The sequence below is a fragment of the Bufo gargarizans genome, chromosome 6 (genome assembly GCF_014858855.1).
Source record: "Bufo gargarizans isolate SCDJY-AF-19 chromosome 6, ASM1485885v1, whole genome shotgun sequence".
Taxonomy (NCBI): domain Eukaryota; kingdom Metazoa; phylum Chordata; class Amphibia; order Anura; family Bufonidae; genus Bufo; species Bufo gargarizans.
This window is the reverse complement of record NC_058085.1, coordinates 52904392-52976480: the sequence shown is the minus strand read 5'-3', so window position 1 is coordinate 52976480 and position 72089 is coordinate 52904392. Positions and strand designations below refer to the sequence as shown.

The 72089-nt window shown below is 47.0% G+C and overlaps 1 protein-coding gene across 1 annotated transcript; it reads left to right on the top strand.

The window, feature by feature from the left end:
• The first annotated feature begins 20268 nt into the window (after positions 1–20268).
• CHMP6 (charged multivesicular body protein 6) lies at positions 20269–38418 on the top strand. The gene is made up of 8 exons (XM_044297503.1): positions 20269–20426; positions 30327–30436; positions 32729–32816; positions 33911–33997; positions 34083–34148; positions 35260–35340; positions 36620–36674; positions 38058–38418. The coding sequence occupies exons 1-8, from the start codon at positions 20364–20366 to the stop codon at positions 38108–38110; spliced, it is 603 nt and encodes a 200-aa protein (XP_044153438.1). The 5' UTR covers positions 20269–20363; the 3' UTR covers positions 38111–38418.
• Positions 38419–72089: the final 33671 nt, after the last annotated feature.

Genomic DNA, 72089 nt, shown 5'->3' with positions numbered 1-72089 from the left:
TAAAGGGAATACTAGTGAGCACTTTCATAATGGAAGCGCTCACTAGTCTGCAGGAGGAGGGGGAGAGAAGCGTTGTGAGCGCTGTACAGTACTTGCCCCTCCTCCTGCTCGCTTTTCTCAGGGCTTGAGCTGCTGTGTCCTGGCTGCCTGCAGCGTCAGGACGTACAGAGCGCACTCTGACCTGACGCTGCAGGAGGTCAGGTGACTGTAGCGCCGGCCCAAAGAAGAGAAGACAGCCAGAGCAGGGAGAGTGGTGACAGGAGAGGTAAGTGACTTTATTATTTTACAGTCTGATCTTAAGTCAGATATGGAGGTCTAATGGGGGTCTGGAGGTCTAATGGGAGTCTGTGTGGGGGCTTGGAGGTCTGACTGGGGGGTCTAGAGGTCTAATGGGGATCTGACTGGGGGGGTCTGGAGGTCTATTGGGGGTCTGATTGGAGGTCTGACTGGAGGTCTAATGGGAGTCAGATATGGGGGCTTGGGGGTCTAATGGAGGTCTGGTCTGAGGTCTGATATGAGGGTCTGAAGGTCTAACGGGGGTCTTATATGGGGGTCTTACCTGAGATATCTCCAGACCCCCATTAGACCGCCAAACCCCCATTAGAATTCTAGACCCCCCATATCTGACCCCCATTAGACCTCCAGACACCCCAGTCAGACCGCAGACCCCCAATTAGACCCCCATTAGACCTCCATGGGGTCTTACATGGATGTCTAATGGGGGTCTGATCTGAGGTTTAAAACTAGGGTCTTATATGGGGTCTGACGCAGAGGTCTAAAGGGGGTTTGGTCGAAGATGTGGGGATCTAATTTAGGGTTTTATATGGCGGTCAGCTTCGGGTGTCAGCTATACAGGGGGGTGCTGCCTGAGCAGCAGTGCCCGCCCCAATGTCTCTGCAAGGAAGGAGAGCTGTGATTCTCTTAGGAGAAAGGACCTTTGATGACATGTGACATCACCATGTGACCAGTAACATAAGGTCCTTTCTCTCTATCAGGAGTGTTGCAGCAGGAGAAGTTTGCCATAATTGTGGAGCTTTTTTGTGAAAATTACATCAGGAAAAGGTGACAGGGGCTGTTATGCTATTATATTGTAAGCTACTGTATAGTGTGGGGTGCTGTATAGCGTAGGGTGCTATACTGCTCTACTGTATACTGTGGGGTGCTGTATAGTGTGTGGTGCTGTACTGCTCTGCTGTATACTGTGGGGTGCTGTACTGTATGCTATAGGATGCTATTCTGCATACCGTGGGGTGTTATACTATGTATTGCATACTGTGGAGTACTATATACTGTGGGGCGTTGTATACTGTGGGGTGCTATACTATATACTGCATACTGTGGGGTGCTGTATACTATAGGGTGCTATACTCCATACTGTGTGATCCTATACTTTATATTGCATACTGTGGGGTGCTGTATATTATAGGGCGCTATACTGCATACTGTGGGGTACTGTATACTATAGGGTGCTATACTGCATACTGTGGGGTGCTATACTTTATATTGCATACTGTGGGGTGCTGTATTTTATAGGGCACTATACTGCATACTGTGGGGTACTGTATACTATAGGGTGCTATACTCCATAATGTGTGATCCTATACTTTATATTGCATACTGCGGGGTGCTGTATATTATAGGGTGCTATACTGCATACTGTGGGGTACTGTATACTATAGGGTGCTATACTGCATACTGTGGGTGCTATACTTTATATTGCATACTGTGGGTGCTGTATATTATAGGGTGCTATACTGCATACTGTGGGGTGCTGTATACTGTGTATTGCATACTATGGGGTACTTTATACTGTGGGGTATTACACTGTATACTGTGGAGTGTTGTATGCTATACACTATGAGGGACTGGGGGTGTTATACAATAGACGTCAATTCAACAAATTTGACCTAGATAAATGAAGGGTATTAGGTACTCCTAAATAAAAACTGGCCGCCCTACGGCTGATAACCCCCAATTTACACTTATCCTATAATCTGTAATAATAATTCCACTCTATAAGTCCTCTGACCACTAAACACCGGCGAGCTATCGTGGTGTATTATTCTGCGTTCACTCCTGCACCAGGGATGTGGTTCTGTGCACTGTCACCACTCGTCCCTCTATTGCTTCCTTTTTATTGATTAATTGCATTGATTACATGGTTTAGAGTCAGCACTGATGATAGCCGTCCTCTAAAATCGTTTCATACGTTTCCCCCAAAATGTTTGCCAGATCCCTGGCATCCTCGGGGGTAATGGGCAACAACACTATATACATGGCATAGTTTTCTTTAATATTTGCCAGAAAAAAATAAACATGGGGCACAATGCGAAAGAGGGGACTGTCGGGGCAAATGGACAGAGGAGGCTCAAGATGGATAAACAGCCCCCGGCCTATGATATACTTAATCCGCCCTGGTGCGCGCTCTGATAAGCCAGGGAGCGCGCTCACGCCTATCTCACTTGTATGCTCGCCGCCGACCACCGCTCACCTTCCTGGTGGAAAAACCTCCCATCTTCCTTGTAGCAGCTTGCTGCAGTGCTCCTGAGCAAGAAAATGGCTGTGCTGTGTGGCCTGTGGGAGCTGTGCCCATCCGATCAGCGGCACGGGTCTGGCTGTCACTGTCAGCTGAGCCCCTGCTATCAGGGCAGGGTGCACCGGCATGGTCAGGTGAACCTATAAAAAATATATATATTTAAAAGCTGTGCAAAAACAGAAGTTTTTTCTTCACCTTCACAAAATGTGTAATACCAAGCTTACATTGTATTTTCATGGTGACAGATTCCCTTTAAATTTTCATTTACCAGCAATTTTCTGTTTACTAGTGATACATTTTTTATTTCAAACAAAATAAATATTTCAGTATATTTAATTGTAAAAATAAAGTTTCCTATGGTTTTGGCGGGGGATAGGAGGCTACCAGAGAAAGTACCTGCCCCGGGTGCCAAATACCCTAGGCACGCCACTGTCTGATTTGAAAGGAAGGTGTTTTTTTTTTTTTAATAACTAGCGCACAATATAAAGGGGTGTTTTTCTACTGACGCACTATCTGTGTGGTACCAGTATTTTCAGGGGGACTGTTTCTGCAGGAAAGTATTGGGGAGCACAGTGGGCACAGTATAGGGGTGGCAGGATGGGGTGTTGAGAAGGTGGGATGATGATGGAAAAGTAGGAAAATAAGATGTTTGTTAAACTCTGCAGAGAGGAGGCGCGGCTGAAAGAAGTCACCATGGCGGTCTGGTCTGACAGGAGAAGAAGAGGAAAGAGAATATCTACAGTACATGAGAGAAGAAAAGTCACTGGATGTAAGAGGTACATATGTGGCGCTGTATGACCCTGTATGTTCTGTAGCGCTGTATGTAATGTTTTCCAAGTATGTACTTAAAGGGGTTTTTTCCGCTTTTTTTTTTTTATATGAGCGCTGCCTTCTCTGCTCTGTTTACCTGCTCATCACTGCAAATGCTACGGTGAGCATGTGAACAGAGCAGAGAAAGCGGCTCTCATATGAGCGCTGCCCTCTCCTCAAACCAGCTGGGGGCACAGATGGCATTACTAATGTGAAGGGGGCACACTGGGCATTTCTACTAAGGAGGGGGTACAGAGCCAGAGGGCATTACTACAATGAAGGGGGCACAGTGGGCATTATTACTGTGAAGGGGGCACAGTGGGCATTATTACTGTGAAGGTGGCACAGTGGGCATTATTACTGTGAAGGTGGCACAATGGGCATTATTACTGTGAAGTGGGCACAATGGGGATTTCTAATATGGAGCAAGCACAGAGGGTATTACTAGCACAGTGGGTATTACTACTATTAAGGGGGCACAGTGGGTATTATTACTGTGAAGGGGCAAAATGGGCATTATTACTATGAAGAGGGCACAGTATTGGAGTGGGAGGTGCCAGAGAAAGAACCCGCACCGAGTGGCAAACACCGTAGGCACACCACTGGTACAGTGACGGTTAACAGAGATAAAAACTCTACAACTCAATTCTGGTGAAGTCAGGGTTTTACCAATGTTTTCCTGTAAATCCTATACTGCCATCCAGTGGCCACTAATGTTTTGGCTACTAAAATCCTGTACCGTCATCTAGTGTTCAGTGAAGAGGCTAAAAATCCAACAGTGCCATCTAGTGTTGACTTTGTAAAACTGCATGCAATGGTGCAATGTGTGATCCTGTCAGGAAGGTCCAGCCACAGGCTGCAGTATAGCACATTGTTCAGTGAAGGCCCCATGACAACAGGTTTAGTGTTCAGATTGTCAGCCGTATTATACAATTTTCCATTACCCTCCAACCCTCACACATAGGTGTCTGCCTGCATACACAGCCCCTACTGGTCCTAGAGGGGTGTTTTTTTTTTTTTTTCAATGATCCCTACTCAAATGACATCAAAGTACCCCTATGTTTAGAGATAAGCGACTTTTTTGATTTGGCAATTTGCAGAGTTAAAAAAAAAATTGCTTTGTTAAATCGGCTATATCCCGGTGCAGGCCACCAACAGTCCTAGTTAACCCCTAGCCAGAGGCGTACATAAAAATCATTGGGCCCCATAGCAAGAATCAGAATTGGGCCCCTTAACTAAAGACATTGGAGGCCGATCTTTACAATATCAGTAGGAGATGACGGCACCCAACAGTGTCCTCATCCAGTCTGATCCCATCACCCCTAGAAAGAGCACATTAACCCCCTCACTGCTGTAGACCCCCAGGGATGTCTCCCAATATTTTATACTAGTTAGGGAAAAACTGCAATATCTATATCTATACACACGTCATTCCAACCTTGTACATTCCTCATACACTTATCTCAGCGTCCTCCCCTCACACACACAGCAGACGGGACGAGAACAACCGAGAACGTTCTCATCACTGATGATCACCCCTCCCTGTTAGTCTCCGGGCATTTTCCAGACTCCTCTAGGAGATGTCTCACACTCCCCGCCCCTTCATCGAGCTGATTGGCTGAGGAGTTCTCTGACTGACGGCGCCGCCTGGAACTATCGTGAAAATTCTCTCTGCTCAGTGACATCAATGACAGCCGCCGCTGCTATTGGTCGAGCTTCAGACTGACTAGAAGACTCCCAAATATTCCCAGTCGGGCTGTGTGTAATCCTGCTTTGTGATGGGCTGCTATTGCGGGGAGCATTCGGGAAACTTCGGATAATTGCTAAGCGATGGAGGAGCGCTGTAATTGGTTAAAAGGTTTTACGTGTCTACACTGTACACTGTTGCAGCGTGTATTCAGGTCAGAAAGGGGGGCGGAGCCATGCAGCCTGGCCAGGCCCCCTAACCTCACGGGCGCCATAGCCAGTGCGTGGTCTGCCTATACTGACTGTATGCCAAACCAAAAGAAAAGCATACAGCAGCCTTTAGTAAAAGTGCCCCTGCAAGACCGGTGTCCCAATGACTCTTTAGTGGAACAAAAGAAGGACATGGAGGCAGTGCCAATAAAGTAGTGGAGAAAAAAATAAAGTTCTTTTAATCCATGTTGTGGCAGTGCAAACACATGCTTTTGAATCACTTCTGTTAGCTGTAGAATGACTGTGTGTCACTATTAGGCTCAGTTCACACTTCACTTATTTGGTCAGTTACGTGTCAGAAACACAGAAAAGGGGCAGATCTTTTCTTATCCTCTTATTTTCTGATCTCAGAGTAGGATAGGGTCCTGATTTTTGCTCACCACACAGTAACTGCTGGAATTAAGTGACCAAATAACTGAACTGTGAACTCAGCCTTACATGTCAATGTTAGTGTCAAGTATAATTAGAACTTGACCCACTCCTGCTTTTTGCCTTCAAATCATGAGCATATTGTGAGGCAGTGACAGGCCTCCTATATGAAGAGGGAAGCAGTGGTGTACATAAAGAAATAAGGGCCCCATAGCCAGGGGCGGATTAAGTGCATGATAGGCCCGGGGCTGTCTACCCAACTTAGGCCCCCCCCCCCTCCATTTTAGTTTAGTTTTTTTTTTGTATGAAGAGGCTGCGGTGCTTTATGAGCGCCACAGTCTCTTCTTAGGCCATATGACATCTTCAGACTAAAAAAAATACCCCAAATTGGGTCCTAAAACTGAAAAATTTGGTCGCCAAATTTAAAATACATATAATTGTAATAAAAAAGACATGGAGGAGAATACAACACCACATACCTGTTACATCCAGTGACATCTCCTGTCATGTAGACCTTCTCTTTCCTCTTCTCCTCCATTTGACCCAGACCACCATGGCAAATTCTTTCAGCCGCATCTCGTCTCTACAGTTTGTAACACAGACACGTTAGATTTCTCAGTTTTTCCATCATCCCCCCCATCCTGGTGTCCCCACAGTGTCATCCTGCTGCCACCCCCAATACTGTGCCCGTTGTGCCCCCCAATGCCCCAGGAACTATACTGCTGAAAAAATAGTGACCCTAATAGACATAATTGGGGTAATTTATCAAACTGGTGTAAAGTAGAACTGGATTTCCAAAAGAGCTGTCAAATATGAAAGGTGGAACCTGATTGGCTGCTATGGGCGACTAAGCCAGTTCTACTTTACACCAGTCTGATACATGACCCCAAATGTCCCTATAGTGTCCACAGTAGCTATAACGTCCCCTAGAGACCCCAGTAATAATACCACCCTATATTGTGCTCCAGGTAATAATCCAAGTATAGTATCCCCAGAAATAATAGAATTGCCCCTATAGTGCCTCCCCAATAGCAACACCCCCATATAGTAATTTCCACCACACTGCCCCCACATAGTAATCCCCCCATAGTAATTTGCCCCCACACAGTAATTTCCCCCAAACTGCCCCCATATAGTAGCTTGCCCCCACACAGTAATTTGCCCCACACTGCCCCCATATAGTAATTTCCACCACACTGCCCCCACATAGCAATTTCCCCACACTGTTCCCACACACAATAGTTTTCCCCACACTGCCCCCCCATAGTAATTTGCCCCCACACAGTAATTTCACACAAACTGCACCCATATAGTAGTTTGCCCCCACACAGTAATTTGCCCCACACTGCCCCCACATAGTAATTTGCCCCACACTGCCCCCACATAGTAATTTCCACCACACTGCCCCCACACAGTAATTTGCCCCACACTGCCCCCACATAGTAATTTGCCCCACACTGCCCCCACATAGTAATTTCCACCACACTGCCCCCACACAGTAATTTGCCCCACACTGCCCCCACATAGTAATTTGCCCCACACTGCCCCCACATAGTAATTTCCACCACACTGCCCCCACATAGCAATTTCCCCACACAGAAATTACCCCACACTGTCCCCACATGGCAATTTCCCCCACACAATAGTTTCCCCCACACTGCCCCATATAGAAATTTGCCCCCACATAGTAGTCCCTCCCATAATAATTTGCCCCTACACTGCCCCCACATAGCAATTTGCCCCCACATAGTAGTCCCTCTCATAATAATTTGCCCCCACACTGCCCCCACATAGCAATTTGCCCCCACACTGCCCCATCTAGTAATTTGCCCCCACATAGTAGTCCCTCTCATAATAATTTGCCCCCACATAGCAATTTGCCCCCAAATAGTGTAGTCCCTCACATAATAATTTGCCCCCACATAGTGTAGTCCCTCTTATAATAATTTGCCCCCACACAGCAATTTGCCCCCACACTGCCCCATCTAGTAATTTGCCCCCACATAGTGTAGTCCCTCTCATAATAATTTGCCCCCACATAGTGTAGTCCCTCTCATAATAATTTGCCCCCACATAGTGTAGTCCCTCTCATAATAATTTGCCCCATACAGCAATTTGCCCCCACATAGTGTAGTCCCTCTCATAATAATTTGCCCCCACACAGCAATTTGCCCCCACACTGCCCCATCTAGTAATTTGCCCCCACATAGTGTAGTCCCTCTCATAATAATTTGCCCCCACATAGTGTAGTCCCTCTCATAATAATTTGCCCCCATACAGCAATTTGCCCCCACATAGTGTAGTCCCTCTCATAATAATTTGCCCCCATACAGCAATTTGCCCCCACATAGTGTAGTCCCTCTCATAATAGTTTGCCCCCATGCAGCAATTTGCCCCCACATAGTGTAGTCCCTCTCATAATAATTTGCCCCCCTACAGCAATTTTCCCCCACATAGTGTAGTCCCTCTCATAATAATTTGCCCCCACCACTGCCCCCCCCAGAGTAGGCACATGAAATAAAAAAATAAAAAATGAACAAAAAATGAAAAGATAAATACTCACCTATGTCCAGGGCCAGGCGCTTGCTCGCAGAGGAAGGCGGGATGAGTCAGGCGCGTCACAGTGCTGCGTCCCGGCACAGGCGCGCGATGACGTCATCACGCACGCCTGCGCCGGGATTTCACTACCGCATAGGCCTCAGGCCTACAAGGCCTGAAGCCTATGGCGGTGATCGGCGACGGGACAGGGAGCTATGCGCTCCCGTGCCCCGCCGCAGTATGTGGGCGTTCGGGTCAGCGCTGGGCCCCCCAGCGGAGCTGGGCCCGGGGCTGCCGACCCGAACGTCCCTATTGTAATCCGCCACTGCCCATAGCAAGAATCGAACCAGACCCCCCACACAGGACAGAGGGGTTTAGGTCTAAACCCCTTTCAATGACCCTTGGGCCATTCTTTCCACTGCATCGTTTGCTAAAAGTTTCTTTAGAGTGTAGAGTCCTGACCAAGTTTTCACCCCCAGTAGAAGAGGCGATGATCCCAACTGGGCCCCCTCCTGTCCTGGGACCCATAGCAGTCGCATGGTCTGCCACTATAGTAGCTATGCACCTGGAGGGAAGATATGTGTCTCCTAGAATGCTGCAGGCAACCTATTCGAGGAGATGTATGTTTGGTTTGCTGTGTTATCCCCGTGATCCACTCCGGGTTTTCACAAGTGGCCTGAGTCCACGGTTCTCACTTAAAAGTCAGCAACAATCCTCAGTTGGGGGAGTCTGAGATGCTCAGTGTGGTCACAGTCAGGAGGGATCTCACCCCTTATGTGAACTGCAACTTATGTGTTAATTAGAGCCCAGACGGGCAGGTGTTTATTTTATATTTGTGGTGTTGGTGCTGGAGTCTCACCCAGTAACGTTAACTGGGTGATCATCTGTACTGCTTAAAGTGACACAATAAAGCACTGTTTGAGCTTGAAAACCCCCTGTTTGAGGAGAAGTCTGTCATTACTGACCCCCTGAGAGAGAGTGATCCCTTACAATATGGATGTTCCAAAGACATGATCCGTTGTGTTTTTCATTTTTTGGTTCTTCTGATGGATCAGAAAAAAGGTAAAATAAACAGTGATGTCAAGAAGGTCAGACATGAGCACTCCAAATTGTGCCTGCAGTGGAGGCTGAGTACAAGGTGGAGGGTGAGGAGGCAGAGGAGGACATTGGCGTCGTAATCACAGCATGAGAACGCAGAGGCGACATTGCTATCAAGTTTCTGGTGTGCCTGGGCAGTAACCACATTTACCCAGTGGGCCATAAAGGACATATATTGTCCTTGACCATAGTTACACGTCGGAGCTGCCATGAACTGCACCAGACACCGACAGGCTCAAGGACTGGCCCACCTTCTGCTGTACATACATATGGAGAGCTGGTACAGCTTTTTTTTTTTTTTGAAGTAGTGGGACTCTCCACCTTAGCTCGGCACAAGCCATCAGTTCTCTGAAAGGTGCAGAGTCAACCACATGGAAAGGGAGGGACTGTAGTACCAGCAACTTTGCCAGGAGCACATTCAACCTCTGCACCGTTGGCTGAGTGCACGCATACTGTTTGTTTGCAATCGCCTCAGTGATCAATTGCTGACAAAACATGTGAGGAGGAGCATGGAGAAGGGTTGTGGGCTGCTGGGAGATGTGTCAGGCTATACCACTACATGGTTTTCCCAGGCCACTTTATGGTGACACTCCATGTGTAAATGCAGGGCCATGGTGCCAACATTGGCACCCTGGCCACGCTTTACCGTCTGCCCACAGATCCTACATATGGCCACGATGATTTCCTCCAACGACTTGATAAAAACTTCCCACACCAGCAACTACGGCATTTTACCCCCACCACTCCATGCTGACTGCTTGCCGCTGCCTCTATGAAGCCGTGCATCTCTATTTACCGGACAAGTAGGCTCCTGAATAGCAGACGGTCTACCCCAGACAGATTTGGCTCCAGATCTCGCACTGCCGCCACCCTGCTGGTTCAGCCACACACTGCCGTTCTGATGCTGTCTCATGGGAAAGCTACAAACCTCAACCTCTGATGATGATGAAGCCCCTCTTCACCCGGCTCCCACATGTGATCAGCTACATAATCATGCACTACTGTCTGCTTGTCACTTATGTCACCCTCACCAGTCTCATGGCCGCGTCCCTGAACACTCACAACACCTGCTCCCACGCGACTGTCATTGTCGCTACTTGCATGCCTACAAGAGGAAGCAGCAGACCTCTCCTCCAAATCTGGACTGGCCAGTAGCTGCTGACTGTCCTCAATAATATCTTCCTCGCTTTAAACTGGAGCAGAGCTGGTGGCACACACAACGTGCCTGGCAGAAGGAGCAGCAAAGGAATGAGGCAGGTTCAGAACAGGTGAGGACACAGAGCTTGTTCCTGGGCCATGCCAACTAAGTGTGGTGTCAGAGGAACCCACCGACTGCTGGCTGTGGGTGTCTGAGGTTAGGTGGGATGATGTTGAAGACAGAGTCAACCATTCCAGGACAGCGGGATTGGTCGTCAAAACACGACCTCTGGATCAAAGTAGCAGCTCTGGCTTCTTGCTCCGACTGCTGCTACCACTACCCCTTCTTCTGCTGCTACTTCTGCTGGCTCCAGAAACATTTTTGCCACTGTCTGTTCCTTTTGGAGGGCCTAGGCAACTGTCTGTTGGCCATACTGTACAGTAAGACTAACTGTATATGTAAAATAAGTTATTCAATGTCAATGTGGACACCCTAATAATGGTAGAACTAGACAGGTTATTCACTCCAATTTAAGAATTAAGGCCTAATAGAATTGATTAACTATTAAACAAGGAGGACACTGTTTAAATAGATAACTCTGTGCCCTACACAGGGATTTATGCAAACCGCGCTGTCACCTATGGGTACCTTCAGCTTCAGATTACAGTCCCTGCAGTCTCCCTATGCTCTCCCTACTGTGTGTAAAAAATCTCCCTGCAGTCTCCCTACACTGTCCCTGCACTCTCCCTATCCAATATAACACAATTTAAAGTTTTTAGCAACACTGTCCCTAGCGCTTGTCACGTCTCTCCCTACGCTCGGCACACAGTGAAATGCCGGAGAGGGGGTAGGATGAGGCTTATACGGTTGAAAAAAAGACATAAGTCCATCAAGTTCAACCAAGGGATAGGTGAGGAGGAAATCCCAGAAGGAAGTGAGACTCCTTTGTAGATTTTTACACATTTTCATAAGCATTAATGTCATTTACTTTTAAGAATTCATCTAAACCCTTTTTTAAACTGCCCACTGTTCCTGCTGCGACCACGTCCTGAGGAAGTCTATTCCACAGATTCACTGTTCTTATAGTAAATAGGTTTTTATGCTCTCGGAGACTGAACTTTTTCCTCTCCAGTCGGAGGCAGAGCCCCCTTGTCTTTTAAGGGCATTTGACATGGAACAGTTTTTCTCCGTATTTTTTGTATGGCCAATATATTTGTATAGGTTAATCATGTCCCCACTTAGACGTCTCTTCTCAAGACTAAATAAATTCAATTCTTTTAATCTTTCTTCATAACTAAGACCCTCCCTGCCCCTTATCAGTTTAGTCGCTCTCCTCTGTACTTTTTCCAGCTGCAGAGCGTCCTTTCTATGTACTGGTGCCCAGAACTGAACTCCATATTCTAGATGAGGCTGCACCAACGCTCTGTAAAGTGGTAATATGACATAGAAAAATATAGAAAAGAATATGTCGCACTAGAGTGATCAGGGAACAAAGTGAGGTGCACCCACTAACAGACCACCAATCTGAAAAGGGTTGTAGTAATGAATAAATAAATAACAGTGGGGCACTCTCTAAAGCAATGGGAACCGTGGGTATTGGTGCATACATTTTTTTAAATTAATATATCTAAAATACGTCGTACACAGTTAATAGTTTGAATAATTCACAATATTAAATACAGGTATATAGCAGCATAGATGGTAAAAAATGTGCATACTAAAACGACATTGTGAATAAATACTGCGGTAAAACACAATTAACAATCCATCAATAAAAATCCATCAATAGAAACTTCACCTCCAAAATATCAAAAAGATTATTTTAAAGCTCTGGGTATCCACAATTAGAGTTCAGTTAATGTTAATAACACTCCAATCTCATGTTTCAATTAATAGTAGCTATACACAGAGAGGCGTCCCGCTCCTAAGCCTGAGACAGCGGCTTGCCTGAGACAGCGGCTTGATGAAGGGGTCAATCGCTCTAACCCAAAAACGCGTTTGGTAACGGACCCCCATGTTTGGAATATAGACTGAGACTTTTTCAGTTTTGATGGTGAACAATTTAATGTTGTAACGATCTTGAGAACGCCAGCTGCAGGAGGCCTTTGCTGGATAAGGGAAGTTTACCTTCAGCGAAGCTACGTGGACTTCCGGCAGTGGCGTGAGATCCTTTCGAAGAACATACAGCCCTCGGGACCAAAGCACCAACACATACAGCAGGTGCACCGAGACGAGGGTAGGAGATTTCGTCGAAAACCCTCCGGGTAAGATTGAATTGTCTACGAAAATTAAGCGATCGTTGTTTGAAAATTACAGCAGGACGCCGCTGTCTCAGGCTAAGAAGCGGGACGCCGCTCTGTGTATAGCTACTATTAATCGAGACCTGAGATTGGAGTGTTACTAACATTAACTGAACTCTAATTGTGGATGCCCAGAGCTTTTAAAGAATCTTTTTGATATTTTGGAGGTGAAGTTTCTATTGATGGATTGTTAATTGTGTTTTACCGCAGTATTTATTCACGATGTCGTTTTAGTATAAACATTTTTACCATCTATGCTGCTATATACCTGTATTTAATATTGTGAATTATTCAAACTATTAACTGTGTACGACGTATTTTAGATATATTTAAAAAATAAATTATGCACCAATACCCACTGTTCCCATTGCTTTAGAGAGTGCCCCACTGTTATTTATTTATTGGTAATATCACATCCCTGCCCGGCGAGTCCATGCCTCGTTTAATGCATGACAATATCCTGGGTCTTAGAAGCAGCAGATTGACATTGTATGCTGTTATTTAATCTACCATCTACAAGGACACCCAAATCCTTCTCTATAAGTGGCTCCCCCAGTGCTACATCCCCTAGGACATATGAAGCACGGAGATTATTACTACCAAGATAAATAACTTTACATTTATCCACATTGAACCTCATTTGCCAATTTGATGACCAATAACTCAAAGTGTCCAAGTCAGCTTGTAGTTTGTGGACATCTTCCATAGACTGTACAGTACACGGCTTAGTGTCATCTGCGAAAATAGAAATGGTGCTATTAATCCCGTCCTCGATATCATTAATAAATAAATTAAATAATAGAGGACCCAGCACTGAACCACTTTTAAGGTTTTAAAGGGCTATGACAATACAGGGGCTGACTGCTTGGAGCTGCTGATTGGGTGTCTGCACAGCATTATGGGTGATCTCACGTTACCAGGCTTCTTACTTTCACTTTGTAACACGTGTAGCGGCCATTTTAGAAGCGCGAGGAAATTCAGATTAGTTGCAAATAAAATTTTCCGTAAACTTCGGATCAAATTCCACTTTGGATGCTTCGATTTGCTCAACACTACCCATGATCGCACATTAGTGGTAAACACTTTAGCTCATGAACATGTGCACTGCCTAAGCTCCACCCCCAAATTATTTGGTATATTAAGCATACCATTAAATAATGCCGCCCTAACATGACGTGTTAATACCGCCATATACCAGACGTGAACAGAAGACTGCTTAGCTGCAGTCAGAGCATAAACAGCAATCCACTGATTGTAGTCATCCACAGTCCTCATCTTATCCATTTGACGCGGACTGTCATGCCAGCTTCTTTCAGCTAGGACATGCCCCTGCTGAGTTGGCCTCCATGGTAGTTTGGGGTTCCTGCATTTACACTACATAGTTTGAGGGCCACAAATCATACTCCCATACGAGCTCACATGCCCTCACTGCCAATAAACCTTATTTTCAGTGATCCGATGCCTAGCAAGCTGCCCGAGCCACCAGCACCCTCCTCAGTTTCTTCCAGACCTTCACAGCTGCAGGCCGTTCACATAAGGACCTGGCGCTTCTAGAGTTAATTAATACTGGGGGAGCCAGGTCCTTATGTTCACAGATGGTGGCCCGGAAGGTCTTTTAGTGATTCTCAAACTGTGAGGCACGAGTCAGCCTCCTGAACTGAACTGTATCGTCATCTCGTTGCTAGAGTAGAATACTGAGGCCGATGGATCCATTCCTTGCCCTGATGTTCTTCTTCGTAGGCCACAGGTCTAAACCGTATGAGATGATGTCATCATGACCAACAGCATCAGGATACAGGAAATTCATGGCGCAGGCTGTAAGATCCTTGTTTACCATAGATGGTGTTATGAAATGGAAGACTGGTGTCATTTTTTTTTTTTCCTTCCCTAGTTTTTGTTGGGACCACTTTGAGCACATATTACTGGGGGGCGTTGTATGGGGGGGGGGGGGTCATTATTACTACAAGGGACATTATAATTATTAGTGGACATACTACAAGAGGTCATATTACTACTGGCATCACTATAGGTGGCTTTCTGTTACCACTTGGAGCACTATAAATGTCAAGGTTACAACTGCCACAGTTATTTTTAGGACACACTGTGGCACTATTACTGTCAGGGGCGCTATTTGCTGGGCACAATTATTTTAGAGGGCACTATCTGTGTGATACTAGTTGTGAGGGATACCGACCCTCGTGCCTGCTTGACGTCAACTAGGTCGAGCTCACGAGATACGGTATGGTCACTGGTTACCAAGGTGTGACGTTACGCCCTCCTGGAGGAGCTGGTAAGGTCAGTCTTGGTACAGTTTTCACAGATTCCTCCTTTCCACATGGGCACAGAGAGGCAACAAGCTGAGAGAGCCTTTTCACTGACCCAGTGAAACAGCGCGTTCTCAGCCCGGGTATATTGCCACCAGATTCTTGTTTGATATAATCCCGGTCCGCTAACGGGATTATATAGGGTGAGAAACCAACCCGCAGTAGCGTATAACTAGGCCGAAACACGGACGTGGGGATTTGTGATCGAGATACAAGACAGCACAAGATAAAATTATATATTTAAATCGCCTTAAGGGCGCACTAGAAATAACACTATACACACAAGGAATATATACAGTGGTCTGAGGTTACAAATACAGGTGGCGTGGTAGAAACAGGGTTAAGCAGAACAAAAGTCAGTTTACCAGATGGATGAGTCCATTTGGGTTGTGATGAGTTCTTTGCTGTAGTCACATGGAGGCAGTGATGTCAGCAGGTTGCAGGTCCCTCTAAACACATGGCACAATGTAACCCTCCTTCAGAGAAAAGACACGCCCGCTTGCTGGCACAAGCCTTTTAACCTGTAGCTGCCCCTCCCCCCCCCCCCCCCCCCTCAGCTGGGCTGTCAGCATATGAGCCACAAAACCGATTAGGGCACATGGCTCCAGAGCTCCAGACGAGAATGTCGCAGGGAGGTGATTTTGGGACCATTGGATCCGCCTGAGTTCCGGATACCAGTAGAGTCCAAGCATAGTACTTTTATGTGGTTTCTGTGGGGAGATATGTATATCTCCCTTCCCTGGCATCCCACCACCAGAGTATGACCACGGGCCTGTTCACCGTGGCCACAGGGACACAAATATGTATCCGGTTTGTGCCTGTTATGGCCGGAAGATTCATAATTCCTTCTGAATCGCCGGTCAATGCTGTTTGATAAATTATGATTGAACTGGGGAATGGCCTAGACCCCTGCAGAGAGGTTTTTCCTGTTCCATTAGCTGGGTTCCTGGCTTGCTGAATGGAGGTGAGAAATTGTAAGCAACGGTGGCCTGCTAGAGGTTCTCTGCCATATGACTGGGCTTTGAAGCAGGGCCCTCCTGTGGAGTTCACTACCTCTCAGTGGCGGATCCAGAGCCTGGTCTCGGGAGGGGCAATTCCAGATTATTTTCTGTCCGCCGCCACAAAACAATGGTGCTTATAGAACAGACTCCACAGTGTGGAGGTATACTGTATATTGTGTGGCACAGTGTATTCTATATGTGTATAACAAACATATTTCACATGAAAACTTACAATTACTTGGCTTGGCCCTTGGGGATCTCGGACGCCACTTCAACACTTTGCCCGGGGGCTCGGCGGAGCTGATGTGTTTTTTCCTAATGAGAAAGATTTCATAATAAGGATTTGGAGGGGCAGAGGAATAGCAGAGCAGGGAGAGGCTGGTGCTGCTACTAGGGGGTCATACCATGGGGGAGTAATAAAGCCCACCATAATGCCCCCCAGTATAAATAATTCTCCTTATAATGTGACAGTGCAAAAAATACCCCCTTGTAATGCCCCTAGGTTAGCTAATGTCCCCATAGTGCCCCCATAATGTGCCTGTATAAAATACCCCTATATAGTGCCACCAGTAAATGCCCCCATAGTGCTCCACACCCTCCTTCCTCCTAGTGCCCCCCATAATGTACCAGTATAAAATTGTACTGTACAGAGCGCCCCATATAAAATACTCTTTCTTTGTGGCCTCAGTAGATCCCCCTATAGTGCCCCCCAATAATGTGCCAGTAACAAGAGCAACCCCCCAATCATGTGCCAGTAATAACAGCCCCCCAATGTGCCAGTAATAACAGCCCCCTCATGTGCCAGTAATAAATGCCCCCCATGTGCCAGTAACAGCCCTCCCCATGTGCCAGTAACAACAGCACCCCCCATGTGCCAGTAATAACAGCCCCCCATGTGCCAGTAACAACAGCCCCCCCATGTGCCAGTAACAACAGCCCCCCCATGTGCCAGTAACAACAGCCCCCCCATGTGCCCGTAACAACAGCCCCCCATGTGCCCGTAACAACAGCCCCCCCATGTCCCAGTAACAGCCCCCGCCCATGTTGCAGTAACAACAGCCCCCGCCCATGTGCCAGTAACAACAGCCCCCGCCCATGTGCCAGTAATAACAGCCCCCGCCCATGTGCCAGTAATAACAGCCCCCGCCCATGTGCCAGCAATAACAGCCCCCCTCCCCAATGTGCCAGTAAAAGTATTATATATATAAAAAAAAAAAAACACATACTTACCTCAGTGTCAGCGATGCGATGCAGGCGTCTTCCGGCCTGTGTCCCGCGCTGTACGGCTCAGGCGGTGCGATGACGTCATTGTGCAGCCTGCGCCGGCCTCTGATAGGCTGCAGGCACTAGGCCGGCAGCCTATCAGAAGAAGGGAAAGGGACACGCCTCTCCCTCCCCTGCCGCAGCATAGCTATCTGTATCGCTGTCCTGAGGACGGCGATACAGATGACTATGGAGATGAGCTCGGGGGGGGGGGGGGGGGGAAGGGGTGCAATTGCCCCGTTGCCCTCCCCCTGGAGCCGCCACTGCTACCTCTGCTATTTGACAGCTGATGGCTGGTGTGAGAACATGGCTGACATAAAATAATAATCCATATTCCTCACACTAGTATTTTCAGAGGGACTATGGGACATATTTATTAAGACTGATGTTTTAGACACTGGTCTTAAGAAAACCCCTGCTCTGGTGCATGCCTCTACATAATTTCGGTGCCAATTCTAAATGTAAGACCTCTTCCTAACTGTCTTACATTTAAACCGTTTTCTACGCCTAAACCAGGCGTAGAAAATGATGAATGAGAGAGGCCTGCCAGCCCGCCCCCTTCCCCGCCACACCACCTTTTTTAGACTTGGCATGAGCGGAGAAGACGTCACAAATTCTGCCGCTATATGGCGTGCAACAGAATCTGTGCCAGATATACACCACAAAGGTGGCATATATCTGTTCTTAAATGACCCCCTATGTGTATGGCACGTATAGTATTTGGGGGCTTTGGAGAGCACAGTGGGAACACTATTGGGGGTGGCAGCTGAATAACCTGTATCGTGCATCGGGAGGTGGATGATAGAAAAGTGAGGAACCTAAGATGTCTGTGCAGCAAACTGTGTAGAGACGAGGAATGGCCGAAATTAATCATTGTGGCGCTCTGGGCCAAATGGAGAAGATGAGGAAAGAGAATGAGACGTTACTGGAAGAAGTCATCATGGTGGTCTGTTCTGAAGTTTGAACTGTCCACATCAGAGGAGACATCTCTGGATGTAACAGGTATGTAGTGCTGTATTCTCCTGTATGTTTGTTAGTGCTGAAAGACCAAGCAGCATGCTGAAGGTAAGGCTGGCTCAGTGCTGTGGAGGGGTCTCACTTCATCATCCGACTTCTCCATATCATCATCAGTGACAACTAGAGGACAGAATATGGCAGCTAAAGGGGAGGAATGTTGTGGTCAATTGTGGTATTTGGCATTGCTGGGGTGGTGTTTTTTATGGGGCCTACTGCATGTTTGCATTCGCCCCACCTACCAGTGATGTCACCACGCCTAACGCTTTGCTGAACATGCCTACTTGTGTTAACTCCGCCTTCTGCCAATTTGGATTCACCTACAACATGGGGTCACTTAAAGGGATTCTGTCACCAGATTTAAAGGGGTTGTCCAGGTTCAGAGCTGAACCTGGACAGCCCTCCATTTTCACCCCGGCAGCCCCCCTGACATGAGCATCGGAGCAGTTCATGCTCCGATGCTCTCCTTTGCCCTGCGCTAAATCGCGCGGGGCAAAGGCATTTTTCTGAGTTCCGGTGACGTACCGGGGCTCTCTATGGGGCTGACAGGAACCCCGGTGACGTCACCGGCACTGATGGGCGGGATTTGGCTCTGCCCTAGCCAGTAAAACGGCTAGGGCAGAGCTAAAGCCCGCCCCTCAGAGCCGGTGACGTCACCGAACACACTGCTGGGCAGAAGTTACCGCCCGGCAGTGTGTTATTGTAAACACAAGAGCCTGTGCCCTGCGCGATCTAGCGCAGGGCACGGGAGCGCATCGGAGCATGAGATGCTCCGATGCCAGGCTCAGGAGTGCTGCCGGGGTGAAAATAAGGGTATGTCCGGGTTCAGCTCTGAACCCGGACAACCCCTTTAACCCCATTAAGCTAGCTGACATGAGTGATGTGCTAATGTCAGCTAAACCTAACAACGCCCCCCCCCCCTGCTCCAAGAGGCTAATTAGCATATTATAAAAGTTAGATTTCTGGCGTAACGGGGGCATAGAGAAAAGTAGGAATAGGCTAGTTAGGTTTAGCTGACATTAGCACATCACTCATGTCAGCTAGCTTAATAGGGTTAAATCTGGTGACAGAAACCCATTAAAGATTTTTTTCCAGGGCCACTTTAAGTTCCTGACTGCCTCCATGCCTGCCACAATACCCCCCCTTCCAGCTTGTACCTACCTCCTCCGGGCTGTTGGTCACACTGCACCCCCACGTTATACTCACCAGTGATGGTACCAGTGTGGGAAACCCGCAGACTGGGGATAGTGACAACACTGGGAGCTCCATAATGGGGCTCACTGTTAAGCCATTGCGGGCACTACTTATCTGGCCAAGGTTTGGCATTATGTGGGCACAATAGGGCTCTTTATGAGTAGTATGGCAAAATGTGGGTTTCCTATAGCTTTATGTGGGCACATAGGTGTTGTTTGGCATGGTACAATACTCACTGTATGTGAAGGTATCTGGGCAACCAATGGCACTAACTGGGCAATGTGTAGACACAATAGGGCGGATTTATAAAACTGTAAAACAGCCCTTAGCAACCAATCACTGCACCGCTTTATTTTTCACTAATTGGTTGCTATGGGCAACAAAACCAGTTTTGTTTTGTAGATATTATCATACATTTCCCCCAATGTGTCTAATATCTGGGCAGTAATATACAGCACTATTTAAAGGAATCTCAAAGACTGTCTTTACCTTAAAGGAAAAGATCAAAGTGATTTGTTTGAAGGAACTGATACATTTCTTCTTCTCCTTCTTGGTTGTTAGCAGTTCTCATTCTCAAGGAATCAATACTAAAGAAAGTGAAATCAGAAACAGGAATCCACATCATCGTGGAGATCAGCGCACCACGTGACCAGGCACCGCACCCCACTGACAAGACTACACTTCCCGGCAGGCTGCGGTGATGACGTCAGCAGGAAGGGCTTGGTCCCTTGCAGTTTCCGTACAGAAGCCGGTACCAGAGTGCAGTGCGGCGTGGAGGCCCCGGGCAGGAGGGGATGAGGAGACCGGCTACCGGGGGGCAACATGGGCAACATATTCGGCCGGAAGAGACGGAGCCGGGTCACTGAGCAGGACAAGGCGGTGCTGGTGAGCAGTGACTGTAATACACCCGCTGACGGGTCACCTGAACTTCCTCTCCAGGGATGTCACCCCCCCTCCCCCGTTGGCCACTGCCACAGTTACACAGCTCTGCCCTGTCACCCACTGCCCCTGTTCCCTGTGTAGTCCTCTTACAGGTAGTGCCCTCCCCTGTGCCCATTCTGACTCCATGCCCACATCTACATCCATGTTCCACCCGTAATGACTGCCCACTTCTGCCAGTAATGACCCCCTCTATGCCTTGACCTGCTTCTGCCCATCATCATGACCTCCCCCATGCCCGCTTCTGCCTGCCTGTCATGCCCTCCCCCATGAACGCTTCTGCCTGGCATGTTGTCCCATGTGCCCACTTCTGCTTGTTTTGACCTCCCTCGTTCCCACATCTGCCTGTCATGACCTCCCCCATGCCTGCTTCGGACTGGCATGTTGTCCCCTGTGCCCACTTCTGCTCCCCCGTTCCCGCTTCTGCCTGTCATGTCCTCCCCCGTGCCCGCTTCTGCCTGTCATGTCCTCCCCCGTGCCCGCTTCTGCCTGTCATGTCCTCCCCCGTGCCCGCTTCTGCCTGTCATGTCCTCCCCCGTGCCCGCTTCTGCCTGTCATGTCCTCCCCCGTGCCCGCTTCTGCCTGTCATGTCCTCCCCCGTGCCCGCTTCTGCCTGTCATGTCCTCCCCCGTGCCCGCTTCTGCCTGTCATGTCCTCCCCCGCGCCCGCTTCTGCCTGTCATGTCCTCCCCCGCGCCCGCTTCTGCCTGTCATGTCCTCCCCCGCGCCCGCTTCTGCCTGTCATGTCCTCCCCCGCTTCTGCCTGTCATGACCTCCCCGCGCCCGCTTCTGCCTGTCATGTCCTCCCCCGCTTCTGCCTGTCATGTCCTCCCCCGCTTCTGCCTGTCATGTCCTCCCCCGCTTCTGCCTGTCATGTCCTCCCCCGCGCCCGCTTCTGCCTGTCATGTCCTCCCCCGCGCCCGCTTCTGCCTGTCATGTCCTCCCCCGCGCCCGCTTCTGCCTGTCATGTCCTCCCCCGCGCCCGCTTCTGCCCATCTATTTCTACCCCTAGTATCAACCCCTGTGCCATTCTACCTGTAATGAGCACCTACCTTCCCTCCACCCTATTCTACCTGTTGTGATCTTCTCTATGCCTCTTCTGCTCTCCACCCGCTCTTGCCTGGAATGACCTCTTCTATGTCTTTTCTGCCTCTGAGGACCTCTGCTCTGCCCATTCTTCTGGCTGCTACCCCTCCAGCTTCCATCCTGCTCCCGTCACAGACTCATACACCATCTCTTACAACCAGTACCTAAAGTTCTTCTCCATTTCTAATACTTACACCCAGAGCCGTCTAAGGCTACTTTCAGACTTGCGTTGTGGGCGGATCCGTCATGGATCTGCAAAAACTGATCCGTTACAATAATACAACCACATGCATCCGTCATGAATGGATCCGTTTGTATTATCTGTAACATAGCCAAGACGGATCCATCATGAACTCCATTGAAAGTCAATGGGAGACGGATCTGTTTTTTATTGTGTCAGAGAAAACTGATCCGTCCCCATTTACTAACTTTGTGTGTCAGGACGGATCCGTTTGGCTCAGTTTCGTCAAGCGGACAGCAAAACGATGCAGGCAGTGTTTTGGTGTCCACCTCCAAAGTGGAATGTAGACGGAACGGAGGCAAACTGATCCGTTTTGGACCGCTTGTGAGAGCCCTGAACGGATCTCAGAAACGGAAAGCCAAAACGCCAGTGTGAAAGTCGCCTAAGACGTTCTGTAGCTTTGTTAATATATCAGTTCTTCAACAAGATCCTTGCTTGGTGTCTGAATAGTGAATGCAGCTCTGGGGTATAATACAGGATGTAACTCAGGATCAGTACAGGATAAGTAATGTAATGTATGTACACAGTGACTGCACCAGCAGAATAGTGAGTGCAGCTCTGGGGTATAATACAGGATGTAACTCAGGATCAGTACAGGATAAGTAATGTATGTACACAGTGACTGCACCAGCAGAATAGTGAGTGCAGCTCTGGAGTATAATACAGGCTGTAACTCAGGATCAGTACAGGATAAGTAATGTAATGTATGTACACAGTGACTGCATCAGCAGAATAGTGAGTGCAGCTCTGGGGTATAATACAGGATGTAACTAACTGATTTTCCTAGTCTACGACGTAAAGTCATAGTTTTATTAAGACACGGAGGCTTCATATTGCTTTCTCTTCCTTTACTGATCACCAATAGCAGCAAGGAGAAACAAAAACAAATGCAAATGGTCACCATAGTAACCCATACGTCCCACCCCTACAGCCCCAATATAAGGCTGCGTCCAAGGTGGTACTTCCTCTTTCTCTGCGAACCAGTCCATAATAACCGATGAACGAACAACTCCGGAACACTCAAGGAATGACCCGCGCCAAAGAGACCCACGGAGTCCAAGCAGGAACTTTCCAGCGACAGGATCCACTTCAAGGGAAGGACTGGAAACCATCATCCAAGACTCTCAGCAAATCCAACGTGGTAGATGCAGGAGCTGGAGGAAAACATCGTCCAGAACAGGAACATTCCAGGGCAGGAAGACTCAACCTGAAAGAACAAGAGAAGCAAACTCCGATAAAGCGAGAGCATGGCCAAGCCAAACCCATATCCAGCGGGCACAAGAGGTCCAGGCCGGTTTAAAGCATACAAACAAGTATGAGCACATAAGGGCGAAAAACTTAACACTATAAATGTATAACAGTTCAAAATAGGCCTACCAAATAAAGTAGAGCTAACAGGCCAAAACCCCCCCCCCCACAGTACAAGAGCCCAGGGGAGGGAAGGGTGGGCAATATTCGCCTCCGTGTCTTAATAAAACTATGACTTTACGTCGTAGACTAGGAAAATCAGTTAGTTTTACATCAGACACGGAGGCTTCATATTGCTAGTTCAAAGCTGGTTAACCAAGGGATCAAACAAATGAGGAGGAGGACGGAAATAATACTCACGGAAGGTGGAGGCACTAGACCAGTCCGCCAATCGTAGGATGTCCTCTAGGCGAGCTCCCGAGACCGCCAATGAGGTAGACGCCGCACCGCGCGCCGAATGAGCTGTAAACACCGAAGTGTCCACACCGGCCAGAGCCATAACCCATTTCAACCAACGGGCCAAAGTGGGGCTAGTCACCGGACCGAACGGGTGACGGATGGAGAGAAACAATTGCGGCACAGCCGGAGCCCTGTAAGAACGAGTCCTGGCCTCGTATTCTTTTAAACAAGCTACCGGGCACAAGGCCGGGGAAGCAGGAAAGCTGGGGTACGACACGACCCGGATGTTCGTCTTCGTGCGTCTCGAAATATTAAAAGACACGCCCTCCGGGGTAAAGGACCTGGCGTCGTGGTCCAGAGCCCGCACATCAGAAACTCTTTTACAAGAAATTAAGCAAAAGAGAGTGACCAACTTTGCGGAAAGCTGACGTAAGGAAAGGTCAGAATTGGTAGGCCAAGAGGACAAAAAGGTAAGCACCAGGGAAACATCCCAAGTGGAAGAAAACCTCGGCCGGGGAGGCCGAGACAGCCGCGTGCCGCGGAGGAGGCGCGAAACGGAAGGATGCTGTCCTGCCGGAACGCCGTCAAAACCTTGATGTGACGAAGAAATCGCCGAACGAAAAAGATTGATCGTTCTGTAAGCCTTTCCCTCTTCAAAGAGGGAGGTGAGGAACTGAAGCAACTGAGCTACAGGAGCTGAAACGGGATCCAGGTCCCGTTCCAGGCACCAGCCAGCCCAAGTTCGCCAGGCCGCCCGATAAGATTTTCTGGTGCCGGGAGCCCAAGCGTCGTCCAGGAGGCGCCTAGTTGCCTCCGAAACTCCGTCGACCGCTCCTGGAGTCCTGAGAGCCGGCAGGCCATCAAACGCAGGGATCCGTCCAGGAGCAGAGGGTGGGGAGTCCCCTGAGGGCAGCGCAGGAGAGAGGTCGGGTTCGGTAGAAGGACGGGAATGTCCACCAGAAGCTCCAGGAGAGACGGGAACCACACCTGGGAGTCCCAGAACGGGACTATCGCCACCAACTCCGCCAGATGGCGACGTACTTGGAGAAGCATCCGCGGAATCATCATGAACGGGGGAAAGGCATAGAGAAGGCCGGAGGACCAGTCCTGCAGAAACGCGTCCGCCGCCAACGCCTCCGGATCCGGGCGCCAACTGTAGAACCGAGGGAGGTGAGCGTTGAGCCGGGAGGCGAACAAGTCCACTGAAAAGGGTCCCCATCTGGATGACACCTCCGAGAAAATCGACGGGTCCAACTGCCAGTCGCTGCCGTCCGTAAGATGGCGGGAACTCCAATCCGCCCGCACGTTGTGAAGTCCCGGTAGGTACTCGGCCTGCACCATGATGTCCCTGGAGAGACAGTACGCCCAAAAGTCCTTCGCCAATCCCGCCAGAGTAGCAGACTGGGTTCCGCCCAAACGGTTGATATAGCGAACCGCTGAAATATTGTCCATCCGGAGACGGATACATGCGTTGGCCATACCGTTGGTAAAACTCTTGACGGCCAAGGAGCCGGCCAGCAACTCCAGGGCATTGATGTGCAAGTGTGTCTCGACCTGCGACCAAGGTCCTCCGGTGGAGACCCCGTTGCAGTGTGCTCCCCAGCCCTGAAGGCTCGCATCCGATTCGATGGTGAATTCCGGCTGGAAACCAAAGATCGCCCTGCCGTTCCAAGCCTCCAGATTGGCGATCCACCAACGAATCTCTTCTCTGGCCTCCGAATCCAATTCCACCATGTCTGCAAAGGAGGCCCCCGAGCGGAGGTGCGCAATCTTCAAGCGCTGTAGGGCCCGGTAATGCAACGGTGCCGGGAAGACAGCCTGTATGGAGGATGCCAGCAGGCCGATGATGCGGGCTAGGTGACGCAGGGACAGGTGGGCACTGGTCAACGCCCGTCGCAGTTCCTTGCGAATGGACCGTAACTTGTCCCCTGGAAGGCTGAGGGATTCCGAGATCGAGTCCACTGTAAAGCCTAGGAAGTCCAACCTCTGGGAGGGAGTGAGCCAGGACTTCTCCAAGTTGAGTAGGAAGCCGAGCGACTTCAGGAGATCCGCCGTCCATCGGAGGTGCTGCAGCAGTGTCGACCTGGATTGATGCATCAGGAGGATGTCGTCCAGGTATATTATGAGGCGTACTCCGCGACTCCTCAACCAGGCCATGACCGGACGTAGGAGTTTGGTGAAACACCAAGGAGCCGACGACAAGCCGAATGGAAGGCATGTGAATCTCCAGACCTCGTCTTTCCAGAGGAAGCGAAGGAGATCCCTGGAGTGGGGGGCCACCGAGACCGTAAGGTACGCGTCCTTCAGATCCAGCTTCACGAGCCAATCCCTGGGGGAGAGAAGGTCCCTGAGTAGATGGATTCCCTCCATCTTGAAGTGACGGTACCGTACAATGCTGTTTAGGGCCCGGAGATTGATGACGGGACGCATCTGACCCCCTTTTTTCTGGACCAAGAAAATGTTGCTTATTACCCCCCCTGAGTGGCCGTGAGCTCTCTCTATGGCCCTCTTGAGGAAGAGGGAAGAGAGCTCCTCGTCCACCCGGGCGGAGTCCGATCCCCTCCGAAGAGAGGACGGCGGGCGTTGCACTGAGCAAGGGGTGTCTGTGAGCTCTATGGAGAAGCCCCTGACCGTCGCCAGAACCCATGGGTCTGACGTAATTAGTTCCCAAGCGTGTAAAAAATGCCGAAGCCTGCCCCCTACACAAAGGACCGAAGAATCCCCGCCCGGGGTCTGACTTACCGGAGGACTTGCGGGGAGCCGTGTTTCCTCGGAAGGAACGAGAGCGCCATTGTCCCCCTCTGGATGGGAAGAACGTTGGGGGAGACCGCTGGTCTTGAAATGCGGCTCGCTGGGAGAAGGAGCCTCTGGATACACCCCTGCCTCGGGTGCTGGAGCGGCCGGACAGACGGCCCCTGTTGCTGCCGGCCCTGTGAGAGACCCGGCCCTGGAAGACTTTGCGCATAGTAGCCTGCGCCTTGTCCAGAGCGGAAAATGTGCCGACGAAGCGGCTGAGATCCTTTATAAAGGAGTCCCCAAAAAGCAGGCCTTCCGCCTCTTTGCCCGTCTCCGTCTGGGCGAGATTTATAAGCTTGGGGTCTATCCTAAGCAGGATGGCCTTGCGCCTTTCCACTGACAGGGATGCATTGGTTCCCCCGGCGATGCAAATCGCCCGCTGGGCCCAGCCCGTGAGTTCCTCAGGGTCAATGTGGGAACCCTCATGTCTGGCGGACTCCGCCAATTCCATAATCTTTGCCAGTGGACCAAAAATATCCAGGAGCTTGTCCTGGCATCCTCTAAGGGCTGAGTCTAAACCCTTCTTGGCATTCCACCCAGACTTGGACAAAAATTGGGTCATTTTCGGGTCCACGACGGGCGTGTCGCAGACCTTATGGGGTATAATAGGCCGTGGGCACTCGGCCCGCAGCTTACCGCGCGCCTCCTTGGACAGAGGACGGCGGGCCCAATGCTCCAGGTAATTACTAATTTGTGTGTCGGGGAGCCACTCCGCCGATCTAGGGTGGTGGAGGGCCTCAGGATCAAACATGGGAGCCCCGGAGGAATCCAAAGGGAAATTGTCAGCAGAGGCCGAGGAGGAATCCTTAGTTAAAGGAACAGCAGGGGGAGTGGTAACAGGGTCGGACCCCAGAGGGGCGTCATCCTCCTCTGAAAAATCGCTAGCCTCTGCCGGATCCTCCGGGCCCGAACCTAGATCCGAGTCAGAGTCGGCATCCGCTTGGGCTCTAGCGTGTTTCCACACCCGCGATTTATCAGCCTGGCGGGGACAAGCTCTTTTACGCGACCTCAGCGCGTCGTCTGGGGTGGTTATCAACACACCGGTCATTGTCTCCTGTCCAACAGGAGGTTCAGCAGCAAAAGAATGCTGAGCAATCTCAGAGGGAGCAAGTCTGGCCCCAGCTAGGGGGTGTGCAGACAGGGCCTGGGAGATGGTCTGTGATAAGACAGTGGACATGGAACCCATAGCCTGCAAAATAGCATTAGACACAGAGCGCTGGATGAGCTGCGCCTGTGTGTCTGAGTCAGCGAGATTAGCATCCCCAGGGAGAGAGGAGGGGGATGACTGGGCAGAGGGGTCCATAATGGTCCAGCACAGGGAACAAGGTACCTGCAGTAAGAAAACTGTGAGGGAGGAGCCTGAGGAACTAGGGGTAAGGCGCCTGGAAAACGAGGGGTTAATCACCCCAGGAGAGAGGGGAGCGGAGCAGCAGCACAGGTGACCGGCAGCAGGCACGCAGGAGACCGGAGGAAGCGAGATCTCGCGGGAACGGGAACCAAGATGGCCGCTGGATCTCGCGAGATCTCGCTCCAGCCAGCCAAAAGAGCGCGAACAGTGGAGAGAAGGCCGCCGAGCCGGAGAAGCAGACGCGCGCTAAGAGGGGGGCGTGGCCCACAACCGGGAGGCAGAAGATGGCGGTAAGGCCAGCGGCGCGCACAACACAGAATGGGACCCCCAAGCAAAAACTCCCGAGGGGAGAAGGGGAGAGAGGGAGGAAAACACAAGGACCCCCAGAGGGAAGGGTCCCAGGGGGAAAAACGCAGCGCGCAAACTAGGACCAGGGAATACTGAAGTAGGCAACGGCTGCCATGACAGAGATAAGCCCCTGGGACAAAGAACGCAGGGTAAATAGATATCCCGCTGCACAATCCCTAAAGCACCTAAAGGGAGGAAACAAACCCCAGGGGAGAAAATAACAAGGGGAATATAATTTATAGCGATATAAAACCCCTAGGGAGAACAGAAGCAGCTAACAGATAAATGAACATGTTACTTATCTGGTGAGCAGCAAGAAAGAGGAAGTACCACCTTGGACGCAGCCTTATATTGGGGCTGTAGGGGTGGGACGTATGGGTTACTATGGTGACCATTTGCATTTGTTTTTGTTTCTCCTTGCTGCTATTGGTGATCAGTAAAGGAAGAGAAAGCAATATGAAGCCTCCGTGTCTGATGTAAAACTCAGGATCAGTACAGGATAAGTAATGTATGTACACAGTGACTGCACCAGCAGAATAGTGAGTGCAGCTCTGGAGTATAATACAGGCTGTAACTCAGGATCAGTACAGGATAAGTAATGTAATGTATGTACACAGTGACTGCACCAGCAGAATAGTGAGTGCAGCTCTGGAGTATAATACAGGATGTAACTCAGGATCAGTACAGGATAAGTAATGTAATGTATGTACACAGTGACTGCACCAGCAGAATAGTGAGTGCAGCTCTGGAGTATAATACAGGATGTAACTCAGGAGAAGTACAGGATAAGTAATGTATGTACACAGTGACTGCACCAGCAGAATAGTGAGTGCAGCTCTGCAGTATAATACAGGATGTAACTCAGGATCAGTATAGGATAAGTAATGTAATGTATGTACACAGTGACTGCACCAGCAGAATAGTGAGTGCAGCTCTGGAGTATAATACAGGATGTAACTCAGGATCAGTACAGGATAAGTAATGTAATGTATGTACACAGTGACTGCACCAGCAGAATAGTGAGTGCAGCTCTGGAGTATAATACAGGATGTAACTCAGGATCAGTACAGGATAAGTAATGTAATGTATGTACACAGTGACTGCACCAGCAGAATAGTGAGTGCAGCTCTGGAGTATAATACAGGCTGTAACTCAGGATCAGTACAGGATAAGTAATGTAATGTATGTACACAGTGACTGCACCAGCAGAATAGTGAGTGCAGCTCTGGAGTATAATACAGGCTGTAACTCAGGATCAGTACAGGATAAGTAATGTAATGTATGTACACAGTGACTGCACCAGCAGAATAGTGAGTGCAGCTCTGGAGTATAATACAGGCTGTAACTCAGGATCAGTACAGGGTAAGTAATGTAATGTATGTACACATTGACTGCACCAGCAGAATAGTGAGTGCAGCTCTGGAGTATAATACAGGATGTAACTCAGGAGAAGTACAGGATAAGTAATGTATGTACACAGTGACTGCACCAGCAGAATAGTGAGTGCAGCTCTGCAGTATAATACAGGATGTAACTCAGGATCAGTATAGGATAAGTAATGTAATGTATGTACACAGTGACTGCACCAGCAGAATAGTGAGTGCAGCTCTGGAGTATAATACAGGATGTAACTCAGGATCAGTACAGGATAAGTAATGTAATGTATGTACACAGTGACTGCACCAGCAGAATAGTGAGTGCAGCTCTGGAGTATAATACATGACTTCACCATCCCAGCCGAGGGAAAGCCACCATTTTTTTAAACTACTGTAAAAATGTCCTATCCTTGTCCGCAAAACGGATAAGAATAGGACATGTGGGACTGTGGAATGGACGTGCGGACGCAAACAGTACGCAGTGTGCTGTCCGGATATTTTGCGGCCCCATTGAGATGAATAGGTCCGCATCCAATTCACAAAAAACGCTGGTCAGATGGGGACCGAAACTACAGCCCTAAGTGTGATAAGTGAACATTGTGTTCAGTAAAAAATGTACTATTTATGCTCGTGCAGTGATACCAGGATTCAGTGCACGGGGACAAAACGGCCAGGAGTGGAGATTTTGAGGGATTATCCTAATCTGCTTGTCTGTAAACTCAGTGCTCAGGTGGATCTGACCAGATTATGACCCTCCTGTAGTCACTTCCATTTATCTATTGACTCGCGTATTGCAGAGTTATCACAAAAACAAGTGATACCCCTTTACAGGGATGCATGCCGTTTTCTGTATATCCTTGGTGCCTACCAGGATGCAGAGGAAAAACAAGTAACTTAAATGGCTTGTATAAGATTAGAAAGAGCGCCATGTCTGGTATTGCCTCCTGTTCCCTTTGTGTATTCTTTATACATTTCTTAACATGTTTCTAATTCCATCTGTTGCAGCAACTGAAGCAGCAGAGAGACAAGCTGAAGCAGTATCAGAAGAAGATCACGCTACAACTGCAGCGAGAGCGGGAAGTGGCCAAGCAGCTGCTGCACGATGGCAAGAAAGAGTATGTTACTGCAGTACTACACTACTGTCCCCCTGAAATGCTGCCACTCAGACTGGCCCGTTGTCATCTGTTTCTAATGCCACCCCAGGGTGTCAGTGTATGGGGGGGTTCCTCAGAGCTGAGGACTGTGCAGGACCCCTGCCTGACAAACAGGGTATCCTCAGGAGGCCCTCAGGGTATTTAAAAGGTTTTCCTAAGGTATAAGCTTACCTATCCACAGGATCAGTGATAAGTATATGAACATGGGGATCCAAGCGCTGGGCCCCCATCAGTTACGAAAACACGGTCCTGAGTCCATTGATTCTTTATGAAACTGCTGAAGATGGTTGAACACTTTACTCTGTTATCTCCAGCAGTCACATACAGAATGAATGGAGCGGCAGCTCATATGCTTTACTGCCTCGGATCCCCCATTATTAATGCGCCATTAGTGCCTACCATTATTGGTTCCCAGTATAAAGAATGCCCCCATTATTGGTTCCCAGTATAAAGAATGCCCCCATTATTGGTTCCCAGTATAAAGAATGCCCCCATTATTGGTTCCCAGTATAAAAAATGCCCCCATTATTGGTTCCCAGTATAAAGAATGCCCCCATTATTGGTTCCCAGTATAAAAAATGCCCCCATTATTGGTTCCCAGTATAAAGACTGCCCTTGCTAGGATATGCCCATATTGTCTGATAGGTGCAGGTCCCACCGCTGGGAACCGCACCTACAACGAGAACGAAGCGGGGAGTGCTGTGGCTGGAGGACCCCGGATTTCCTCTGGTCCATCCACCACCAAGTGCTGCTCCCCACTGCTCCTATAGAGGTGAATGGGAGCACACGCTCGGCTATTTTCGGCGGCCCCATAGAAATGAATGGAGGGTGGCTGCATTCATTTCCTGGCTCCGTTCTCATTGTAGGTGCGGGTCCCAGAGATGGGACCCGCACCTATCAGACAGTGGGGGCATATCCTAGCGATATGCCTCCATTGTCTGAGATGGCAAAACCCCTTTAAAGTGTAGCAAGTGTCCCGAGATGTGCAAGTAGATGATTATTATTAGTTTTGTTTTGTTTTGTTTTTAACCCCTCATAGGCTATTTTTCCCTTGGGGTACCCTCCTTTTATGGCCGTTAGGCAGGAGCACTCCTGTCTAAACGGCTGTTAAAATTAGTTCTATTGATTTCCAAGAAGTTGGTCTGGCTATGACAGCCAATTCCATGGCTGGTAAAAAAAAACGGCCATGTGAATAACACCATTGACGTCGGTGTGTTCTTAAAAAAAAAAAAAAGCTCATGTGAATGGAGCCTAAACCTGCCTACCATAAAGGACATCTAGAGGAATCAGTGTGGTCATATATTACATAGACACTCATCAGTTATGGTTGCCTTGGTAATACCGTAGTTCCCCTTAAATTAGAAGTCTGCAGCCGCCTGCAAGTTTCCCAGCAATTAAATCATGTCACCGGGGTTTCAGGTGCCAGAAGAGCTGTTCGCCTGAGAGTCTTCATTTAGGCTAATTTCACAGGAGCGCATTCAGTCTGCGTGACAGGAGTTTTTCCCAGACTAAACACTGCTCGTCCGACACAAACTAACAGCATTATAATGATTTATAATGCTGTGTGTTCCTGGCCAACTTCCGCTGTACTGAATTATGCCATCAGTACAATTCAGTACAGCGGAGGTTGGCCAGGAACACACAGCATTATAAATCATTATAATGCTGTTAGTTTGTGTCACAGGAGCAGCCTTCAGTCCGGCAAATACCCCTCGCACATGGAGTGTAATTCACGGACTGAATATGCGCTTGTACAATTAGCCTTATAGGAGAGGTTCTTCAGATCCCTTTAATCATTGTATAATGACCACTGAGGATAGGTCATCAATAAAAATAGCTTGGACAACCCCTTTAAGATGCCCATACATTTTAAGTAAAAGTCAACCAATCCTGCTGATTTCTTATATGTATGGGGGTTTCCCAACTGGTTGGCGACAGCAGATGCTATGGGATGGAAGCATTGTCAAGTGTTTGTCCCCTGCGAGTTAAGCCCCTGCTGGAGCAGGTGGGGCATTCACTTGGCACAAAGTGTTGGTTAAATGTCTCTGATATATACCACTGTAAATGGTTACCTCTGCTTCTAGATAACCCATACCCATGTGGACTGTCAGCTTTAGGGTTCATTCACACATTGTGGTCAAAGCATGCATCACATTGCCACGATTTTGTGAAAATTCCAGCAAAAATGCCAGTTGAGTACGAGACGTGATCTCATCCTTAGAGTGAAATCTGTTTTTCCTCTTCACCCTTTAGAAAAGCCAAACTGCTGTTAAAGAAAAAGCGATACCAAGAGCAGCTTCTGGAGAAGACGGATAATCAGATCAGTAACTTGGAAAAAATGGTGAGTCCCTCACCCCCTTATCAGTCCAGGGTTTAGGATTTCAAGGCCTTAGGGTAGAGATCAGCAACCTCCGGTACTCCAGCTGTTCTGAAACTACAACTCCCAGAATCCTAATTTCAGTTTACAAGAACAGCTGAATAAGTGTGCATGCTGGGAGTTGTACTTTCACAGCAGCTGGCATGCTGAACGTTGCTTATCCCTGCCTTAGGCTATATGCACACGACCGTTTCTATTTTGAGGTCCGCAAAAAATATGGATGACGTCCATGTGACATCCGTGTTGCATCCGTTTTATTTAGTTTTTTTTTCCGGATCCGTTGTAACAGTGCCTATTCTTGGCTGCAAAACCGACAAGGATAGGACATGCTCTACTCCGCAACGGAACGGACATACGGATGCGGATAGCACACGGTGTGCTGTCTGCATTTTTTGCGGACCCATTGAAATAAATTGGCCCTCATTCAATCTGCAAAAAAAAATGCAATGGACACAGAAACAAAATACGTTTGTGTGCATGTGGCCTTAGGGTATGTTTACTCAGGATCTAAATGGCAGCAGAAAAAGCCACCACAAGTCTGGCAAATCTATGTGTTGATAAAGATGAAAATTTGCAGCAGAAAATGTCATGCCAGGGATTCAAAATCCACACCGCATGTCACGCTGATTTTTACACACGATGTGGATGAGATTTAAGTTTCATCAGCTTTGCTGCTACTGTAAACCCTGTGGACTTTGTCCTAAAATTCCTGAAAGGACAATCTGTAGTGTATCCAACCCATGGGATCTACATTGTGTGAACTTGTTTTTTTCAAGTTCGGCATACAAGGTTTAGGTTATCTAAGAATTCCGTTATGGATTCGGCTTCCACGAACCATAAGTTATGGTCCGTGGTAGCAGAATCCATAACGGAATTATTAGATAATCCTAACCCGAACCTTGTACGCCAAACTTGAAAACACAAGTTTGCTCATCCCTAATGATGATGTGGTTCTTCTAGAAGAAGGTAGGGGAGGGGTTCCCATTCGCACCACTCCTGAATTCTGAGCGTCTGGTTGTTGTCCTCACTTTCCTCAATGTAAATGTCTTTATTTGTAGGTTGAACACATAGAATTTGCACAGATCGAGATGAAAGTAATTGAAGGTTTGAAAATTGGTAATGACTGCTTGAAGAAAATGCACGAGGTGAGTTTGTCTCCAGGGATAAGTGTTGATTTTTTGGGGCCAGGGAAGAATTTATATAATGTATTTATTTTTGATTTTTTTCTAGATTATGTCCATAGAAGAAGTGGAGAGGATCATGGATGAAACTCAGGAGGGAATAGAATACCAGCGGGTAAGCTATAAAGCATCTGTTTATTTGTTGTGGCTTGGAAGGTCTTAAAGGGTCTTCAGGATTTTTATATTGATGGCCGATCCTAAGGATAGGCTATCTATATCAGAGCGGCGGGGGTTAGACTCCCAGCATCCCCACCAATTGAGGCCTCTTTCACACTTGCGTTGTCCGGATCCGGCGTGTACTCCACTTGCCGGAATTACACGCCGGATCCGTAAAAACGCAAGTGTACTGAAAGCATTTGAAGACGGATCAGTCTTCAAAATGCTTTCAGTGTTACTATGGCACCCAGGACGCTATTAAAGTCCTGGTTGCCATAGTAGTAGTGGGGAGCGGGGGAGCAGCATACTTACCATCCGTGCGGCTCCCGGGGCGCTCCAGAATGACGTCAGAGCGCCCCATGCGCATGGATGACGTGTCCATGCGATCACGTGATCCATGCGCTTGGGGCGCCCTGACGTCACTCTGGAGCGCCCCGGGAGCCGCACGGACGGTAAGTATGCTGCTCCCCCGCTCCCAACTACACTTTACCATGGCTGCCAGGACTTTAGCGTCCTGGCAGCCATGGTAACCATTGAGAAAAAGCTAAACGTCGTATCCGGCAATGCGCCGAAACGACGTTTAGCTTAAGGCCGGATCCGGATCAATGCCTTTCAATGGGCATTCATTCCGGATCCGGCCTTGCGGCAAGTGTTCCGGATTTTTGGCCGGAGCAAAAAGCGCAGCATGCTGCGCTATTTGCTGCGGCCAAAAAACGTTCCGTTCCGGAACGGAAGACATCCTGATGCATCCTGAAGGACGGACTGTCCATTCAGAATGCATTAGGAAAATTCTGATCAGTATTCTTCCGGCATAGAGCCCCGACGACGGAACTCTATGCCGGAAGACTATAACGCAGATGTGAAAGAGCCCTTACACTGGAACTACACTTCTCCATCCACTGTCTATTGGACAGAGCTGGTTCATGTGAATTGGAGCAGCGCTGCAATAACCAGCTCCAGTGGACGGAGCTGTGTATTTCCTGAACAGAACAGCTGATGCCTGGACACAGACCCCCACCAATCCGATATTGATTGGACACCCAGATTGAATGTGGCTGTTCTTTCCACAGCAAATTGATGAACTTCTAGCAGGAAGCCTGACGACAGAGGACGAGGAGGCCATCTTGGAGGAGCTGGAGGCCATCACTCAGGTAAGCAGGGAAGGGGTCTGCAATTAAATTATTTGGCAGGTTAAAGGAGACCATGGTCGCACCCATGGGTGAAAGTTAGATTCCACTGGTAAAGCGCAAGGTCCAGGGGACAGCACCCGTCACGTATGGAGGAGGCTGAGCTCCTGAGCCCTCTTTATACAGTCTCTGCACATGTGACATACGTGCACATCATTTCGTGCAAAGGAGAAATCTACTCCAACTGATCTTCTGTTATAAAGGCCTGAGGTCACAGACTCCACCAGTGTCCTCTTTTCATGAAGGATCCAACTGGTTGATCCTTGAAGCAGTTAAAGGGTAAATGATCTTCAGATATGTCATGGATACAAGCGAGAAGACCATACAGAACGCTGTAACCCTTGAGGACTGCTCAGAGATTTCTGGTAGTGGGGAAAATGACCGTGAAATCAGTAGCAGCTTCATGAATCTGGAAATCATTGGTGGTTGGCCATTGCATCTTTTCACTTCTCAAGATCATTGAATTTACCCTACATGCCAAGTTCACATGTTGCAGATTTCCCCTGGATTTGTGGTATGGATGCCCCTCTGCAAATCTACATGCTGCTGGTTTCTTCATGTCTGCAGCACACATATTATCTTTCCCCCCCCCCCCCCCCACAATGCCCGGGCCTCTCCTATAGATCATAATTACCCCGGTACCTGAGTCACTCCGGATCCCTGCACGGCCGCTGATGCATCTCCCCATGACGTGGATCAAAACATACGGTGACGGCGTTGGGGTGCAGCCAATAGAAGTCCGCAGCGGCGACCAGCCCCCTTGCATCACAGATTACGTCACCCGTGTTGCTAGGGAGGCTGGTCACAGTCGCGGCCAGCTATTGGCTGCATCTCCGTGTCACCGGATATTTTGATCTGCGTTACAGGTAGATGCAACGGCCGCCGTGTAGGGATACGGAGTGAAGCGGGGAGCAGGGTAAATATGAACTATAGGAGGGCCCGGGCATTTTTAGAATTGTAAACCGCATTAACTGCTTCTACGCACAGCTCGGCTAAACATGTTGGGTATCAGAATGTCTGCAATCCTGCAGAATGTCAGAAACCCCATACAATAGCCTGTTTATAGTTCTGGATATTATGTCTTCCATATTAGTGGAAACCTAATTTATTATAATGTTTGATGCAAACCCTGTGTGCATTGGGTTATTCCAGTAGCTTTTAAGTGCTCTTTATAGCGGTGTGGGTTGTCGCTCCATGTGTTAGAACAGGTTGTAATAAGGGTTTATCATCTTGTTCCTTACAGGAAGAACTGGAACTCCCAGAAGCTCCCAAGGAGCCGCTCCCAGAGCCCTCTCCAGGTAGTTCCTTGTTAATACCAGGGTATTAGGGTGACTGACAGGTGCCTCCCTGCTTATAGGTCAGAGTAGGTCCCTATTAGTCCTTAGGCAGAATTAAGGGAATCTGTCACCAGCGACCTCCTTATCAAACTGTTTGCATAGACACATCACTGAGGTTCACCCGATTTTCTTCAGTTGATCCGAGGCTCTGTTCCTGATTTATGATACTCATTCTTAAAATGCAAATTAGGCCATTGGTGCAATGAGGACATCACCATTGCTCTTGTTGCACCCCAGCTCCATATCTTTCTGTGATCATTCCCCCCCTCGCTGCTTTGATTGCTAGGGCCAGGCAGTGAGGGAGGGGCTGGCCACAGAGCAGAGCTTGGATGCAGCAAGGGCAAAGGTGGCACCCTCATTGCACTAAGGGCCTAAGTTGCATATTAGGAAAAAGTATCATAACTCGGAGCCTCGGATCAACAAATGAAAAGCAGTGTTTTAATCAGAAGGGACCACAGTGATGTATCTGTGCAAACAGTTGGATAGGGAGGTCGCTGGTTACAGATTGCTTTTAAGTCTTAATACAATTTGGAGATCTAATGTTTAATGGGAATTTTAGTTGCTTAAAGGGGTTGTCCAGTTTAGAAACTTTTATACAGTCTATTTTTATTCACCCTCTAGAGAAATTTGTGATAATAGATGGGGTACTCTTTTCAGGACCCTCATCTCTTGGCCAGAGTGAAGAACAGTTACAAAGAGCGTCTCTCTCATTACACAGACAATTCATTTGAATGGGGATTGTGTAATGAAGGGGTCATCCAAATTCCAAATTCTAAAAGATCCCCCCCCCCTCCACGGTACCCGCATTGCCCTGGATCACTGCACGGTCACCGCTGCATCTCACGAGATGGGGGGAGCAGCCAATAGCAGGCCGCGTCAGTGACCAGCTTCAAGGGGGATGTTTTTAGCTGCGCCACTGGGAGATGCAGCGGCGGCCGTGCATGGATCTGGAGCGATGCAGGTGCCGGGAGCTGGTAAGTATAATGTATATGAGGGCCCCGGTCATTGAATGAGATCTTTTAGAATTCAGATAACCCCTTTAATTTTACCATGTGCGGACACTGCAAAGAAATTGGGCACTGATTTTCCTACCTATTACAGCCGAGAGGGACCCTTCTAGCATGTAGGGCTTGTCCACTTTTATTTATTTTTTGGGGAGGAAGGGGGGGTTGCCAGTCTGTATCATGTCTTACTGATGGATGGAGGACACCCCTTTAATCTGTGGACGCCCTTTGGAGGCATCTCAGAGGGTGGGCATCTTGTGTTTTTTCTTAATATACTGACTTCCAAGCAGCAGTTCTTTTTCCTGGAAATGTAATTTTCCTCTTTCCTTTCTTTTCACAGAGAAACAAGCCGTCAAGAACAAACCCAAACCACAGATGGTGGCCGCTTCCTAACCTCATGCCCAGTTTGTGCAATCAAAGTCTATATTTTTTTTCTGTTTTTTCCCCTTTCTCTTCTACTCCCGGAGGGAGCTCCGTGCCGTGTTGTGCTGGAACGCTCTGCCAACCATTCCTAGGAGGAGGGGGTAGAATCTGGCTGTGTGCTAAACTGCATCGCCCTCTCTGGTTTACATTGGGGAACCTCTTCCAGCCTGGAGAGGTCATATCTCCTTCCCGAAAGCCTCTCCAGCTTCAGCAGTAGGAGGATGGACGGAGACCTCATGCACTCTTTAATAAACTGCATTGGTTTAGTTTTGCCATCACTCAGCCTGCGTTGTCTATTGTAGATGATCCCTTCCCTAGGTCGCGGCAGTCGCGCTCCACCAGTACTTCGCTGTTCTCACGCTGTGTAATGAATGTTTTTTTTCTAGTGTGGGCATTTTAAGTGGCTTTTAATACCAGAGATTAAGTGAAGCAGACCGAATGCTTTGAGAAGAGAACTGCTGCCTGCACATTAACCAGGGAACATGTAGGGTCACCTTCCATGGACCGCTCACCGTGCCAGGTCCAGGTCTTGAACTTTCTTCCATTGCTCTTATGTTGGATGGTAACAGTTGCTGACGCCCATTACTTCTACATGATGGATTTGGGGGATTGTGCATGCTTAGTTCAAATCAGTTTTTTAAATGTATACCTAATTTCATATGATGAATATTCAGAATAAAACACTAAAAGTACAGGGTTGCTGCCAAAAATGACGTGGTTATCAGTTTACATCATAGGTTTGGTCCTCCGTATGGCCATGTGATACGGCATGGTCCTCCCTAGGAGTGTGAAGATGATTAATTGTGGTGCTGAACCCCGTCATACTGGAGTGCCCTAAAACGGTGGCGTATAAGGCTCCATTTAGACATCCGTAGTGCATTGCGGATCCGCAATACACCCGGCCGGCACCCCCATAGAAATGCCTTTTCTTGTCTGCAATTGCGGACAAGAATAGGACATGTTCTATTTTTTTCCTGAGCAGTGGACCAGAAGATCGGGGGCGAGCTCCAGAAATGTGGATGCGGAAAGCACATAGTGTGTTCTCCGCATCCATTCCGTCCCCATGGAGAATTAATGGGTCCGCACCCGTTCTGCGATTTGCATTATATGGACGTGTGAATGGAGCCTTGGGGGCGGTGTATGCACTCCAATCACTGCTGGATAGGGCAGGCTGCCTGATGTCGAACTACTGCACTCAGCATGTCTTCTGGAGCATAATAGGACTCACGGCTAGAGGCGTATCTAGTGGAGGCCGCATCTTTGGATAACATATGTCTAAGATGGACCCTAATCAATGCATAGTCAAAGGTTTTACAACTTTCTAATATTCTGTGTGTTTCATTTCTCGAAATTATCAGGATTTCTTCTTGAAGGTGAATGGAAGGATTTTTTTATCTTCAGCGGTTGATAACCAATGTCCCACTGTCACAGGTGCACAGCATATACTTGAGCCGTCGGGGTTCAGTGCTACAGAGAGGAAGCAGCTAAGACGGTGCAGCCAAAAACCACGCTGACATGTAAGAGGATACATTTTTGGCTTGATGAGAGATGACTGTTCATTGATGGTAATGGCCACACAGTTGCCTATAGAACGGTGCAGCCATTGACAATACAGACCTACTGAACAGTGCAGTTTTCATTAGATTATTAGAGCCCGCTGTTGCCCTTTCAAACGTGCGGTCCTTTAACACAGCACGACCACGTCACAACCGTGACACCACCACTGCACCATGTGGTCGTACCCTAATAGTACACATTGTCTCAATGTTGTAGCCTCAGCGTGTGCCGCTCCCCTAGGAGGCTTCTCTGCAGTGTTATTTGCAGTCTGCATTACAACGCAGGTTCTAATATAATAAAATGGACTAACACACATTATCCGAAAGTTACCTTGTTATTGATACCCCTCCTCCACACGTACATTCACAATAATTTATCTCCTGCATAGAAGGGGTGTTTTTATGCAGCCTGTTCACGTTAGGTGGGCAATGACCCTAATAAAATGTATAAAGTATTGGTTCATGTGATTGTAAAATAAGCAATTCTCTTGGATCATAAAAGCTACTGAGTTGTCTGCAGCAAGTTTTGCGCCAAAATTCACATGTGAGGAATAGGTCTTACCGTGATTTACGGCAAATCTGCGGCGGATAATTTCTGGACCCAGATTTATTAATTTTTTTAAATCAGACCATTTTTATTGTCATTTTGCATTTAGGACCCAGCTTTAATGTAGATAGAAAATGGTTGTGTAACTAGAAAAACTCCTGCCAAAAGGTATTGTGTTACGCTTAGTGCAGGTTCCTGACACGGTAAAAAGACCTTCCCAGTGCCATGCACTGCCCCCGTGGGTCCCTTCACTAGGCATAACACAATGTATGTTTTACAGAGAGTTTTCCTTTAAGGGCAGACATCTTTTTTGTGATAACTGGTTTCTGGCATTCGGTGAAGCCTCTGACACCTTTGGCAGTAATCAGTCTCTCAGGCCATGTAGACGGTGGGTCTAGTGATGCAAACTTACTCATCGTAGCTGCAGGTACTAGACCTGCTGTCAAGCTGAAACTTCCGCTCGGCACGGATTGGAACTTAGAGGCATTATTAGTACATGTCATCGCTCTAATTTTTATTTTTTCAGGTCAATTGCTCTGTTGCCCCGCTTATGCCCCCCATTCTAGTTTTGTGCCGTGTATACTATTAGATCACGTCTGTAAAGAGAGAAGATGCCAGGTTTTCTTCAATCACAGTGAAGCGCGTCACGGCCAGGGCGAAAAGCTGGCATCTCCTCCTCCCTGTACTGATGCTCTCTATTAGCATACAGGGCACGGAACCAGAACAGGGGGCACAGCGGGGCAACAGAGCAGCCGATCTGAAAAAAAAAATACAGCGATGACATCTATTAATAATGCCTTAGGCACCTTTCACACGAGCGAGTTTCTCGCGCGGGTGCAATGGGTGAGGTAAACGCATTGCACCCGCACTGAATCTGGACCCATTCATTTCTATGGGGCTGTGCACATGAGCGGTGATTGTCACGCATCACTTGTGCGTTGCGTTAAAAAATCGTAGCATGTTCTATATTCTGCATTTTTCACGCAACGCGGGCCCCATAGAAATCAATGGGTCTGCGTGAAAATTGTAGCATGCTCCTCTTTGTGCGTTTTTTATGTAACGCATGCCCCATAGAAGTGAATGGGGCTGCGTGAAAATCGCAAGCATCCGCAAGCAAGTGCGGATGCGGTGCGGTTTTAATGCATGGTTGCTAGGAGACGATCGGGACAGGGACCCGATCATTATTATTATCAAATCTAATTAAAATAATAGCATTCTGAATACAGAATGCATAGTACAATAGGGCTGGAGGGGTTAAAAAATAAATACAATTTTTTATCTCGCCTTAATCCACTTGATTGCACAGCCGGCATCTCTTCTGTCTTCATCTGTGAGGAAAAGGACCTGTGGTGACGTCACTGCGCTCATCACATGGGCCATCACCATGGTGATGGATCATGTGATAGACCATGTGATGAGCGCAGTGACGCCACCACAGGTGGTGATGGATCATGTGATAGACCATGTGATGAGCGCAGTGACGTCACCACAGGTCTTTTTCCTCACAGATGAAGACAGAGGAGATGCCGGCTGCGCGAACAAGTGTATTAAGGTGAGTTAAATTATTTTTATTTATTTTTTTAACCCCTCCAGCCCTATTGTACTAATTATTCTGAAAATAATACAATCTACACAACCTTGAACCCAAACCGGAACTTCTGTGAAGAAGTTCGGGTCTGGGCACCACATTCAGTTTTTTATCACGCGCGTGCAAAACACATTGCACCCACGCAATATAAACTGAACAACGGAACGCAATCGCAGTCAAAACGGAATGAAAATGAAACCTACTCGCGCGGGTTTGCCGCATTGCACCCGGGACGCCTCAGGAGCCAAAACGTGACGCCCGTGTGAAAGAGACCTTACAGTGCCAGGGACCGGCCCTGAAAAAACCTACAAGTGGCCCCAGTGTTTTAGGTGGGTTCAAATTGACAGAAGATGGGGCCAATAGAAGTTGGCAGGATCAGCAATACCACAGTGCAGCACAAAATCCTCCCGAGAATCTGTCGTTCTGTGGTGGCCATCAGTAGCTGCCACATTTTGTCCTCCTCCTTCTCCAGCTGTTTGTTTCCAATTCACATATGGAGGTGAGATGTCAGCCACAGCACAGAGCCAGCCCTACATTCAGGCTAGGGCTACACAGCGACACTGTTCACGGCCAGGATCGCTGAGCAGCTGTGTTCCAATAGAAATGAATAGGATTGCTGCGGCAGTCGCAAGAAATCCAGCCGTTTTTGATTTCTTGCACAGTGTCGCTGTGTAGCCCCAGCCTTAGCATGCTGCCTAGAATTCCTCTAATAATGACCCCTATAGTGCCCCCAGTAGTATGCACCTGGGCAGCGGCAGTACGGAGAGCTCAGGTGGTCTTGTGGGGCATCAACCCACCGGGAAAATTCCCTGTAGAATCTTTTGCCAGTCGCCCCTGCTTGCACTGGTTTTTAGTCCTTTGCATTGCCGGAATCAGTCAGTTTACATTGTGGCATGGTAGAGCTGGGCTTCAGAAGAGCCATCAATGCTGACATACAGGGGGCACCCAGTAATCACGTGCACCTGCTGCCTTAGTGGTGGTCAGTGTGCACCACATTATTATGCAGCCTTTGAACCAACCAAGGGCCATTCCATTCACTGATCTCATGGCACAGAACCCCTGTTTTCTGAAGTGTGGTCACCTACCAATTGAAATATAATCATTGACAACGATTTTTTTTTTTATAACACACCCAGATAGAAATGTTGGATTGCTGCAAAACTTGGCATGCAGTTATGATTCAGGCAGATATGCATGAATACAGGTGTGGACGGATTAGATACTGGGTTTTGCCACAAGACGGCAGAAAAGTGCTTTCCCCCTGCTGCCTTATAATAAAATAAAAAATGTCTCAGAGGCTACTTTTGGGTAGTGTACCTCCTGGTGAGAGATTGCTGACTGCTAGACATGTCTCTATGATGCACTCAGATATTTTGCCCAGTCGACAGACTTTGAGAGGGAATGATGCATCATTGGACAGAGAGTAGCAGGATGTTCCTTTTGACAGGCTGCCCCCCTTCTAGACCATTCTGCCCTAGCTGTTGTTAGGTGTTGGGAGCAGTGGTTACATAAGGGCATGCACACAATGAACAGGGTCCAGACAGACGACCAGTAGAGAGGATTGTTTGATCCACCAACAGGCATGAGCAGCTCCATCCGTTTCATTGTCCACCATCCAGACACAGGCGGTACCTTCATTACACATTGGCGTTGTGGTGCCCATTACAAGTCCTGACATTGATTACCAGCCACCGTCGCCTTTGCAGTGGTGTTGTGAAAAACCTGGACTGTTATGGACTGGAACTACAGTTGCAAGAAAAAGTATGTGAACCCTTTGGAATGATATGGATTTCTGCACAAATTGGTCATAAAATGTGATCTGATCTTCATCTAAGTCACAACAATAGACAATCACAGTCTGCTTAAACTAATAACACATAAAGAATTAAATGTTACCATGTTTTTATTGTACACACCATGTAAACATTCACAGTGCAGGTGGAAAAAGTATGTGAACCCTTGGAATTAATAACTGGTTGAACCTCTTTGGCAGCAATAACTTCAACCAAACGTTTCCTGTAGTTGCAGATCAGACGTGCACAACGGTCAGGAGTAATTCTTGACCATTCCTCTTTACAGAACAGTTTCAGTTCAGCAATATTCTTGGGGTGTCTGGTGTGAATCGCTTTCTTGAGGTCATGCCACAGCATCTCACTCGGGTTGAGGTCAGGACTCTGACTGGGCCACTCCAGAAGGCGTATTCTCTTCTGTTTAAGCAATTCTGTTGTTGATTTACTTCTATGCTTTGGGTTGTTGTCCTGTTGCAACACCCATCTTCTGTTGAGCTTCAGCTGGTGGACAGATGGCCTTAAGTTCTCCTGCAAAATGTCTTGATAAACTTGGGAATTCATTTTTCCTTCGATGATAGCAATCTGTCCAGGCCCTGACGCAGCAAAGCAGCCCCAAACCATGATGCCACCACCACCATACTTCACAGTTGGGATGAGGTTTTGATGTTGGTGTGCTGTGCCTCTTTTCCTCCACACATAGTGTTGTGTGTTTCTTCCAAACAACTCAACTTTGGTTTCATCTGTCCACAGAATATTTTGCCAGTACTGCTGTGGAACATCCAGGTGCTCTTGTGCAAACTGTAAACGCGCAGCAATGTTTTTTTTGGACAGCAGTGGCTTCCTCTGTGGTATCCTCCCATGAAATCCATTCTTGTTTAGTGTTTTACATATCGTAGATTCGCTAACAGGGATGTTAGCATATGCCAGAGACTTTTGTAAGTCTTTAGCTGACACTCTAGGATTCTTCTTCACCTCATTGAGCAGTCTGCGCTGTGCTCTTGCAGTCATCTTTACAGGGCGGCCACTCCTAGGGAGAGTAGCAGCAGTGCTGAACTTTCTCCATTTATAGACAATTTGTCTTACTATGGACTGATGAACAGCAAGGCTTTTGGAAATACTTTTATAATCCTTTCCTGCTTTATGCAAGTCAACAATTCCTAATCGTAGGTCTTCTGAGAGCTCTTTTGTGCGAGGCATCATTCACATCAGGCAATGCTTCTTGTGAAAAGAAAACCCAGAACTGGTGTGTGTTTTTTATAGGGCAGGGCAGCTGTAACCAACACCTCCAATCTCATCTCATTGATTGGACTCCAGTTTGCTGACACCTCACTCCAATTAGCTCTTAGAGATGTCATTAGTCTAGGGGTTCACATACTTTTTCCACCTGCACTGTGAATGTTTACATGGTGTGTTCAATAAAAACATGGTAACATTTAATTCTTTGTGTGTTATTAGGTTAAGCAGACTGTGATTGTTTACTGTTGTGACTTAGATGAAGATCAGATCACATTTTATGACCAATTTGTGCAGCAACCCATATCATTACAAAGGGTTCACATACTTTTTCTTGCAACTGTATATCGTCTTTAGTGATGAATCCAGGTTCTGTTTGGGATCCGACCATGGTCATGTTCCAATATAGAGGCCTCGTGGTCAGCGCTTCAGTCCGGCCTTTGCTGTTGAGCAACACACTGCCCCATGTCGGTGTGATGATCTGGGGAGACATCATATATGTCAGTTGGTCGCTCCTAGTAGGGCTACAAGGGACATTAACAGCTCAGCGATATGTGCGGGACATCCTGACGCCATATGTGCTCTTTCCACTGGTATTTTTTGACAGGGTAATGCTCGCCCACACAGAGCAAGGGTTTACCAGGAATGTCTCCTCCAGATTACAACACCACCTTGGCTGCCCGGTCACCAGATTTATAGCCAATCAAACATTTATGGGACCATCTGGGCGCCAACTTCACCCACCTACGAGTGTGCAGGATCTACAGGCCCAGCTTCAACATCTGTGGGCAAATGTGCTGCAGGACACCATATGGAACGTATATACCTCCGTGCCCAACCGTATCTCATCCTGTATCCAGGCTAGAGGAGGCCCCACAGGGTCCTAGAGCCTCCTTATAATTGTACAGCTTTCCCCAATAAACTTCTCCATCCCTCTAATATTGTAATCACTAATATCCTCATTACATTCACACACAGATAGTTTCATCCAATTCCAACAACTCCTTCTTGGTCCGGTATTTTTATATTTATTTTCTCAATGAATGTACATGAAGCTTACTAAACACCATATACTTGAATAGATCCCTATAACCCTTTGCCTTTCACCTAGGATGTCCAGTGACCTGTCACGTGATTCTGTATTTTCACTTTTATTACAGATCACTTAATCCTTCGTATAGTGAAAAATTCTGCAACTTTCTAATAATCTTTAATTTCTCACCGTTTCAAGATCCCTGCTTACCGTCAGTGAATAGAAACACTCTGATTCACATGCAAAATCCCACAATTTCAATTTTTTTTTGTCTCTGTCCTTTTTGGGGTTGTGGATACAAGGATGATAATCAATGAAGATGAGAACCTGTAGCCTCAGTCTATTGGATGTGGGCGAGGAGACCGAATCTATGCAGATATGACATGAGCATGCTGTGTGCTTCCCTTCTGTATGCACTTGAAATAGAGCTTGAGACCGCTCCGGTAATGTCGGTTTAGTAAATGTATCCCTCATGAAATAACAATTCTGGGGTATCTTTGCTTAGAACTCTGCATTTTGTAGTTCCTCTGTTATTCCTCCTGAATATGTCTGAATAAATTGATGGGTGTTATTGTTCCCCTAGTCAAAAAGGTGGTTTACACACACATTCGGCACGGATTGGACACGATCAGACTGTGTAGACATATCTCCAGGTGGTAACACCCACTTGTCAATTTATTCATAATTATTTTTTTTTTTTTTCAGGAGGAATAACAGAGGAACTGCCAAATGCAGAGTTCTAAGTGGCAAAGCTCAGAATTACTTTGCAAAGGATAAAAGTCAGGAGAGAAGAAAGTGACTTGTTGTGGCCCGAGCTGTGCCTCCATTGCCTGCGCTTGTTTAACGCTTGCCGCAGTCTGGATAGAGAAGCAGAAGCGCTGACCATCCAGAGATGCGATTGTGTCGGAGCTTCGCTGTCTGCTGTACTCCCACGTAGTGCGAGCGTGGGATGCTCTCCTTGACTCAGCTGCATTTCACCCCTCACATTGTGATCCACATAAAACAGGGACATTTCACCCACCTCCTACTGAGTAGGATGCTGAGAAAATCAGACCCACACGCCTTCGGTTTCCTATAGTCTCATTGATTCAACAGAGAAGGTTGTGCATTGTCATAAATATTCCTCCCTTTCATCCACCATTGTGATAATAGCAGCACATACCCCCCTGCTCCTCCATCTACAGTAGACACAATCATGGCAGTACCTAGTTTCACCACCAGGGGGCAGTCACAACCTTTAAAGCTGTATGCGGCTCCTAGTACCTGGCATGGTGCAGTTATATTGTTTGTTACCTGAAGTAGCAGCATGGAATTATAAAATATTGGGCGCTGCTGATCCTGATAAAATGTTATAGCCTATAAACTCAAGTGCGGTTCATTTTTTTGCCGAGCATGTCCCCATGCGACAAGAGGTCACCCACTGTTCCTGCAGCATCAATCCACAGTGAAAGACAGCTTGCAGCAGAGTAAGGCCTCTTACACACGGCTGTGCCTGTGCTGTGGACCACAAATTGCGGTCCGCAATGCGCGGGCACCAACCGTGGGCCAGCCATATGCGGATCGTGGACCCATTCACTTCAATGGAGTCCGTGATCCATCCGTTCCGCAAAAAGATAGAACAAGTTCTATTTTTTTGCGGAACGGAAGCACGGAACCCCACAGAATCACTCTGTAGTGCTTCCGTTCCGCACTGCATCTCCGAATTTGCCTGCGGGCCACAATACGGTCACGGCAGGATAACGGCCGTGTGAAAGAGGCCTAAATCTCCCATCCATTATCTCTATATGGCCTGGGGGATGTTCAAAGGGAACAATTCCTTTAGGCACTATGCACTGGACCGTGTCCGTTTTGTGGTCTGCATTTTATTTGTTTTGCTGACCCATTGACTTCAATGGGTCCACTGTCCACGTTTTGAGGACATATTCTATCTTTTTGCGAAACAGACTGCAGAAAGCAGACAGATGATCTGTTCTGCAAAAAGATAGAAAATGCAGACCACGGACCAATTGAAGTCAATGGGTCCGCCAAAAATGTGAATGCAACACGGATGGTTTGGCGGACCACAAAATACATAGTTGTGTGCATGAGGCCTTAAAGGGGCTCCATACATTTTATACAGAGATTTTTTTTGAGACAATCGCTCAAAATGGCATTGAAAAGTTGTCTTCTCAAAGAAGATAACCAACATGCATGATACATGGTGGAACTTGGTCTGAATAAGAGGGTATTCACCTCAGAGGTTTCACTGTATACAAGACTCATGTAACTGCATGTGCATTGCAATACGTACTGGTACTTAAAGGGGTTTTCCAGGCTTTTTCATATTAATATCAGATCGGCGGGGGTCAGACACCTGGCACCTCTGCCGATCAGCTGTTTGAGGAGACGACACTCGCTGTGCACAAGTGCCATCTCCCTTCTCTCTTCCTGTCCGCTGCTGCTGTCCCATAGATATGCAGCAGCAGACAGGGAGAGAGAAGGCAGAGGGTACATGTGCACAGCGCGGGTTGTCTCCGCAGAGAGCTGATCGGCAGGGGTTCCGGGTGTCAGACCCCCGCTGATCTGATATTGATGACCTATCCTGAGGATAGGTCATCAATATGAAAAAGTCTGGAGAACCTCTTTAAGGGCCCTTTAAACGGGCCGAGAATCGCACAGATTATCGCCAACTAGCGTTCATGTAAACACTCGTTAGCGATGATTGGGCAGTGGAAAGGTACCGCCGATTACACGACGAATGTTTGTGCACATGCAAAAGTAATTGTTTACCGGCAGCAGATCGTGCCATGCAAACAAACTCTCCTGCCGGCAGACAACAAGTCCTTATGGGTAAGAGCGATGGCAATGTAAATGCACATATGGACTTTGCACATTTGGACTTTGCATTGATCTGCATTCAGGACTTTTTTTTCCCCGCCTTAAATAAAGGATCTCAGACGGAAAAGGCTGAAATGGATGCCAAGTGTGCATGACTGATACTCAGGATCCCTTTTTTTCCCTTTATTTTTCTGTTCTTGTGACAGATCAGAAGAACGGAACAATAAACAGACATGTGAACTCAGCTTTAGGGCTCATGCATACAACCATATGTATTTTGCAGTCTGCAAAACAAGGATCCGCCAAAAATACGGATGACATCCATGTGCATTCCTTATTTTGCGGAACAGAACAGCTGGCCCCTAATAGAACAGTCCTATCATTGTCTGTAATGCGTAATAGGACATGTTCTGTTCTTTTGCGGAACGGACATATGGAAATGGAATGCACATGGAGTAACTTCCGTTATTTTTTTTGGTCCACAAAAAAACATTCCAGGTTGGTCTTGCCCTCTCCATTTTAACGAGGAAGTGGAAAATAGAGGACAATGGGGTAAAAAGAGCAGAACATTGTGTTTGAGGTTAAGACAGTGGTGAGGTCAAGCAGCTCCTGAAAGGGGCCTGACGTTTTACTCCCCTGTTCTTCATGTACTCTATTACCCAAGGTTCCCATAGACCTTCGTATAGATCATAATCAAGTTTTTGTGAAAAAATTCTTATGAGATTAAAGATTTTGTATATTTTCTCTGCTTCCATATATGCTCAGCGGTGCTCCCATAATAGGGTGAAACTTGTATCTCTACCTCATTCAGATCCATGAACAGAATGGCAGAATCACAGTGAAGACTGACACAAGGCCACACCGGTAAGCAAACATCCATGTGGTTGTTGTTTCCCCAACCGGATTCATTACTGTCATAGCCGAGCGCTGTGTGCAGAGCAATCATCGTTATGTCCTGACCTTATTTTTTTGTGTGTGTTTTAAAAACTGAATTTCTTGCCGTCAGCGATTTTCCGGCTCATACAGAACATTTCCCGTAATAAGCGAGCAGTCGAGGAAAGCAGTGAGGAAATTCTTATTACACCTGGGAGAGCCCTTCACAGGGTGACACTTCAGCTGAGGAGTATGGCAAAAGTGGGAGTGGCCAGTTTGAAGGGTGAGGATTATAAAGTAGGGCTAAATTTACCTTGACCCCCAATATTACCATCAGATACTAGACCAGACCCCATAAATATATTCAGAATCCCTTTAATATCAGACCCCAAATCAAACTCCCCTAAATATATTGTCCCCAAATATCAATATCAAACTCCAGACCAGACCCCCTAAATATATTCAGACCCAAAACAGGACCACTATATTAATAGAGGTCCCATATGAGACCCCTAATGTATGTTAATATCAGACCTAATCCCTAATTTAATCCAAGCATCAGAACAGGCTATGGGGGAGCCCCTAATAGAGTAGATGTTCTGCTCTATTATCCATTATTTCTTCCACTTGTAATATTGCTATTGCGATGACCGGGCCACAGGGGCGTAGTGAGTGCACGGTGAGCGTGGTGATAATGTGCCGGATGGGTGCAGTAGTTGTACTCACTTTTCTGTAGCTCCCTGGGCCCGTGTGCAGTGAAAGGGAAGACAGTACTAAATCCTCCAGGGCACTCTCTATTGCAGGGAACACCAGCCAGATGGAAGTTGAGGTGCCCTTGATGGTAATGGGTACGCCTAGGGTGATTTGGTGGCTGGGACCCTAGTTGTTTGTGACGCAAATACGGTAGGTGCAATTAGGAGATGGAGTAGAATGATGAGAGAGGCAGTAGTTTAACCAAACAGGAACTTTACTGGTCAGTTGTAGTCTTTTAATAGCTAGCATTCAATAGACATACTTTGTCTTACATGAAGTTGTTAAAGATGAGGGGAGATCTAATTAATATGTATAAATATATCAAGGGTCAGTACAGAGATCTATCCCATCAGCTATTTATCCCCAGGACGGTGACTGTGACGAGGGGACATCCTCTGCGTCTGGAGGAAAGAAGGTTTGTACACAAACATAGAAAAGGATTCTTTACGGTAAGAGCAGTGAGACTATGGAACTCTCTGCCTGAGAAGGTGGTGATGGTGAGTACAATAAAGGAATTCAAGAGGGGCCTGGACGTATTTCTGGAGCTTAATAATATTACAGGCTATAGCCACTAGAGAGGGGTCTTCCTCTGGATCAACTTGCGGGATAACAGGCCGAACTGGATGGACAAATGTCTTTTTTCGGCCTTATGTACTATGTTACTATGATAAAGCTGCAAATCCCGAATAACATGCTCTTTGAGGTGATGTATGTAGGTTCCAGGTTAACTTATGCAGTAGTGATGATGATGCTTTACTTGGTTCCTGACCTTGCTCTGGCTATTTAGTCTTGCAATTAATATGGATCCTCTGGTACAAATATTATACAACCCAAGGGCGGTCTCCCTCATGGCAGGCAAACTCTCTGCTCTATTCTTTGAAAAGGTTGTTGACCTATAGTCCAAGTAGTGCCTGGCCTTGACTCTACAATGTAGGTTTACTGAATCCTGCTTCTGGATTCCAAAAGTTCAAGTAGCTTACCTCCTGGGCAAGGCCCATGAGAACAGAGACCCGTCTGTCTCCTCTCCTCCTAACTCCTCACTCCTAATCTCCTCTCTAACTTCCTGTGGCTGACCTATTAAAATGATGTTATAGTGACCTCTAGTGTTGGTAGTATGTAATGCATTTCACCAGCCTGTAATAGAAATTTAGCAATACATTGATTAGTGCAAGATGACATGAAAGAGCATATAGCAATTTGGAGTGGCCCATACACACATACGTGGGACACTACATTCACCACTGCTCTAATAAAAGTCTGCCTCAACTTTAGACTTGCTAGGTGCTGCGGATCTCCTCGTCGTTACATGAAAAACACCAAAAACATGCGCCGCACACATATATATCTCAGAATTACACATTGGGCCAGATTTATCATTAGCTCAGGTCAGAATAATGGAGTGAAAAAGTCCCAAAAAAAGTCCCAAACGCTAAAACTGCGCACACATTTGCGACTTTTTTCTGCTCTGCACTATGCTCGCCAGTTTTCTGGAAGTGGCCGTGTTTTCTTATGTAAATGACTCTCTAGACAGATTTACTATTGGGACTATTTAAAAAGTCGCAAAAAAGTCGCAATTTCACTCCAGTGAGGACCATGCTTATCTTATGAGACTTTTTAATAGAACATGTGACTTTTTCCATAAAAACGTGCGACTTTTTCATAAAAACGTGCGACTTTTGTAAAGCTGCTTACTGACGGATAAACTGCTACTGTCAAACCACATTTATCGCAGTCTTAAAGGGCCGATCATAAATCTGACTTGGCTAAAACTGACTTTAGCCATATGTTAAAGTGGAGTGAGCTGTCAGAGTCATGATAAATCTGGCCCATTATATTATATATATTATTTTTCAAGTTAATCCAGTAAATTCAAGTGCATAAAAGAGTTTTTCATAAAAATACACATTATCAAAATATCACATGTCAATACATTGGAGCAGAGGGAATAATGGGCGTTGTTCTCTTTGCTTGACGGTGACAAAATGGGCGATGATCTGGGAATAAGTAATACAGTCTATTGCAAAGTCCATTGGGAAAAAGTCCAACTCAATATTGAGGTAAAAACATTTGTAATCCAAAGGGTTAAAGTCTAAAAAGTTCTGGTATTGTAAACATGAGTATTGCATAAAATAGGCACAGAAAATGTCCTTCTGGGTACATAACTTGAAACGTTGCTCAACTTTTGAATTTAAAGGCCCAGATAACCTGAGAAAGGGGTGAAAAGGGAAAAATGGCGCAATACAAACAAAAATGCACAACCTGGGGATAAATGGTCCTGCTAATGTCCAGCAGGGTGGTCCTGAATAATCCAGTAAAGGGCCTAGTAGGCTCTGTAGTGGCCTAAGGAACTGCCACTAGGGGGTGTAACTAGCAAGAGTCCTACGTGGGGCAGAAAAACAATTATTTTTTTTCTTTCAGAGGTGGCTATCCGGCCTACTGGCAAACCAAGTGTTCTCCGGGCCTCATCAAATATGGAGGGTTTTCCTCCCGTCGGGGCTGCTACTGGCACCGTGGTGGCTGTCTTTGGTTTGGTCGGAGGATTCTCTGAATTGACGGATTTGGGCAAGACTTGTTCAGACCCCTGCATGGATAGTGTCAAGGAGATTGACTGAGCATGGAGAAATCTAACAGCCTCCTTGATTTCTCTTGATTCAGTGTTGATATAGTGTTAATGACCACTTCCCTTTTCTCATCTGTTGCTCAGTGGTTATCACTTCTACCCTTTGTAGTCTGACCTACCCTTCTGACTATGCGGTAGATAGCTTCATTTGAGTTTGTCTCTGGTGTCCCTGCTCGTCCATCTCTACAGAAGTTAAGTGTTGCGTTTGTTTGTTATATTCCCTGTTGTTTGTATCTGGGCCTGAGACAGAGACTTCCATCCATTCATCCATCTGGGGAGGAATGGGTTGTCTCTGGTCTTAACCTTTTCCAGGGCCTAATAGGGATATAAAGGCCTTGGTATCCTGCATATGACTATTCCTACCTTCAGGGTCTATTCATATTGATAGATAGTTAGGGCCGGATTAGGGTTGTCTAGGAGGTGACCTGTTTCTTCCCTAGTTTCCAGGCCCAGTTACTGTTCCCCTTCCCTCCTGTGTTCAGTGTGGAGTTTCCCCCCGACACTGATCGTGACAGATAGGCTTTGTAGCTGCTGGACACACTCCCGTCCGACGTCTCGTGTACAGGCAGATCGGGACCTTCTCTGGGGCTTAGGCTGGAGACTCCATGATGGTGGCTTAGAGTGCTTTGGTGGCTGGGACCCTGGTTGTTTATGACGCCAGCATGGTAAGGTGCAATTAGGAGATGGAGTAGAATGATGAGAGATGCAGTAGTTGAACCAAACAGGAACTTTACTGGTCAGTTGTAGTCTTTCAATAGGTAGCATTCAATAGACATACTTTGTCTTACATGGAGTTGGTAAAGATGATACAGCTGCAAATTCCAATTAGCAGGCTCTGTGATGTTAAGCAAGAGTGATGATGATGCTTTACTTTGTTCCTGACCTTGCTCTGGCTATTCAATCTTGCAATTAATATGGATCCACTGGTACTAATAGTATACAACCCAAGGGCGGTCTCCCTCATGACAGGCAAACTCTCTGCTCCTTTCTTTGAAAAGGTTGTCTGAACTATAGTCCAAGTAGTGCCTGGCCTTGACTCTACAATGTAGGATTACTAAATCCTGCTTTTGGATTCCAAAAGTTCAAGTAGCTTACCTCCCGGGCAAGGCACAGGAGAACTAAGACCAGTCTGTCTCCTCTCCTCCTAACTCCTCACTCCTAATCTCCTCTCTAACTTCCTGTGGCTGACCTATATAAATGATGTTATAGTGATCTCTAGTGTTGGTAATGTGTAATGCATTTCACCAGCCTGTAGCAGGAATTTAGCAGCATTGACAAAGGAAAATACAGTGATTAGTGCAAGATGACATGAAAGGGATATAGCAATTTGGAGTGCCCCATACACACATAAGTGGGGCACTACACTATTATAGGCAAGTAAATATAAGGGCATATTGATCTTATCCAGATGAGTCTGCTTGAAACCTCCCCCATACCCCTACTGCCCAGAGCAGAGAATAGAGAGCTGCTAAGAAAGAGATGTAGTGCATGGTTCCCCATATATTTCAATGCATGCAATGAAATACCACATTTCCCCAGTAGTGGCCACTGCAGGGAAAATACATAGCTGGGTGCAACGTCTCTTGGTGACATCAGATGATTGCCAGGGTTTTCAAAACACCATAGGTAGTGTCACGGATGGTGTAACAGAAAACAAGAAGTTACAAATAAGGATCCGACTGGCTTGATCCGAAACTAAGGAACAAAAGGGTGACCTCTATTTAAGCCCTGAAACTCTCCCTGTCTTCTCAGCCAATGCAAAGATCTCTATGATTGAAAATTGCATGCCCTCGTGCCTCGACTGTATGACACCTGAACACCCTATAATAGTGAGGGGACACGACCACCAGCTCCCTATACTTAATACGGAGGGAGTCAGGGTCACCTAGGATCAAGCAAACAGGAAAACACAAATCAATGAACAGACTTATCTGTAGAAGCATCAGTTTGTAGCATCCAGCATGTACACACTCCAAGAAGTTGTATAAACCACAAAGTGATGCAGTATGGGAGGGGATTTAAAGGGATGCAATCAGTGCAACTAGATGACAGCTGAGAGAGGGAAACGAGATGACAAAACGAAAGCAAAACAAAAGAACCTCAAGCAGGAGGTTCTGAAGAACATCTGTCAGAGCTTCTCAGATGTATGGCGGTGACAGTACCCCTCCTTCTACGAATGGACTCCGGACACTCCGAGCCCACCTTCTCAGGATGGGACCTATGGAAAGCCCTGATGAGACGAGTGGCCTTAATGTCCGTCACTGGGACCCACATCCTCTCCTCAGGACCATAACCTTCCCAATGAACGAGGTACTGGAGAGACCCGCGACAACACGAGAATCCACAATCCTAGAGACCTGAAATTCAAGATTACCATCAACCAGAATCGGAGGAGGAGGCAAAGAGGAGGGTACAATGGGTTGGACATAAGGTTTTAATAGGGACTTATGAAAAACATTATGGATCTTCAAAGTTTGAGGAAGATCAAGACGGTAGGCAACAGGATTGATGACGGACAAGATTTTGTTAGGCCCAATAAACTTAGGACCCAACTACCAGGAGGGAACCTTCAATTTGATATTCTTAGTAGATAACCACACCAGATCACCAACATTCAGGTCCGGACCAGGCACACGTCTCTTATCCGCCACACGCTTATATCTCTCACTCATGCTCTTTAGATTATCCTGAATCTTTTGCCAAATAGATGACAAAGACGAGGAGAATCTCTCCTCATCAGGTAAACCAGAAGACCCCTCTCCAGAGAATGTCCCAAACTGGTGGTGACTTATCAGAGGACTCCTGACAACAGTTATTTAAAGCAAACTCAGCAAGGGACAAAAAAGAACACCAATCCTCCTGATTCTCTGCCACAAAACAGCGCAGATATGTCTCCAGATTCTGATTGACTCACTCTGTCTGGCAATTCGACTGCAGGTGGAAAGCAGAAGAGAATGACAACTGAACCCCCAAGCGAGAACAGAAAGCCTTCCAGAATCTGGAAACAAACTGCGTGCCCCTATTAGAGACTATGTCTGAAGGAATACCATGCAATTTGACAATGTGATCAATAAATGCCTGCGCCAGGGTCTTAGCATTGGGCAACCCAGGAAAAGGAATGAAATGCGCCATTTTGCTAAAACGGTCCACCACCACCAGAATCACAGTCTTCCCCGAGGAACGAGGCAGGTCCGTAATGAAGTCCATGGACAGATGTGTCCAAGGACGGGAAGGAATGGGTAATGTGGACTTTGGCACGAGCGCAGGTCTCGCAGGCTGCCACAAAACCCTCAACCGACTTACGGAGCGCCGGCCACCAGAATCTCCGAGCGATGAGATCCACTGTGGCTCTACCCCCCGGGTGCCCAGCAAGGACAGTATCGTGGTGCTCCTTAAAAACCTTGTGTCTTAAAGCGTGAGGCACAAACAACCTCCCAGGAGGACCAAGATCAGGAGCCTCTGCCTGGGCTGCCTGAACCTCTGCCTCCATTTCAGGATAAAGAGCAGAGACCACCACACCTTCAGCCAAAATGGGACCCGGGTCTCCAAAATTCCCACCTCCCGGAAAACAACGTGACAGGGCATCCGCCTTCACATTCTTAACCCCAGGGCGGAACGTGACAACAAAATTAAACCTTGAAAAGAACAAAGACCATCTGGCCTGTCTCGGGTTCAGACGCTTGGCTGACTCCAAGTAGGCCAGATTCTTATGGTCGGTAAACACAGTAATAGGGTGTTTGGCTCCCTCTAGCCAATGGCGCCATTCCTCAAAAGCTAACTTGATGGGCAACAACTCCCTATCTCCCACATCGTAATTTCTCTCTGCGGAGGAGAGTTTCTTCGAGAAAAAGGCACACGGTCGCCATTTGGCAGGAGAGGGACCCTGAGACAAGACCGCACCCACACCCACCTCAGAAGCGTCCACCTCAACTATGAAGGGCAGAGAGATATTAGGTTGTACCAAGATGGGAGCGGAAGCAAAACTCTCCTTGATACTAGAAAAGGCCTTACGCACCTCTACCGACCAGGAGGAAAAATCGACCCCCTTTCTAGTCATATCAGTGAGTGGTTTAACAACAGAGGAATAATTCAAAATAAACGTTCTGTAATAATTGGCAAAACGCATCAGCGCCTTCTGATTCTCAGGAAGCTCCCACTCAAGCACAGCGCGGACCTTCTCGGGGTCCATGCGAAAACCAGAAGCGGAGAGAAGAAACCCCAGAAATTGAATTTCTGGAACCGCAAACACACATTTTTCCAGTTTAGCGTACAATTTATTTTCCCGCAGGATGAGCAAGACCTGACGTAGGTGGTCCTTATGAGTTTTGAAATCAGAGGAAAAAAATCAAAATGTCATCTAGATACACTAGTACAAATTTCCCCATTAAATGATAAAAAATGCTGTTCACAAAATGCTGAAAGACGGCTGGAGCATTCATCAAACCAAAAGGCATAACCAAATTCTCAAAATGGCCCTCAGGGGTATTGAAGGCCGTCTTCCATTCGTCTCCTTCTCTGACCCTGACCAGGTTGTATGCCCCTCTTAGATCCAACTTGGAAAAAACTTTAGCCCCAACAATCTGGTTAAACAGGTCCGGGATCAGAGGAAGCGGATAAGGGTCACGAATTGTGATACTGTTCAGCTCCCTGAAATCCAGACATGGTCTTAAAGAACAAAGAAAAAACCAGCGGCAACAGGTGACTTTGAGGGTCCCTTTCTCAGGCTCTCAGAGATATAAGCACGCATAGCGACCCTTTCAGGTTGGGAGAGATTATATAAACGAGATTTAGGCAGCTTGGCCTGGGATGAGATTAATAGGGCAATCGTACTCCCTGTGAGGGGGCAACTCCTGAACACCACTCTCAGAAAACACATCCGAAAATTCAAAGAGAAAAGATCGTACAGTCTTAGTAGAAACCTCAGAAACAGATGTCGTTTTTGTTCTATTCATATCCTCTCCAACTGGATACGATATTGCATATTTGAACTAACATTTGCTTAAGTCCTATGTACTCTAAGATTATTGATAATAAGTAGTCTTTCGTGCATGTTTGGCATTTTGGAAAAATGATAAGTGATGTCAACTTGTCTACCTGTCTTGGCTATTAAAATGAAAATAAAAAGATAATAAAAAAAAAAAAAAGAAACAGATGTCGTAAGGCAATTCTCTCTGCAAAAGTCACTCCAACCATTTATTTGCCTCGCTTGCCAATCAATGGTGGGGTTATGTTTAGTGAGCCAGGGTAGCCCCAACACAAGAGGAGTAGGCAACCCGCTTAGGACGAAACATGACACATCCTCAACATGAGTATCACTCACAATCAAACGGATATTGTGAACTATGCCCTTTAACGATTTCTTAGAAAGTGGAGCGGAATCAATAGCAAAAACAGGTATATCCTTTCCCAAAGTGCCTACCTGGAAACCATGTGTTATCGCAAATTGATTATCAATGAGATTGACAGGTGCTCCACTATCTACAAAAATCTCAAAAAAAATATGTATTGCTCTCTAGCGCCACCCTGGCAGATAGGACAAAACGGGAACTACAAGCAAACGGAAAACCTTCAATTTCCGCATCGACCTTGCCAATAGTAACAGATGGAATGTTTTTAGAGGATTCTTTTCTTTTTGTTTCTTTATTACTCTCAAAAAACTGCCTGAATCTCCTAGAGGGACAAACATTTGCCAAATGATTTATACCTCCACAACAGAAACAAACCCTCCTCTGAGAGCTGAAACTTCTATTGTCGGAGGCAAGCAAACCCAGCTGCATGGGCTCCTGCTCAGAGGGGATTGAGAGAGACTGAGACCCCTGCGCACTGAATGAGACCGCCGCACTGTCCTTGGACTGAGTATGACAGGAAGGAGTGATCTCTCCTCTCTCTCTAAGACACCTGTCAATACGAATGGCCCGAGACATGGCAGAGTCCAAGGAGGTAGGTCTCTCATGAAAGGCAAATGCATCTTTCAATCCCTCTGAAAGACCATGGCAAAATTGACTTCCGAGTGCAGCATCATTCCAACCAGTATCAGCTGCCCATCTCCGAAATTCTGAAGAGTATATCTCTGCAGACTGTTTACCCTGGCATAAAAGACGTAGTCTAGACTCAGCCAGAGCAATACGATCCGGATCATCATATATCTGACCCAGGGCTAAAAAAAATTCAACCACTGAACGGAGGGGCTGTTCCCCCACCGGCAGCGAAAAAGTCCAAGACTGAGCGTTATCCCTGAGCAGCGAGATGATGATCCCCACCCTCTGCTCCTCATCACCAGAGGAATGGGGAAGTATGCGAAAATAGAGTTTTTCAAGCCTCTCTAAAACGAACAAAATTCTCACTACCCCCGGAGAACGTATCTGGGAGAGAGATCTTAGGCTCAGAACAAACTCCATGAACGCAAGCTGAACCGGTCACCTGAAACTGAGATACAGTTTTACGGAGATCTGCTACCTCCAATGAAAGACCCTGCATGTGTTCAGTCAAAAGTGAAACCAGATCCATGCTTGAGACGACGGTTTTGGCGGTTTATAATGTCACGGATTGTGTAACAGAAAACAAGAAGTTACAAATAAAGATCCGACTGGCTTGATCCGAAACGAAGGAACAAAAGGGTGACCCCCTATTTAAGCCCTGAAACTCTCCCTGTCTTCTCAGCCTATGCAAAGATCTCTATGATAGAAAATTGCATGCCCTCGTGCCTCGACTGTATTACACCTGAACACCCTATAATAGTGAGGGGACACGACCACCGGCTCCCTACACTTAATACGGAGGGAGTCAGGGTCACCTAGGATCAAGCAAACAGGAAAACACAAATAAATGAACAGACTTATCTGTAGAAGCATCCAGCATGTACACACTCCAGGAAGTTGTATAAACCACAAAGTGATGCAGAGCTTCTCAGATGTATGGCGGTGACAGGTAGGCAGTCAGTTTTGCCTATACACTGACAAGCAAAAGGGTAACAATGTTTTGAACTTTAAGGCTCCATATTTCACCATTTACTACAGCTTCGAATGTGAGACTCCCATCATTTTATAGGCAATCATCTTGGCTATCTCATACATAAATTGGACTTGCAACTATTTAGCATATTGATTAGTTATGCAGATTCTTGTCATGTAACTGCATTGCTACTGTTTTGCTCCTAAAATTCTAAATTTATATTTTTATTATCTTGTAAATCCACCTTTGGCTTTCCACACTGCCTGAATCCTTCTGGGTGCGCTCTCGGTCAGATTCAAGCATATCTCAACCAAAATTTGATCCCATGTCTTTTCTACACGTTCCCAATGTTGGTACACATTGGTCGACTCACTTGGGTATCAATCCAGCTTTTTCTTTAACACTCCCCACTAGAGTTGAGCGGACACCTGGATGTTCTGGTTCGACAAAAAAGTTTGAGTTCGGGACCCGAACTTGACCCTGAACTTTTGAGCACTAAAATGGCTCTAAAAATGTCATGGAAAGGGCTAGAGGGCTGAAAATGCCACCAAAATGTGGATAGGAAAATGACTTTAAACAACATAAAATACGTAAAAATAAAACATAATAATCTTGATCTAGGAGGATGAGGTCCATATGGAGTAGGAGGTTGAGGAGGCAGTGGATGTGGCGGTGTAGGTGGAAGCGGCAGTGGAGGAGGAGGTAGCCTACACTGCTTTTTGGTTTTAAATTTTTATTTATTATTTTTTAATTAGGGTACACCCCCAAAACATTGGGAAATATAACCTGTGATAACCCCCTCCAGTCGTGCTAAACACACGTTCAAACAATATACTAGCTGCAGGGTAGGCCAGCACCTCCAAGGGGTAAAGGGGAAGATCAGGCCATGTGCCCAATTTGGAGACCCATCAGTCAGTTTATGTAGGCGTGTGCACACATACTGCCCCACCATGTCGCACGTCACCGTGAGATCCATTTGGATATCTTCTTTATCAACTTTCAATGTTCTTTTCTGAGCCTACCATGGTGATCACGGTTATCGGCGAATCAGGGTTCCACGCCGGAGAGGGAGCGTGAGAAAGAGAGACCAGTTCCAAGGGAGGTTAATAGATGAAATTTAATTGTGATCGAGTGGAACTATGGGAAAAGTTATTATAACTAAAGAATCGAAGCAAAGTAGGGGGCATGCGGCAATTACCCACTCTCGACTCGGGGAGGTAGTGACGATAAATAACAATACAGGACTCTTAAGATGCCCTGTTATTGGAATTATTAATAAAAAATTATAGGGAATGTCACTGGGGTATTTAGGATTTGGAAACGTTAGCCAGGAGAAGCCCTGCTTCCACTTTGTTGACTCTAGATAACTTCTGTCTGATCGCACGTCACGTCCACGATCTATTTGGATATCTTCTCTATCAACTTTCGATGTTCTTTTCTGAGCCTACCATGTTGATCACGGTTATCGGCGAATCAGGGTTCCACGCCGGAGAGGGAGCGTGAGAAAGAGAGACCAGATCCAAGGGAGGTTAATTTTTTTAAATTAAATATTATCGAGCAGAAAAGTGGGACAAATTATTGAAGCGCAAATGTGGGACAAGTTATTAAAGTTTAAGCATTGAATGAAAGGTGGGGGCGCGCATCAATTAAAGAAGAATTTTTGAAATTTAATTCCCTGTCACTTATGCAGAGCAGGGGTTTTGTATATGGCAAAATTGTCACCTTGTATCAGACGATTTTTTGAAATTTAGGTCCCTATCACCTATGCAGAGCAGGGGTTTAATCACAGCAAAAATGGTCAAATGTCACCCAAGAATGTAACAGACAAATTAGTGACATTTTTTTTTACCTGTCTACTAGGTATAGCAGTGGTATATCACACCCAAAAATTGGTGAATTTCACCCGAAAATGTAACAGAAAAATTAGTGAAATTACGTAAAATAAAATACGTACAAATAAAAAATAAATAAACTTGATTTATGAGGTGGAGGTCCATATGGAGAAGGAGTTTAAGAAGGCGGTGGACGTAGCAGTGTAGGTGGAAGCCACGGTGGAGGAGGACGAGGTAGTTTGTTTTAATTTTATTTATTTATTAGGGTACACTCCAAAAGAGTGTGAAATATCCAAAATACAACAATGAGCAATTGCGCTGCAGTATAACAATGGCTGGTTAGGGCCGTTATACATGTCTATTCTGCACAAGGTACGGACGAGTCCTGTGGGAACCAGGCCTGGTTCATTTTAATGAACGTGAGCTTGTCCACATTGGCTGTGGACAGGCGGCTGCGCTTGTCTGTGATGACGCCCCCTGCCGTGCTAAACACACGTTCAGATAATACACTGTCTGCAGGGCAGACCAGCACCTCCAAGGCGTAAAGGGCAAGCTCAGGCCATGTGCCCAATTTGGAGACCCAGAAATTGAAGGGGGCAGACCCGTCATGCAGTACGTGTAGGCGTGTGCGCACATACTGCTCCACCATGTTGGTGAAATGCTGCCTCCTGCTAAGACGTTCCATATCATCTGGTGGTGCTGGTTGTTGTGGCGTGCTGACAAAGCTTTTCCACATTTCGGCCATGCTAACCCTGCCTTCTGAGGTGCTGGTGGTGCCCCAGCTGTGTTGGCGACCTCTTCCTCGTCCTCTGCCTTTGCCTTGTGCTTCCACTGTGCCCCCGCTGTCAAGTGGAAATGCCACCAGCAGCGTGTCTACCAGCGTGCGCTTGTACTCGCGCATCTTACGATCACGTTCCAGTGACGGAATTAAGGACGGTACGTTGTCCTTGTAACGGTGATCCAGCAGCGTGGCCACCCAGTAATCAGCACAAGTTAGAATGTGGGCAACTCGGCGGTCGTTGCGGAGACACTGCAGCATGTAATCGCTCATGTGTGCCAGGCTGCCCAGAGGCAACGAAAAGCTGTCCTCTGTGGGAGGTGTATCGCCTGTGTCCTCTGTATCCCCCCAGCCGCGCACCAGTGCGGCAGAGGCCCCAGATGGAGTGTATTGCCAAAAATGGGTGTTTTTTAAAAGCCAGAAAATTATTGAGGTTTTTCAAGCTTGTTTTTAACAATCACAGATGCAACAAAGGCTGCAAATTAAGTATCATGCCCAATAAGGGTGTTTTTTTAATAACAGAATATGACAGCGGTATCCAAAGTGTGTATCTCAAATTGACAGATGCAGACAAGGCCGCAAATTAAGTATTTTGCCCAAAAAGGGTGTTTTTTTAAAACCCAGAAAATTATAGCTGTATTTCTAGCTTAAATTGCACACTGACTAATGCTGCAAGGCCACAGATGTAGGATCTTGCCAAAAATGGGTGATTTTTTTAAACCCTGAATATAATTGCAGTAGTTCAAGCTTCTATTTGACTGTCACAAATGCACATATGCTGTGCTGTTTCACAGAACTTGCAATAAAATGGCCGCCGCCGCCCACCTAACTAACAGACAGATAAAAATTATTTTTCTGGGCCGAGGGCAGGGTAAAACGATTGTGTACTGCGCCCACAAAACAAAATCTAGGTAGATTGCTGCGTTAACAAGCACTTCTGATTAAAGATTCTTTCCTATTCTCTCCCTCACAGCAGCAGCATCCTATCCCTACACTAGTAACAGCAGAGTGACGTGCAGCGCTATGTGACTCCAGCTTATATAGAGGCTGGGTCACATGCTGCACTGGCCAATCAGAGCCATGCCATTAGTAGGCATGGCTGTGATGACTTCTAAGGGTGCAGAGTTAAACGCTTGTTGATTGGCTGCTCTGCAGCCTTTCAAAAAGCGCCATAATATAACCAAACATCGAACCTGAACTTTTATTGAAATGTTCTGGTCCGGGGTCCAAAAATCCTAAAGTTCGGTACGAACCCGAACTTTACAGTTCAGGTTCGCTCAACCCTACTCCCCACACGTGTTCGATTGGGTTGATGTCCGGGACTGTGGTTGCCAATCCAGCACCTCACTTTGTCATTGAACCAATTATTCGCCAATCTCGACGTATGCTTCGGGTCGTTGTCCTGCTGGAACATTAGGTCGTCCTTTTCATTCCCATAGTACTCGAGTGTACGAAGTAACTCGTCTTGTAGGATACTCACATATAGCTCAGCATTGAGCCCACTATTGATTCTAGTCAAGTATCCAACACTTTGGCTATGAAACAACCTCATATCATCAGGCTTCCTAAGGCTTCCTCCTGCAAACTTGACAGTTCCTTTAATTTCTTGAGCCCCCTTTTCGATTGTTTCTTCCAGACCCATTTGCACCCATCAGAGCCCAGTCTATTGACTTTTGTCTCATTGCTCCAAATCACCCTTTTCCAATCTTCTACTGTCCACTGTTTGTACTTTTCTAAACTCGAGTCTTATGATGATAAGTCGAGACTTCTTCACCTTTTTGCAGAATTGTGTAATGCGCGTTGCATGGACTATTATAAAGCATACCACCTCCACTGCAAAATGACTATTTGTCATGCCAGAACTGATAACTGATAGACCGTGTGATGAGCCGACTTGTTGACTCCGATGTTTTGCCTGGACGTCCACTTCTTGGCTTTGGAATGGATGGACGGACTTCATTTCGTATTCTTCCAACTGCCCTGGCACTCACATGATGCAGTTTGGCAATTTTCTTGGGTGAGATAAGGGTGTATAAATTCCTACCTCCTCTCAGTTGGAGTTGCTGAGAGTATGTGATAAGGTTAGTTTCACACCTGTTCACATGGTGCAGTGCTGCGTGGCAGCCATTGTTGCTTTGGTGCTGGGTTGGTGGGGTCCAGTGCCAGGGTGGCTTTTCCAGACAGCGGGGGCACTGTTTGACTGCTGTAGGGTCCAATTCAAAGAGGCAACCTTGTCGTGGTGAATGGGTCTATGCTTTTTGATCAAATTGTATACTAATGCCTCATGTACAGCATGCAACATAGGGGTAGGTATACAGTAAATTGCGCTGAGAAGCAATGCTAATTATGCTGAGGAGCAGTTATTAGATACAAGCATAGTATTGACGATGTGCGATCCAGTTTCACTCTTATATTTTACACGAGATACCGCTATCGATGAGCTGGATGATGCTGTTTCTCTTTTCTTGGGGAATCTTCCTTATGGTGGCTCCTAGATTCCAACCAGTGACCCTTTGCTTGGGAATCAAGCTAATAACACACTGAGCTGGTAGGGAATGTGAGAACAGGTTGTAATTTGTAGTATACAAGAAGAAAAAGTATGTTCTACCACCAAAAGCAAAACTGTGACAATACAGTCATATGACAAGAATCTGCATAACTAATCATATGCTAAATAGTGCAGCGACCGGGACACCCAGAGGAAAACACATAAGGATCAAGGTGGGCCGATGGGGATAGTAGTTGTTTGTACTCACGGTTAGCAGTTGCCTTCCTAGGCCGGCGTGCAGTGATGAGGAAGACAGCACAAAATCCTCCGGGGCACTCTCGGTTACAGGGAACGCCAGCCAGATGGAAGTTGAGGTGCCCTTGATGGTAATGGGTGTAAGGTGCTTTTGCGGCTGGGCCCCTGGTTCGTGACGCCAGCACAGTTAGGTGAAAATATTGAGAGTAGCAGTAGTAAGAATGAGGAGTCGTTTGTTATAAACCAGTTGAACGTTTACTGCAAATCGATTCTCTGGACAGTTGGTACAGTTCATCAATGGAAAGCTTTCTGTATTGCACAAATAATAATAAGTTTGCGTGTAATCCTATTATCAGGTAGTGGCAGTTGTCAATGAAGGAGTTGTCCCTTTTAAAGTAGGCACTTTACAGGCAAGGATCCTGGTGGTAATGCAAGTCCACTCTATAGCACTCTGGTACGAAGTATGCTGATATATCTGGCTACTATGAGCTATCCTCTAAGGGCGATCTCCCTTGTGGCAGGCAAACACATCTGCTTCATTATTTACAGGATACTCTTATAAATAGGTTTTTCCACTATGACCGAAAGGCTTGTGTAGTGGATAAGGACAATTCTGCGCACAAACTGTCCATTTGTGTCCAGGCACTCGGGAAGCTACCCCTGTGGAGTGCTAATGAGATCCATGAGCTAAGTTTAGCTGTTACCCTCGCTAGGCTCTCTCCATCTTTGTACATAGACTCACTGTCTGGTGCTTGGTTGCTGTGGTAGTCTTCTCCTGGCTTGATCAGGGCCCAGAGGAAAGGAAAACAGTTACATGGTGACTTTAGCCTGTTTCTCTACTCCATGAACTTGCTTCTCCTTCTCTCACCAACTACTAACTTCAACTAACATTCTGCTCTAAGATAGACACACTCAAAGCTATATCTAGTGTAGTGTCAGCACCACCTAGGGGTGAATGGATGTAAATGACATTGCCAGCCAGATAATAGGAAATACCATACATTGCAAATACAGATGTTTAAAGTGTCCCATTTACACACATATGTGGGGCGCTGCAATAGTCGCAAGTCCAATTTATGTATGATTGTCTATAAAATGATGGTAGTCTCACATTTGAAGCTGTAGTGGATGATGAGATATGGAGCCTGAAAGTCAAAAGTTCAAAACATTGTTACCTTTTTGCCCCTATTATAGTCAATGGGGCCGGAGCGGACCTTCGGCGGCACGTGTGCACTAGCGGCAGCAAGGATCCGGAGAAGGCTGCCGCTAGTGTGAAAGTAGCCTAATACCTGCTTAAAGAGGATATCTGCTTTGGCCAAACCCATTATGATTAAAGGGTCACCCTTTATGATTAAAGGGTCATCATAGTCTGGTCTACTATTTGGGGCCCCAACCTTTGGAAGAACCGGCAAGGTTCCTTTGTAGCACCACCACAAGGGAAATTAAGTATTATAAAGCACTCTGTGAAACAAATTAGCCACCCATGGTGCTTTATATTGACCACTTGAAGATTATGGGAGATGTTTGGTAATAGGGCATTTGCAGTTTGGGGGGGGGGGGGGCAGTTGTTAATATGAACACCTATAGCAGCAGCTATATACCTGTACACTGCTAGACAGACTATGCTGCTACAGGTTACTCCATGTCTGTCGCTTCTCCTCGTAATTTTCTTCGAAATTCACACAACTTCACACACAGAACTATGGTAACACCAGTGCTGGGGTCTTCACACATAACGTGTCTACTCATAATAGAAGTCACTCGAGGGACAGGGGGAATATTAGGAAGATGGGAAACGTCGACTCTTCTGCTGTCACATATGTGGGGAGTGTGGGAGGTGATCACCAGACACTGTTACCTCTCTCGAGTCGTGGTGGTCTGGAAACTGAAGAAACATGAAGATACTCGGGGCTCTCTAGGAAGCTTATGGATCCTCATGTACAGCTCAGTAATTCACAGATTTCGGTGTGTCATAAGCCCAGTGTAAACACCGCGGACATCTAATGGCTGGCACCAAGGAATTCATATCTCTGCAGGAAGAAGATCACACACAACATTCATTTTTATGTAAAAAAAAAAAGTGTAAGTGAAAGCAACAGGAGAAATCATCAGGAACAGGAACGTCATGTTGGATACACGGAGTATTGTATGGTATAACAGATGTGATGCTTGGATGTCCACATACTTTTGGCCAAAGAGCCAGGTCAAGGCACCTAGGTAGAACAATGTCCAGGAGCCATCCTGCTTTGATTTGGAAGGGTGTAAAGCAGGGCTGCCCAACCTATGGCCCTCCAGCTGTTGCAAAACTACAACTCCCAGTTTGTCTGGAAAGCCTATAGCTATTAGGGCATGCTGGGAATTGTAGTTTGGCAACAGCTGGAGGGCCACAGGTTAAGCATCCCTGATGTAAAGGAAGAAGAGCTCAGCATTACCAGGAATATATCGCAACGATGACCTCTAGCCCCTCATGGATGCAGTTTGGTATTTAAAAGGGTTGTCTCTCTTCAGCAAATGGGATTTATTATGTAGACAAAGTTAATACAAGACACTTACTAATGTACTGTGATTGCCTATATTGCCTCCTTTGCTGGCTTGATTCATTTTTCATCACATTATACACTGCTTGTATCCAGGGGTTCTGACCACCCTGCAGTCCAGCAGTGGTCGTGCTTGCACACTATAGGAAAAGGCGCCGTCCTATGTGTGCTCCCACTGTCCTGGCCACCAGAGGCCAACGTCTTTTCCTATAGTGTGCACAACATATACCCAGAACCTCAATTGCATGCCTAAGGTCCTTCAGAGAGAGAGAAAGACAGAGAGAAGGCGTACCACAACCCCCATCATTGCTGCTATCCATACATCCATGTTGGGCAGGAATTGCACTGTGAACTACTTGGAACTGTGACTTGATACTGTTGGATGTACTACTACTCCTATCCTGCACTTTAGTAAAGAGAGACTTTTTTATTTGCTACAACTGGCCTGGTTACTGACTCCGCCATACGCCGGCCACTGCACCTACATCTCCTGCCTTGCACTTAAAAGGGTTCTCCAGGATTTACATATCGATGACCTATCCTCAAATTAGGAGTGTGCTGGATTTCTTCATTAATCAATTCTCAGGATAGGTTATCAATATGAGACTGGCATGGGTAGGACTCCCGGCACCTACTGCCGATTAGCTGTTTGAGGAGGCCGAGGCTTCTCGCCGCGGCTTCCTTGTGGTTAACAAGCACAGCGCCGTACATTGTATAGTGGCTGTGCTTGGTATTGCAGCTCGGCCCCATTCACTTGAACTGGTTCTGAGCTGTACCTAGGCCAGGGATGCTAGCTGTTATAAAACTACAACTCCCACCATGCGCATCCGTAGGCTGTCCGGGCATGCTGGGAGTTGTAGTTTTGCAACAGCTGGAGCGCCGCAGGTTGGGCATCCCTGGCATAGGCCATGTGACTGATAAACATGATGTCACATGGCCTAGGAAGAGGTCTAAGCGCTCACGATTGGCCAGAGGATAGACCATCATTATGTAAATCCTGGTTACCCCAACTACCACCAGACAGGAGCCCCAAAATCAGGGTGTGCCCCAAAGGAAAAAAAGGGGTGTGCCCTCCTGTCACTGCACGGTGTGAGGATTGCCACTATGATCCATGTGTACAACTATCATTGCCAGAGCTACTGTCACCCCCATCCTCCAATCGCTCCTCCTGGGTTCGCTTCATATGTAGAGGAGAATGTGAGGATGTCTTTCACGTGTCACATACATGTGATAATGAGCACATCAGTGGAGGTGTCAGTAGGTTGCTTTTCACCTAATAGCGTATTACCTGTGTATGCCTTTTATATGTATTATCTACAGAGATGCCTATTAGCTTGCTGGAGCGCTCCATTCCCAGGCGATATCCTTACTGTTTGGTTTGGAAGGACACATAATACCGAGGAGCAGAAGCACATTCATAGACACCATTTTTTTATCAGCAAAGACCCCCCCCCCCCCCCATTGTGATTATGTACTGGGGGAGGGGGCTGGAAGCATACATCTTTATTCTCCATATTATCTCACTGTACGGTGGAGACAATGCAATCTGTTGCTCTCAGTTATCGTGTACAGCAGCCTGGGAAGAAGCTGACTATTTTTCTTCAATGGAACTACCTTAAAGCGGCATTGCTGTATGAACCAGCACAATAATCTGCCACAAAGAATGTCTCCTGCACTGGAGGACTCAATACGACCATGTATTACATGGTCATTCATTCAATCAATTAGGTCCATGTAGTACTACATTTTCCCCGGTGATCACAGCCGATCGCCACTCTTGGAGAAGTCGTACTCATGGACTGCTTTAATCGAAGAAAGGGTTTTTCACATGGGACAACTTCTTAAAGGGTTGACTTCTCCTTAGAATAAGTCAGCAGTATCTGAACGATGGGAATATGAGCATCCACGAGAATCAGTTGCTGGAAAGGGCTGCAGCGCTCGGGCAAGCACTGGAGTCTCTTCTTCTTCAGGCCTGTAAAATCACATCCATCAGTCCCATTTAAGTTAATAGGATTGAGCTGTAATACCAAGCACAACCACTATACATTGTGTGGCGCTGTGAAAAGGCAGCACCATTTGCCTCGGTCCCTTCAAACAATTGATCGGCAGGGGTGCTGGGCTTCCATTGGTCTGTGCACTGAAAACAATTATGTTAGAATTTAGTACCTGAACTTACTGCAGATCTTGGCGACCACAGTTGCAGTCTAGAAAAATGTGGCATACAGATCTCTATGTAATTTAGCAAAGACAGACTCAAGCGGCTGCTAGCCAGAGTGGGATGTCCATGACATAGGAGCTCCTGTCTCCAATGGAAGTGACAACCCCTGTTTGTTGATACTGGATCGATATCATCTTGTGAAGTCACTCCATGTATTCTACTTCCTGTCCTGGCTCTTTAGCTTCCTCTTTGTTTAGATGTTTGGTACAGCAGACAGTCTTAATTAACTCTCTCTGTCAGACCATCACTATGGCCAGAGAGCCTCCCCTGTAATGACTCAATTAAAGCATCACACTTTACACTTATCAATGCAGTACTAATTTGTAGGCATCTTTATTTGGGCCTATGAAGAGAACAATAGAGCTGTTCTACAGTTATCCCAATTCTACACCTACTATTATTAAGAAGACTACCTTTCAGATAACATCTTCCCCGCACAGCAGCAGTAAACTGAGAATAGATTACCCATCTGTATAGGAGGTCTTAAATTCTAAAATTCTAAAAATACATTTCTATGAATATTAAGCTGTAAAAAAAATACCCCAAACTGATGGAAATGTTCCTTTAAATAATTGAAAGGGCAGCCATCATCAAGGGAAGGATCGGGTCTCACATGGAGAAGAGATGTAAAGCTTTACACTTTGGAGTCCATCCCAGTTTTGGCAATAGGGACCACCTGAGAGCAGCACGATCTGCTCCATGAAGAAATGATAATGTGAAATACCATTATAAAGAGGAATCTGAATGGTGGAATTACCAGGACAGTCACATTGGTGCAGCCGGGGTCTGACTGACCAAAGAGAGGTCAAGACAATTACCCTAGAGGTCATCTTCTGGATTATTACATCTGAAGCAGAGACGCTCAATACTGAGGTCCAATACCTTGGATTATTCTACAAATAATGTGTCTAATGATAGCACTAATAGGACTTGATGGCCTAATCATAGGAGATGCTGCCAGTGGATGATTGGTGGAGCTCATTGTTTATCCAGGCACAGCGCTATTCATACATAAAGATGTGGCCGTGCCTGGTATTGCAGATCAGGCCTCTTTTTTTTTATTAAATAATTTTTATAGAAAACAATAACATAAATAATCAAAATACACAGTATAATTTTCTCCCCAGACCCACCCCAACCACCCATCCCCGCAAAGCGTCTCATTCTCTTTATCAAAAAATAAACTGAATATAAAAAAGAAACATAATTAGGTGGAGAGCGAAAAGGGAAAAAGAGAGGAGGGTCGCAAAACAAAGCCCTACCACTTCCAATGTCCCCAAATCTTAGACCATTTAGCTTTAGAATTCCTCTGGGTATACAGAATCTTCTCATAACTCGGGTAATTAAAGGGATTCTGCACTTTGTTTTAGGCCGAATGCACATGGCCGTGTTCCGCGGCCGAGAGCGGTCCGTGGTATGCTGGGCTGGATTCCTGTTCAGAGCAGGAGCGCACGGCGTCATTGGTTGCTATGACGCCCTGCGCTTCATGTCGCCGCTGCACTACAGTAATGCACTTGTATGATCTATACGAGTGTATTACTGTACAGCAGCGGTGGCATGAAGCGCAGGGCGTCATAGCAACCAATGACGCCGTGCGCTCCTGCTCTGAACAGGAATCCAGCCCGGCATACCACGGACCGCTCTCGGCCGCGGAACACGGCCGTGTGCATACGGCCTTAACTGATGATCTATCCTCTGGATAGATCATCAGCTTCTGATCGGCGGGGATCCAACACCCGGGACCCCCGCCAATCAGCTGTTTGAGAAGGCAGCGGCGCTCCAGCAGCGCCGCGGCCTTCTCACTGTTTACCGCCGGCCCAGTAATGTCACGACTTGTATCAACTAGCGTGGGCGGGGCTAAGCTCTGTTCACTTGAATGGAGCTTAGCCGCGCCCACGCTAATTGATACTAGTCGTGACGTCAGTGGCCCGGCGGTAAACAGTGAGAAGGCCGCGGCGCTACTGGAGCGCAGCTGCCTTCTCAAACAGCTGATCGGCGGAGGTCCCGGGTGTCGGATCCCCGCCGATCAGAAACTGATGATCTATCCAGAGTTAAAACAAAGTGCAGAACCCCTTTAACA

Excerpts from the sequence above, each read along its gene's own strand:
- CHMP6 (XM_044297503.1), top strand. The coding sequence starts at position 20,364 with ATGGGCAACATATTCGGCCGGAAGAGACGGAGCCGGGTCACTGAGCAG. Across the intron at positions 20,427-30,326 it reads AGCAGGACAAGGCGGTGCTG|CAACTGAAGCAGCAGAGAGA; the intron begins GTGAGCAGTGAC and ends CATCTGTTGCAG. Across the intron at positions 36,675-38,057 it reads GCTCCCAGAGCCCTCTCCAG|AGAAACAAGCCGTCAAGAAC; the intron begins GTAGTTCCTTGT and ends TTCTTTTCACAG.